Source organism: Paramormyrops kingsleyae, chromosome 8 (assembly GCF_048594095.1).
Source record: "Paramormyrops kingsleyae isolate MSU_618 chromosome 8, PKINGS_0.4, whole genome shotgun sequence".
NCBI lineage: Eukaryota > Metazoa > Chordata > Actinopteri > Osteoglossiformes > Mormyridae > Paramormyrops > Paramormyrops kingsleyae.
Window position 1 is genome coordinate 25,093,014 of NC_132804.1, and position 56,515 is coordinate 25,149,528.

Consider the following 56,515-nt stretch of genomic DNA (forward strand, 5'->3'; position numbering starts at 1 on the left):
ACTCCACACACATGGAACCCTGGCAGACACTTGAACCCAGGTCACAGAGGTGGGCGGTGGTAGTGCTAACCACTGTGCTGCCCCTATCACTAGTTATATACATTTTAAAGAAGGAATAATAATACATTAATAAGGTGCATCATAAAGCACTCTTTTGGGTCTTATGAGTCTCACGAGAATTTGCTAGTAACCGCTTCAAGCCAACGTGCCAAATTCACAACTTGTCGAGTACTGATAGCAAAAATGACGCTCCATGAACCATTTGCTGTATTTTCTGACCCCACTAGATGGTGCTCTTTGTTTACTTTAGGACATGGTTTGAAACTTTTCATTGCATAGAGAGAACCATCACGTGGGGTCAGAAAATACAGCAAATGGCTCATGAAGTGTTGGGAGCAGTGATGGCAGAATTGATGCTCTATGAACCATGTGTATATTGCTTTTGGTGGAAGTGTCTGCTGTACTTGATATTTCTATTGATCCCTCAGCTTGCTTTCTGTAGGTAAGAACAAGCTGACTTTGAAGGGCAGCCAATGGTTGCAACCCCCTTGGAACTGAGGGTTAAGGGCTTTAGTTAAGGCACAGTAACTATGCCAAGGCCAGGCTCAAACTGGTGACCTTCTGATCACAGGCACAGAGGCTCAGCCCAGTGAGCCACACGCTGCCTCCCACTAATAGTGAAGGTAGAGACTCAATTCATTTAACTTAAGATGCATAAAACATGCCAGCGTATCAACGAATTAGAACAAATGGGCACATTAATGTCAAGCCTATTTTTCACTTCTTATAATTCTGCATCGATTTAAAAGTGTGGACATTAAGATGGGGGTGAGATGCACAGGATCAGCTTTTGAAAGCAGTGGCAGGGGAAGCCAGATGAGATGACATCAGTGAACTACTTCACAGAGAGTTGCCCCTTACGGGCGTCATCAGGTAGGCGACGGGCAAATAATCACCGGGATCGACATTCAGAGTTCATGTCCTTTATTTGGTTATGATTCTGCTCCAATTTACAGCACCTTTCCACATCCTCACGAACACACCATCTCTAAACACAGTCATCTCTCCTTCAGACAGTAGTGCTTTCATATAAGTCTCTCTCTCCATATAATTAAAACATATACATACATTTAACATTATTTATGGGAAACCTATCAATTTTGATACCCCATTTATCATATAATCCTCTTACGTGATATCCTGTGCCATCATACCACATTCTAGCTTAACCAAAACAAAGAGGGGAAAAAGATGGAGTCTATTTTTGGGAAGGGACACTATAAATAAAAGGCAAAAGATCAATTTTATACATTTCTTTAAAAAAAATACAATAATAGGCATACATTTTGAATAAATTCGTAGGATGCATTACACAGTCAATGACTCTAAAGATTAAGAACATTAAACCAAACCAGTAAACACTTTTTTTTTTTTTCTTTCTTTCCTTTTTTCGGCAGTAGTTGAGCAGTCCCTGTAGCTTTGGCTAACACGTTAGCGCACGGAACATGAGGACTAAGTGACCGAGCACACCAGGCCTTATTTACACAGTAACAATACTTTCATTTTCCTTCAGACAGCTATGCGAGTTCAGCTGCAGGAGACCCTCCGCCTCGTCACTCCAGAAATGGGATGGTGTAGAACGGTGGGACGCAGCCAGAGCATTATGCTCCATGCCGACACTGGTGTTGCCTTGCTCGTGATGCCCAAAGACCTTTGAAAACTTAGCAGATTCCCTGGTGGTCTCCTTGCCTCAGTCAGTCACAACAGCTTTACCTTTGGCTTACTCTAGACTGCCTTCAACATTCTGCTGGTCATTATATCGGCATTCTGGCTGCAAACATGTTCTACTTCCTGCATAAATATATACATATTCAAATGCATCTGCATCTTGAAAGGCCACAGTAGTATTGCAGAGAGGAAAAAGAGAGATGCAAGTGACCTTTGATTGTTCAGACACCCCCCACTCCCCAGAAAACAAAACAACACCTGTCCAGTGAGCACCCTGTGATAGAGGTTGTGGTACAATGGTCCATCAGACTCTCTTGAAGACCCTACTCACAGGGTCCTTTCCTCTCCAAGGGACTCAGCACAGGCCAAGACCGAGGCATAGCTACCATACACACACTGTACACCCTCACCTTCAAGGAGAAAAAAAAAGTAAGAATATTGGCAATAAGAAGTGCTTCACATAGTCTGCAGTCCCATCTGGTCCAGGGAAGGATCTCCGTAATTCAATACTGCACAGGTTAGATTTGCTAATGACACTGAAGTGTCACTGGGGTCAGAGGTCACACCTCCAGGGGCCTGCCGGCCAAGTCCGAGTGCTCCATGTGCAGGCACTCAGCACTGGCCTCGCTGGTGTCCATGCTGCAGTCCGAGACATCGCTATCGCTACGGTCCATGTGCTCCAAGCTAGAGGCAGCCTGTTCTGAAAGCGGGTTCCCTGGGTAACTGGCCTCGCAGCTGGCCGCCACTGCCTCCTTGGCCTGTCGGATGCAGTTGAGCCACTGCTGCTTGTTGAACGAGTCGCTGGCTTGGAAGGAGTATGACTGGAGCTGCCCTCGGCTGCGGAACGTCACTCGGAAGAAGTTCTTGGCTGGAAAGGACAGAGGACCATGTCAGCACTATGTAGGAACTGTCCACTAATTGGATATCTTTGGGAAAAGGGAATTTCCATAACTCAATGAGAGACCTAAACAAGTTCACACCTGCCATCATCCATAATCTCTCAAGTATGGATACAGAGAGGACCCGAGAGATTAGTTTACCATCACTATGTAAAGAAGCCCTGATTGGATTTACTCATGGATGTGGACCAAGGGCAAGTGACCAGTGGCACTTTTAGATCTTTCAGGGTTAACTTAAAAACGCGACAAATTGTACTGATGTCTCACTGTGTAGTAACACGCATGTCAAGCAGTACTGAAGAGATTTACCACACTTGTGCTATTAGTTTGTGTGCTTGAATTAATGGATTTTGGATTAACACTCATACTGCTAAGGCTTCCAAACCCACGGTGCATGTTATTCAGGGCAAATGCAGCATTGATTTCATTAAAACGCTTTCCATGTATACACAAACATAAATCCCTCACAGGAAGCATCACGCAGCCATGTTTGTGCCTACTCACTCCTCTCGTTGTTGCTGAAGGCTCCGCGGATGGAGCCCCCGAGGCGGATCTCGCCGTCCTGGAGGTCCTCCCACTCCAGGTCACGCACTGGGATTGGCTGCCGGTATAGCTGGTAGCAGAGCTGCTCGTTGAGTGTGACGGTGCGTGTGATCACCAGGACATCCTGGAACAGGAACACGTGCAGCTTCTGTGGGAGGGGACCAGGAAGAGGAGAAGGTTAAAAATGAGCCTGGAAGCCGGAGACCTACAGCTGGATAAAATCCCTTCATACCGCTAGTCCAATTATTACACTTAGTAGCTTAACTGATACGTTAAACTAATACAACTTAGGTTTTAACCCATATGACAATTGTACTTAAGTAATGCAGGTTAAGTACTTGGCACGACAGATCACAACCCAGGCTTTAAAGAGTCCATTTAACAGCCATGCTACCTGCCTGCCATGAGGTTAAAATAAGATTCTGGCAGCGGATTGACACAGAGCAAACAATAACAGAAAATGAGATCTGTCTCTCTGTGCAATTCATAATGTAAATGTTTCTGTTGAACTTGAGAGTTGTTTAAATTATTTTAGTCCCAGATATAGATTTGAAGATTTCTAAATACATAGGACCATATGACGTAAACAGAATAACTTCCAATAAAGAGTGATGTTTGGCCAGTGTTGTGTTAATGTTACAGAAAAACACCCACAGCTTTGAGTTGGAAAGGGCCAATAAGAAGCTTCTGGGAAAACATGAAACCCTGACAGGGCAGGTATTTTTCTGGAGTGCACTGTAATCTCAGAACATGTGTGGGCAAATTCTGTAGTGTGTGGTCGGGGTGGGACTGGGAGGGGGGGGTGGGATCTCAAGGACAGGCAGAGGATCTGGTGTAGCTACAGAGTGGCCAGATCAAAGGGAACCCATCTTCCTTTCCTTTAATCTTCAGCTCCCAGTGGTGGAGAGGATTCTTCCAGCATCAAAGACAATATACACACCAATGGCCAATGGGGGGTACAGGGGTGGTGATGGTAGTGATGTCAGTAAAGCGTTGTGTTGCTTTGAAAATTTCCTGTAAATTATCGTCCTGATGTATGAAACAGTAACATAAACCATTTCCAGTGGTCACTCTGCTGTGATGTGTAATTAGAGACCTTTCGCCTTCTGTCAAGCGAGTTCCCGTAATTAAAGACATGCGTTGACAGGGCAGTGCCCCCCCGCATTGCGTAACTCCGTAAGTTGAGCCACGGAGACCTGCCAGTTCCACTAAGTGAAGTTGAAGACTGATTCAGAGCACGGCGACTCGTCATGCGAGTAAACAAGGATTCCCAAACACATGAACATATAAGAACTAATGAACTTCCTCATACACCAAGGCAGTTACATAAGCTCTTGATTCCTGCGACCTCGAGGATGCCACTATAACAGTGTTTCCAAATCCGGTCCTCCGAGACCCACAAACGGTCTGTTTTTGCTTCATCCCAGCTCCCTACAGGAGCAAAAATACGGACTGTGGATCCCTGAGGACTGGACTGGAAAACACTGCACTATAACATCAGACTCATTAGGGTATGACTTTGCATGACACTGTGACCCAGAAAAGCAGCAATCAGAATCTCATTTATAGGAAGACTGCTTTAAAAGAACCTTGGCAGAGATGTCACCGGTATAATATGGCTTTACGTGGAAAGGGAAATGTGCCAAGAACCTCAAAAGTACTACTTTCATAGGTGACAAAGTTGAACCACCCCTTTCATGTAGCTCAAACTTCCAAGACACACTGAGGTTTTACAGTTCCCGTTTCAAACACACCAAAAGGAACCCATGGGGGTGGGGGGAGGGGGGGGGGAGTGGGAATGGTGTATATGTGTACATAGGGTGTATATGGGTCATAGGGTGGAGCACCCCACCAAAAACCTTTCCTTGGGGAAAGTCACAGCAATGACAATGTAAATCACAATGTAAATACCAGATTAACTGTGCATATTTCCCTACAGTACATATCAGTACATGTCTTTTCCATTAGCTTCAGGGAACAGGAAAGCACAACGCTGTTTTTAACGGACACTCACCGCCCCCCGGTTGTTCTTCAGCTCTCCGTGGCAACTGAGCACCCGGGACTCGTCGATCAGCACGTGCCGCTGGCTGTCCTCAAGGTACACCAGACGTTCCTTGTAGTAGCGGCACTCCGACTCGCCAGTCTGCGCGTTGATCTCAGCCACGATCCCTTGGATCATGTTAATCTGAGAGCAAAGGATGCAAGATTCAGAATGGCGTTTGGAGAAAGAGGTGCTCCTTTCACACCAGAATGGTTGCTCCAATTTCTATTACACTGGTGTTATCTGGTAATGTAGGGTCCTATGGTCCAGGTAGAAACCTCAAACTGCCATAACCAGACTGATTCCAGAGAGATATCAGTCCTGGAAGCTGATGAGAGGGCAGGGCTAAGGGGCTGTCCCAAACGCAGCCATTGGATGTAGCCTGTAGAACCTCTGCTCGCAGATGAATGCTACCGCATCCGCCGGCAAAATGCCAGCGTGGCTCCATGTCCTGCATTTTTACATCCATCTTTACCGGACGGAAGATTCACTCGAGCAGCTTGCACAAGCTAGAGATCCGTGGACTGAGCTGCTAACCCTGCCTACCGCTCTGGCTTTCCCAGGCACACTTACCGCCTCATCCAGGAGCTGGTGGTCGGGGTGATCGTTGGGCGTATGCTTGACTATCTCACGCAGTAGCAATGGGTACTTGACCAGCCTGCTGCGCGGGATGTCCAGGAAGTTCCAGAGGTCCAGCTTGCGGCTGAAGGGCGATTCCAGGCAGCGCTGCAAGAAATCGTGGACCCGGCGGTCTTGCTTCTTGTGGTCCAGCAGTGCCTTGGCTGCTACCTGATTGCTGCAGTAGCCGTTGTATGAATCCAGACAGGGCAGCTGGGATGGAGCGAGGAAAAGAAGAGAGGTGCCACTGTAAGCAGTGATTTCAAAAATGGGGCTCGGGGGGGATTTATCTTAACAAGACAAACTTCATGACTCAAAACTCCTGCTGAGTGTATTTGACAGCTGCTTACTGGGAACTTCAGGGGTGGGTTAAACTATCTGAGCCTTGGGGGGAAGAAGACAGACAGACAGCTTTAGATCAAAACCTGGGCGACAGCTGCTTTCTTTTGCGCGTGCCACTTCAGGTTATTGTACTTGGTTCATAAAGGCTGACACAGAGAGTACCCTCTACATTGTGGCCGCCTCTGCCTTGGCGACAGGCAGCATCAACCATATAAGAATCTGCAGTGCAAAGCGTGGGGAGAAGGGGTGGTCACCGGATGGGGAAAAGTTGGGGGCGTATGCTCCGAGTCAGCATGTGAAAGACATCAGTGGAACTAGACGCGTCTAGACACTGCAGTGGGGCAGTACGAGGGCGGAAGAAGTCGGTGTAAACAGCCCACTGTTCAAACATCTGCTTTTAAGAAGCTCAAATCATGGGAGAAAGAGAGGACAGGTTTCATCTGCCTTAAGGCACCCGCAATGCTTTTGATTATAATTCTAATTATTATCTATACTGGAGCTATTACTAACAGATGATGAACCGTCAGTCCTCGCCTTTAAGGTCCACAGCAGGCAGATCATGAATTTATTACTCAGGGAGAACAGAAGCAAGTGGGTCGGGGGGGGGGGGGGGGGGGGGGCTCCCAAAAGAACATTTTCATCATCCATCTTCCCTATGTATTGTGGATTCAAAGGCAGACAGAAGACCAAATGTCCCACATAACTGACTCGTTTGCCATCCTAAGTGCTTGTGTTTCACACTGATAATACAGAATCTGTGGATGCTTGTTTATTCCCAGATAAGATTTTCCGGAATTCCAGATTCCTACACAGTCCTCTGCTTTAAACTTGAAGTAGGAACATGCCTCCTGTTTACACTTATGCAACCCCAGCTAATTCTATCCCAGGTATAACCTTTCCAGGGATCTGTACCACAAAGCAGGATTTCTTGTTTAACCAGATAACTTGTCGGATTTAAGCTAGTCTGGGCTAACTGTAAGTTGGTCCCTCCCAGGTCAGCTACCCTGCTCTGTGATTCGCCAATTGATGAATCATGTGAGAACCTTAACATTGAGGGAGTGTGTGTTATTTGGCTGTCCAGTGCGAGCACTGCAGAACAGCTGTGAAAAGAGCAAATATGGTAGCTCTCCCTTTGTAACAGACAACCAGAGTCCAGCAAGATGAATCATGGATGTCCCTCTTTGGGGACTGGGGAACCAGGCTTCAGAATTGTTGTGGGGAACTCGGATCTATTCACAGCTTTCAAGCATACGAATCATCTCTAGCAACTTCTGGTTTGTTCTGGCCTCCGCTTGCAAACAGCACCCTTCAGCTTCCATCTGCTTCCTCCACATGTTTCAAAACTAAGTCATCACTGGACTTCACTGATCTCTGCTAAAAAATGTCCCACTGCTGATTAAAGAGACCCCAACCCTAACTATAGTCATAAATATTAAAGATGAGACAATTCATGAAGCTCCCTCAGCACCTAATAAATAACATCTTTGATTACAAGGATTCCAAGGATGAACAGCAAAACCCAGCAAATGAAAATTCTTTTCCTCCAATAATAAAGTCTACCCTTTCTGCATGAAAATGCAAGACTATTTCTTCTTACTAATTCAAATTGCAACAGCGTTAATTTTTCCCCCCATTAACAAAGGTCATTTTGAGAAATAAAGGATACACTTTTTAAGACTTCTTACTACCTGAGCTAAAGCGTGCTGCTGGCCAGGCAGACTGTTTATATGCTCGCTGCCAACCAAAACATTCGAAAACAGAAAAAGCCTTCAGTGCTAAACACGCTTCTTGACTTTACTCCCATAATGCTTTTATAGGATTCTGGCATTAATCACTCACAAGAAGGTTAAAATAAACAAAACAAGGCGAAAAGGGGAAGCCTTTTCCTTCAGCACATCCGAAGAAGCAGGAGGCCGGGCAGGAGGGCAGGCAGGAAGGCAGGCAGGAGGGCAGGCAGGAGGCCGGGCAGGAGGGCAGGCAGGAGGCCGGGCAGGAGGCCGGGCAGGAAGGCAGGCAGGGCAGGAGGCCGGGCAGGAAGGCAGGAGGCCGGGCAGGAGGCCGGGCAGGAGGCCGGGGGGCAGGCAGGGGGGCAGGCAGGGGGGCAGGCAGAGCTTAGCGTGTCGCCTCCCACGCGCCTCGGACACCCCGATAACAGACGGAGCGCTGGTGCATGCCAGTGAAAATGAGGCCCCTGATCCACACAAGACATCCGACCCGCCTGTCAGGACTGATTAGCAAGTTGGATGCCCGCACCCCCCCCACTCTGGTGGCTCTCAGAGCTCAGTCATACATGACCTACTATCTGTCCACCACATTCCTTTTAACGCTAACTTTAGACTTTCCAGAAAGCCACACAATCCTAACGAGTGCCTGCGTGAGGTGTGGGGGGGTCCTTCTTCAAAGATGCCATGTTACCTCCCATACCAAGTCAACAGAATCTCACACCTCCACTCCCAAGTTCATGGGATTAGGCTGTGAGCAAGGAGCTCAGCAACTTTTATAAGGTGACACATTAAGATTCAAGTCTACCAGTGAGTATCACTAGGTGACCCAGCAGAGTCACATTTAAGGGCTTCTTGCGTGGTTTTGGAGGGAGTGTGGTCTCTGGGAACAAAAGGACAGTTTTCCTTCTCTGGAGTACCCTGACTAAAAATTAAGCACCCGTTTCACAGCTGAACTGCCATCTTTCAACCTTCAAACTTCAAGATAGCGAGCAGAAACATGGGGAACATCAAACAAGAGGATGAGTTAGTCTTACCCAATTCACCAGGATCTGTCCCACATGCTCCGTGGACCCGTCTGGTTTTCTGGCCTCCCTTAGCCGACTGAGGAGGTCTGAGGGGGGAAGGTGGTACGGCTCTTAGGGCTATTCGGCACCACAACCATGCAGAACGAGGATCACATCCACGGGCTCATTTTTAACAGTTACCTTCATGCAGTGGGATCAGCGAGTCCAGCGTGCCGAAGATCTGGTTGAGCTCCTGCTCGGTCATGATGGAAAGCTTAAGCATAGGGTCATGGTAGGCCTACGAGGAGGAGTTAAAAAAAAAAAAACACAGAGTAAGCTTCACAAAACCACCCTTCACACCATGCATTGATGAGGCGGTCATGTCCGAACATTCAACACTCCCCATAAGGCTTTTAACAAAATGACATTGAAATCTGGGTAATGGGCTCCCTGGTGGAATGTTTCAGAGAACATTGTATTCGTGGAATTTTTATGAGGGAAAAAGTCATGGAATATTTGTCATTTTAGGTTCCACGGTGATGGGGCTGGCATTAGCTGATCCAGCAGCTATAAAAATTATTAAAACACACTTGACTGCGCAACATGGACAACCTCAATCCTCTATCATGTTTAATTGGACTTCATCTGTGAGTCAGCATGGGCTGTTTATACAGAAAACGCAAGATTAAAACAGATCGCATCCATCTCGTTCTGGCCAATATTAACCTCGCCCATTAAAGCTAAAAAAGGCAGCCAACTAACTCAAACACTGTCCACAGATGATGTAGGTATCTTCACTCAGCAGTGAATGCCGCAGATAAACAAAGGAGATATTTATTGGTTTCTACCTAATGCTAGCCAAGTGAGATGGCCAGTGAGAGGGCCAGTGAGACATCTAGGGTCATATAAAAGCGTGAGGAGCTCTCTGAAGCAAGCATATTCTGTTACGAAGACCCTTACTGCCATTCCACCCCCACCGAACCCCTCCTCTTCCCTTGTGTGCAATTCCATCAGAGCAAGATGAGAGCCATGACCCTCTTGGGTGGGATAACTCAGGCTCCCTTGATGTTCCGTGAAACGGCGGAAAGTGATACTAATTTGAAAAACAGGTCTCACCTTTTTCGCTAGCTTCAGATCCTCGATTAGGTCCTGTTCACCCTGGGAAAGCTCAAAGATGGCCTGTGGAAGGGACATGGGCAGTGAGGTTAAGGGCAATGTCTGCGTTTCAGCTCATCGGTCCTAACCAGAAGTAATCATCTCTTTTGGCATTAACCTCTACCCTTCAATCATGAGAGTCCGGCTTGACTTTCTCTTGAATGAGGAACTTGCAACTTACTTACATACTACTTACTTTTAGAATGAGAAAATTCAATGCTAGATCTGTAACAACGTTGCAGAAAGATCTTCTAACAATGGAAGCTCAACTTAGCTACACTAAGGAGTTGTCAACTCCTTGACAACATGTATGTTTTTAATGTGCTATGTGCCTCACTTGAACGTTGCTTTGGACAAAAACATCTGCTAAATCAAAATAAATGTAATCATGGTATAACTACCATTACCATCACAGTTAGAGGATAATGGAGTTAAAATCTTGATGCAGAAGAACTTCCTAGCAAAAGTAACCAAAATGTTGAGACATCAAAACAGGCTGTGGCAGATGCAGGAGAAAGAGGGGAGGGCCCTTGACCCCCAACGAAACCCATTTTCCTCATCAGGTCACCCCCTCCCCCACACTTTGAAGTCTGACCCAGAGAGGAAACCTGAGGAAGCAGCAGCAAGGATATTTCAAAACAGGCCACGCTGATTTTCCACAGCACAACACCACATACTAATCCTCTTCATTCCAGCTTGGGGCCACGGAATCATTTGTATGTCTTTGTTGACATAACAGACTTTAATGTGTCTAAAACCTTTTCTCCGCTTCCTAAGCCTGTTCTCTCAGTAAGTCAGCCCCCCCATCAGAACTCGAACTGCACAGTTGGCATATGCTTCACAGTAACATTTGTTGACTACCTTACACATTTCTTCACTACCTCAGCCTTTGGTTTAGCACCAGCGGTACTCTGGCCCCTACAGCTCTATCTCTCTCGTGTTTTATTTGAGTGATGGATCCATGACGGGGAACGGCTTCACCAAGTGTTGCTATATTTATACCTTTGAGCACTGCAGAGAATGTCATTAAGTATCTGGAATTATTCCCCTTGCCTTCAAATAAATCTGGCTAGACATGTAGGGCTTGCATGCAGGTCACACGTCAAGAATCCTGCTCAAGGGTCCTACGGCAGAACCTTTAAGACCAACTGAGTTCATGCCACAGATAGAGTAGGCCACGGATAGAGCCGATGCTCAGTAGAGGAACAATGACTGGCCTGCAGATGCCTAAAAAGAACTGACCTATAGACAGTGCGATGGGCCACAGGCAGAATACAGAACTATATAATAATTATGTCCTGGGGGAGGGAGTAGCCAGTTGGATCCTGAGAGGTTTTTTTTTCCCCTCCATCAAACTAGGGAATGTTGTTTCCACTCCTCCATTTTGTTCTCGTTCTTGTTCATTGTTCATTTATGCTACTGTCACCTTTCATACTAATGCGTGGTGTGTCATTCTTTGATTTGTGTTGTACTTTGGGAAAGGTGCTAAAATAAACAAATAGAACTTAAATGGGACTGACTTGAGTCAGTGACCTCAGGGTTATAAATTCACATCCTTAAGCACAGCATGACTGCAGTGTGAAACGGCACTGTACAGCTGAGAGGAGCAGTGATTTCTTCTTGATCTTACCTCCTGTCGCTTGATCTCCTTGGAGGAGAGCATCTGGTCCACTCGCACATCGAATGTCTCGCTCCACAGCTTGCTGTCCCGACGCTTTGTGATGGCGGGGGCCCCGTGCCGACCTCGGGGCCATGGGGCCATGATCTCAGGACGGCTGTCTCCGCGGAAGCTGATGGAGCGCTAGTGGAGTGGGGGGGGGAGAGTGTTTCAGTGTCATGGGGCGCAGCTGGGTGGGGGGGGGCACATCTGCATGAAGGAGGAGTGGGTGGTTTGAAAAGGAAGACCACGTCAGACTGCACAAGTACATCTGGAACCAGATGGGACCAGCCAATGGGAAGAAAGCAGAGAAAACACATTCTAGAAATCTGCCGGTCTGTTAACCAGCACTAACCACAGACAATTACAAAAATCATGATAGGCAGAAGGGTGACAAAGGACAGATGAAACACCAGCATGCAGTGGGAGAAAGAGGGATTAGACATGAAGACACAGACCTTTAGTCATGGACTAATCAGAGGGGTGACTGCACAATATGTGCATCTACCAAGGCAGTCTAGTCTCCTTGAAGGGATGGTGCTCCAGTCTGACTATCGACATCAAACAGTTTCTCACGACCATTATGCGCTGTGCAAATTCTCACAGTATGCCACGGCAGCAGCCGAGTGCTGAGTCAAGTCGGCTGTAGGTTTTCTTCGCGGTCACAGAGCTAGATGTACTGCCAAAATGGTGACGAGTTTCATTCCCTTAACACAGCCTATAGTAACCAGCAAACTGCTTGACAGATTGCACGGATGTACGAGGGCTTAAAGCCACGATGACGATCTTCATAATGTGTGTCAGGCAGATTTCATAGCATGGTATGCTGTCACCATGTTCATGAATATCTGGCCAGTCAAGAAAGAGGAGAATTTTCTTCTCCTTGTTCATTTTAGAACAAAGCCACGCAATCTCCATGTAAAACCAGGTACGTTGCATCAAGCCAATTCACAATCTGCTTCCATCAACCGTTATTGGACAACCCCTCTGATAAGATAAGAATCTTTATTGTCATTGTCACTTGACAATGAAATTGCGAAAGTGCAGGCGACGCAATGTGAGGCACGAGTAATAATCAAATAATTAATAATCAAAAATCAGCCATGCCTGTAATTTAGCATGTGGTATATTAGTAGTGCTTATTCTTCAGAAGATACTAAATGTTGATGGCTTTTCTATAATACAGCGGGAAGGGCTGCACAATATCACCTCACAATCATATGGTGCACGTGCAATAATCACCAGGGCTTTAGATAACAGGCGAAACATTTGTTTTGTCAGAACTGTACAGATAATAATTACTTATGCCCACAGTTTCGTGAGCAGATCAGTAGTGTGCCTAAAATATTAATGCGAGGCGTATTGTGACACCTAAAAATTAGTAATCTGTATAAATTCTTTACGTTTAATAAACTTGTCAGACTTTAAACTGCAAAAAGTATCACCACACCACCAACGTCTTTTTACCTTGTTTAATCACAGTATCTCCCCTTTTAAAACACGTTGCAGCTGCTGATCTGTCCCTTTCTTCACCTCCACTTCAGTGCTTATTGCATCCATGATTTACCAATACAGTAGCGTGTGGCATGCTCCGTTAACCAAGCTTAATAAACATAGGGATACGTTGAATTTATACAGACCACTAACATAATACGCCTCTCATTAATATTTTAAGCACACTACCGTTCTGCTTACCAAATTGTGGACGTAAGTAAACCTCCGTACAGTACCGAAAAGCCAGCGTTCAGACAGATGTTTTACCTGTCATCTAAAGCCCTGGTGATTATTGCGCATACGACATACAATCGTGATTACATCGCGATGTGATATCATGCAGCCCTACCAGTGGTCTTCTGCAGTCAGGATAAAAATAGAAGTACCTGGATGGTCTGTCCAATCCGCTTCAGTGGAGCCGACTTAACCGGGGGGATGAGGTTGGCCAGTGATGTGACCCGTGACAGGGGTTTGGTCCGCTTGTTACTGGGCTCCTGAAGCAGACAGAAGGGCAAAAGGATTTTTCAACCAAACAGTATTTATGAGCAATGCCTTAAATAGCCACAACGATGCTACTACAGTACAGTCCCGGCCTGCATCTCATTTATACCCTGGCAGCAAGCCAGCAGTGCTTCACAGCAGAACAACTTACAGGAGGTCCAACGGGTCTTCTACCATCCCAGAGCAGAAAAGGACGTCAAATGTACCCCCCCCCCCATGACCTCAAGGAGATACATGAGATGCTTTCCTATGATTCTGGAACCTTGTACTAATCAAAGAGGTAAAAACTGTTGTTCCAGCTCAAAGCATGCATGAGTGACATGATCTGTGTGTAGGTTCTGCTAAGCTAATGGCCAACTAATTATGGCATCGATGTCTGCAGTTCATCCCAACTCACAAAATCTATAGTACCAGACTTAAAGACGACTATTGTATTGAGGAACGGAAGTGTTCAGATTTTCAGGACCTTTATCCTCTACTCACTCGGTTCATGAAAAATCTGGCCACCGACGTCCTGAGAGATGCGCACCAAACACAAAATCCTGCAGTTCCTGCATCTGGTATGTTCCATCCACCCATCTTCTAACTGCTTATCCTGGTCAGTCACACACTACACTAGGGAAAATTTAGAGATGTCTGTCTACCTCTCTTTAGACTACAGAAGAAAACTTGCACTCCGCGCGTAAAACACCAAACACACAGTGCATTGCATTTGAACTCCCAGCGCAAAAGGTGTGAGGTAACAGTCCACATGGTCATGGTGCCGCCCATCTGGAATATTAAATGATCAAAATGGGTCACAGCTTTAAGAATAGTCTAAAAGGAAAGAACAGAAAACGAATGCGCTAAATATGACCGTTGCTAATTATGGTTGCTCTCCGCCGCATCTTGGTATCATGCAGTAAACACAGAGACGAACTGGCTGTCTGCAATTGCACATTTGGCACAAAACTTCTATACACACTACAAATGGTAGCAAATTAAACAGCAGTGAAAACAAAACCAGTTTTCCTTATTTTTCTCTATTATTTAAGCTGCAGAACCAGACACCAGGCCCAGTCATATTATTAATATTAGTGCTTGGGTACCACCACAGAAATCCCATATTTAAATCACGCATGTAGCCCTAGCTAAAACAGAACCCAAATAAAAGTACCAGTTAGTTACATCATCAACGTAATGGAATCATACATCATCATGGATACAAGCAAACGATTTTCCACTCGTCTAACAAGATATAACGGGTAAGTCTTACGTCTCACACGTCCTGCTGATCCTGTTGTGTCCTTTATATAAACGGAGCAATCCTAAAATAAGAGTGATACTTGGACCAGCTTGTGTTTCCACTCCATGACATTACAAACGCAGGCCTATTCTGACTGAGACAGCAGTCAATCAGTTTCTGGTGGGCGAGGGAATGTGCTGAGAGCTTTTCCTACAGATGCCTCGGTCTTAAATGTCGAAAACCATGACTGGTACCCCACACCCCCCACACACACCCTGGCTCCAACCCTAAATCTCTCCATAAAATGACAAGCGGCTAAGAAAGCCCAGCTATCACGCTGAAAAGCCTATTAGTGGCGATATTTGCTTAGACGTTCTAAACAATGTAAGATGATAAGCCATGATAGCGTGAAGGATAAACCTGATGAGTCCCTGATGGATTGGCATTTGTGACACTACATATAAAATGACAGAAGATACTCATTTAATCAATGTAAGGACTTCTGCTGGGTGGCTATAGCGGTAATTAATCCATCATGCAAATTTTGTGTTTAATGAGTGTCAGGAGAAACGGAACCATGCAGACATTTAGTGGGAGTGAGAGAGCTGTGTGCCTGTGCGGATTGTCTGCGGGCTAAAATAATCCAGAGGGATGCTGGCTGGGTGAAAACTCATGCAGCACTGATGGACTGTAGCAGTGAAGGATTCCATATTAAAAGAATTAAGGCCAACCAAAAGTATTTACTTATTTGACTCTTAAGATCAGGTTTGTACACATCAGTTGATGGCTCTGGCTGATGCTAAGATCATCAGAGGTCATAGGCAGGGAAAGATTTAGCCTACAGGCCCGTTTTTAAAAAAGAGCAGGATGCATTGTTCTTTGTGAGTAACTTCACTGTGAGCATTGCCATAGTGCTTTGGTTCACGGAGTACATTTTTTGATGCCTGTAGCCAACTTCTTGATCCCACTGGCCTTTGTGGTGCTGACAGATTTAAGATTCGTTAATGTTTCTGTTAGCAGTACAGACACCTGAGCGGTTTTCTGAATCAAGCAGATACTCCAACAGATGTCTGACTGATCTTCAGAGGAAATCGAGACCGAAAGACGCAAACAGCTGGTTGCTGTTTCCCCTAGCTGACGAGACAGTGACTTCAGTTTTCAATTTTAAAACCAAAAATTACTCTATGTGGTGAACTTGTTCACACATGAACATGCAGGGTCCTTCTTGATAGCTTGCTGTGATGTAATATAAAGGTGAAGGAGAACCTCAAAGGCACTCAAATGGAGATTGCAATGTTTTAAATGTACACACACAAATACAGACTCCAAATATGATATTTATCAAGGAACATGCAAGAAAACGGCTAACATGGGAAGGGCATAGAAAGCAGAGAAGCGTCTGGTCCTGGCTATAAGAAATAAGGAACCGCTGATATTTTCTGAAACCAGCCAATGTAGTACAGATAGATTTTTTCTTTTTTGGATGTACAAATACTTGACAAGTTGTGTATTTGTCTAGCCATAGTCCTACGTTTTCTTCTTTTCCTCCCATGTCTAATCTAAAATTACACAAGGAATTAAATGAAGGTGCTTTTTTGGGGGGTGCCTTGTGTTATTCTTACACGCAGTTGCCAGGAGACGGAGCAGACGCAGAGGTCTAACCGAAAACACGGCCGTGCCATAGACTGAAAGATGGTTTACATCCGTCACTATTGCATCACTTTGAAGTCTTGCTTTTCTTCTCATTATAAGTAGGGTTATGTTCAGCTGCCATTTTAAGATTATTTTAACACTGTGTGGAATGTAAACACAAAGCCCTGTTTGAAAAAAAATGTCTTGCTGTTTTAGGTACCCAAGAAAGAGATGATCCTTTCGCCTTCAACTATGACAAACTGAGACAGAGAGACAGACGGACTGATAGATGGATGGACAGATGCCGAGGGGAATTTTACTTTCTTGCAACAAAGGAAATAAAGTACAAAGATACAGGCAGTAAAAAGAGAAGACAGCACATGTAGCAGGAAATCAGAAACAGACAATTAAAAGGACAAGGATGTGTCTTGGAGTGTGGTTTTTAAAAGACAGCAGATGATGAGATGAAAGAGATGAGCTCAAGACAGGAAATGCATCTAGTGCTACAGGACAAGTCCGGATTGGCGATGAACCACATTGCTTCTACAGCAGACTTTAATGCTTTATTTTTAGAAGCCTTAAATCTACATTCTGACCCTTATTCGTTGTTGACATTCGGAATTTACAAGTGCCAGTATTTTTCCTGCGTCTGGCCTGTGATTTCCGAAGACTTTCAAGTTGCCTAGGATACCATGGGTCAAATAAATATTAATATTATCTGACTAAACATAAAGCACAGGAACGCATCAGTTTGTGACTGGCCGACTTGGCCACACCAAGGCAGACACACAGCATTTTTCTAACTCAGAGGCATGAGATGCCCACAGACAAAACATCTGACTGTTTCCCCGACGCGCCTTTGGATACAGATCAAAGCCTGTTAAGGTTTCGACTGAGATCGTCACATTAACGCCACGCATTTAGACAGCCTTGTTTTTTGGAATGTTAGCTAGTACATTCCAAGCGTGTGTCACTCCCATCTTCACAATACCGGTGTTGGATAACGAGCCGGGGCTTTCTCTGTGTGCCCAGCCGACCGCCTGGGACTTCCAGCACGGAGCACTCTGTCCCCCCACCTTAACGACCAGAGTGTGTCCGCGTCCCTTCCCAAACTCCCCCCCGCCCCGCACAGGAGGCTTTCAGGTAGTCTCAGATCTCAGTGTGAGTGACAGAAAGCTCACCGCTGCCCCCTTTCTCATAGCAGAGCAGATACTTTACCCACCGGTGAGATCATAAAGGAGAGAAGACGTGGGGGATCCAACATCTGCTGGAGGGGGGGGGGGGGGCAGAAACATTAAACTTAGAGAGAAGAAGCCCAGGATTTAACTGAAGATAATATAAAAAGGGCTGATATTCGGGAAAAGCACTTCCCTGGACGCCTTAAAGGATATAATGTAAACATAATGATCAGCATCATCATAATTAGGCCAACCTGCGATGTAAACAATTCAAGCCAGCATTCAAATTAACTACTTAAAGGCACAGCTCCCACAACGTAACCTATCGGAGTCCCTCACAATCAGGCAACCCACAAATCCTGCTCTGGGACTCCATAGTGAACTTGCCACATGGGCAGACCGGCAATCTGCCATGAGACCTGGTCCCGGGGTTTCATGCTCCCAAGTTGAATGCATGGTTTAGCCGTAATAACTAGCGTCTTGTACTGCTGCCAGCGAGCCCCACATTTTCAAATTGGCTTCCATGTGCGTTTCCCTGGGCAATGCACTTTAAAGCAACATACACGTAGCCTGGCAGAGTGTAACGAAAACCTATTGAGTGATAATCAAACGCTCTGCAAGATGCCTCGTGGCTTTTCTTCTTTTGAGAATCAGCCATATCACCTTCCCATTATCTGCTCGCTTTTGTGATCCTGATCTGTCCTGGAGTCCAGTAACATAAACCAGGTTTCCTCACAGCCCCCGATATACAGCTGTCAGATAGCAACACTGCCTTGTTGTCCAGGTGATCTCATCCTGACTGTAACGCTCCTGACAAATTACAAATGTAGTCAGACTTGAAATTGTTTGCACCAGTTCATTGAAGCGATAGTTTATCCACTAATCCCTCAAATAATACCTGTACTGAGCACCTCTTGAAAGTCCAGGCATCATCAGCGTCAAAATCCTAATAATATAATATGCGATAATTGAACTAACACGTTTCAGCAAAGCTAGATAAAATGTAAAACGGTGTAAGGATTATGTTTGAAAACATTACAGCCTTGTTCCTAAACAACCCAGCCAATCCATACAAACACGGTAAGTATTTTTGCTTAAACTTTTATATAAAATAAACAGAGCACAATTCCACTTTGTAATGCAAGGAGCACGATTAACAAAAAAATTCTCCTCAATATTCGTGAGAAGGGTCACACTTATTCTGCGACTACCGAAACAATTGGAGTATTTTTAAAGACTGTGCATGTGCTATATAGCAACCAGGAAAAAAAATCAAACCTAATTTTGCTTAAAACAACATGCGTTGCTGCACAATTAGCTTTTAATTCCTTTTTACAGTAAAAAGCCATCAAGATACACAGTGAAAATAATCGTAACTAAACGTAACGTTTCCAATGATGTTTTCCGCGTGCGCTCTCACCTCTCCTTTCACCGACGCGCTGCCCACCGCCTGCACTTCCAGGGTGCAGTTCGCCCTCTTCACTAGCAGGTAAAATGGGTAATCCTTGGCTACCATTCCGGCGGGATCGGTGTCTACAGCGGTGGGGTAGTCGTAGAATCCGCCGGCCACGGTGTCCGCCAGCGCTGCGGAGGATGCAGTAGCGGGGGCGGGGAGCGGAGCGGAGTGCCGGCCGGGTGACTGGAAGCGGCGCCTCCCGCAGAGCGTTTACAAAGCACCGGCCCAGGTGGCTGCTGCGCCGCGTACTGGCAGAAATTATTTTCCGCTACTGCACAGAGAGCTAACCGCAAAAAAAAAAAAAACCTGACTCAGTTCTGCAAGCGTCGGTAGGACTGGCTTACCGGGATCAATGAACAAAAAACATATGCAATCTATTTATATCAAAATCTATGTATGTGTGCGACCTGGCACGAAAAAAAGCCCCAGCGTGAAGGAATGTTTATAATTCGCAAGTGTTTACATTTATCTAAAAAAAAGAATATGACCACCGAGGAAATGATGCTTTTTTGGCGACGGTCCAGGGATGAGTGCAAACGGTAAAAGCCGTTTTAGCAAGACTATTAATATAAATACAATTATATAATCGCTACATATGGCACCAACAAACGTGGATCATTACACGCTTTTCAAGTGCATTTATTTGTTGCAATGTGACTACTGCGTTGAACTTAGTCTCAACTTACACATGAAACCGTTTCTACTTAGGGTTACATTTTTAGAACATGAGTATTAACGAAACTAAAAACCGAAGTCTGCGCACACTGGCAAACATCAAATCATGCGAATGCTAGTCGCTTAACTAATTTAAGTAAATATCTGTATAGGTTTAATAACTGCAGGCAAATGTCAAGGAGAAACCGCTTTGCAGGTAAACCGACATAAAATGTACTGCATTCAGTATCTTTGTTTTTAATACTTTGTGTCATTTGAGGTAGTGCACATCATACTCTATGAAGAGATTGGAAAATCTTGGAATAAACTTTCGGGGGCAATTCGGTATGATCTGAAAGCCTCTTTCTGCGAATACAAATACATGTAAACACTGTAAGTAACTACAGCTCCATCTGCACGGAGCTCTCATTTCAGCCAGCAGGAAGCCGGTCCCACTTTTTTACTGGCTTTGTTCTGGGAGGCAAAGCAGTTCCTGCCATTGTGTTCCTATCAGAGCCAGGGAAGTTGGATGGGGGAAAGCAGATCGCCTCCGAATCCAGCTACGGTTCAGTAATAAACCAAAAAACAAACGAACAACAAAAAAAACACTGGCTCACACTTTTATTAAGGTGTCATACACCAAACTCACCTTTTTTTAAACACTCTAGGAACTTTTCCTTATACAGAACGAAGTCAAAAACAGTAACAAAAAACATCAAACAAGCAGTGGGCATTTCAGGTCCAGAAGCTTCAAATCCAGACCAAGATTTTGTTTCTACCAACCAGCTGATCATAAAGAGTCACAGACACAGAGTTGGAAGAAAATGAATCTTGGTCTGGATTTGTAGCTACTGGACCTTGTTCAGTGGTTCTCCATTCTTGGTCTGGGCCAACCTAAGAAGAACTTATGGTGTGTACTAACAGTGAAAATCCACTATACACTGAGAACAAATGCTCAGTTATCAATTATCAATGTTAGATGTAGGGATATGTGACAAAGTGGAGGAGACTGACCGATATCCTGCCTTCAGAGAAATGACTGAGGGCATTCAGATACACTATAGAAATTCCCCTCACTTAACATTAATGAGAAGCACCACATGCACTTCTGAAATACAGGCCGTGCATTTCGGGCTGTCAGATGTGTGGTGAGATAAAGATACTCTCCTTATATTTTCAGAAGCAGAGGTGGCAGGAAATTCTAAGTAAACACGTAGAAATAAAAACCATGTCAATGATTCAGCAATGACATCCTGTTTCCTGTAAGAAGCTGGTTTGAACACTGAAGCCTACATCTGATGACGGAAAGTGGGTTGTCTTTTAAACAGGGAAGCAGAGCTTGGCAGATGTTTAAAGATCACAGGTCCTGAGTGATGTAAACACATAACGGTAGAACATGTTGTTCAGGTCAGAATAACTATGTATTTGCCTGGATTAAACTGTGAATGTCTGTATTTTCACACAAAGGAGGTGGGGCTCTTTGCATAAGCCGGGGTGACCATTTTTAATTAACGCTGGTCTTTGTGGATTTTGAATGGGATTAGTGAGAGTAGGTCCCATTCTCTTACAGGTAGGGCACTGTTTGCAAACACCTCATTTGCTACGGAGGAACGAGTGATTCAATCTTTAAGCCAATTCAACAGATTCACCTAATCAGTGGAACTGTTTACCAAGCATGCGAGGGTATGACCACTGACTTAATCCGTAACTATTAACAAGCCAGTATATGCAATTGTGCCAGGGAAAACAATCTGCCCTTTTTTGGTGTCACCTGGCAAGCTTATGTTGACCGGTCATGATTCCTGAGAGTAGAAACAATTTGTGCTTAAATTGACTGAGAGGCTTCTGAACAAAGTGACGTTTTTCTTCTTACTTGCATGTTACAAAGGCTAAGAAAGTGAGACCTAACCAAAGAGCCACAATTGTACTGAGCAAGCAAACAAAACAAATCACTTCATGAAGTAAAACATGTTTAGACAGGTGACGTCCAATCAGATCAGCCGACCGTGTTTTTTTTCACAGCTATGGCTAGCAGTTAATTCTCAAACTATGAATTATTAATTATAATTATTAATAAAATATCCACAGTGGCGTTGATACACTGTAGCCATTTACCACATTGCGCAATGCAGAATCCACACATGAGTCATTCCAATCTGGTTTTATGACTGACAAGCAAGAATCACATTCTGTTATGGAGAGCAAATTGAATGTTGGTTCTGCTGTCATTCTCCCTTAACTACGTCCATCAAAATCGGAAGAGTCCAGCTGACATGCAGAAGTCATGATTTCAGAGGCAAAGTAAAACCTGGTTGGGTAGTGATGGCAACTAATTCTACACTAGATAAATGGTTTATAAGTGACCCCTAATCCGATGCGTAGTATGATTAGCTGTGCTTGACCAAGTGAGAGACGCAGATCCACAGCGCTTTACATTTGCTAATCACCACAGAGCTCATTACCATTTAGCCATCGGTGCTTTGTGTATGTGGGGAAAAGTCACCTCTGCTCTTGATATGAAACGTGAACTCTGAAAGCATAGAAATTACACTAAGTAACTCGTGAAACACTGATGCCATTGAACATTGAATCACATTAAATGCACAGTGTTTTGATATCTTCACTCAGAATGTATTCTAGGTCCCATATTTCAGGAATGAAATATCTATAAATAATCTATAAGTTAAAAGCTGACTTTAAAACCTATTACTGGTAGATGTGCCTCTCAACACATCATACATGATGGGGTTTTTTAAGGACATGGATATCTATTTTAAAAGTTTGCATTTTCCCCCAGTATTACTTTTGAGTTTCCATCCATAAGGTCAAAGGCATCCAGTTTAGATGGATATCTGGGTTTCCCGTGCCTCAACACTATCCTGCACCGTGTACCAGACTCATGGAAATAAGACATACATTTATGTCCTTAATCATTAATTCACAAATATGAATATGTAACGGTTACATTCTTGCACAGCTGTTTAGCCAATCATAGTGCCACAAGGTAGCCCCATAAAATCAGACTTGAAACCAGAGACCAGTAACCTTTAGCTTAGAGAAAACAAGGTGTAGCATATGACGCGATTATTATGTTTTTAAAAGGGGGGAGGGCAATGCAAAGGGAGCCTTTGATGTTGAGCAAAATACCCCGATGGTCACTAGCTTACAGGATGACAACTGCTGAGTGCTTCCATCTCCCATGGCTGTCCTCTGCCGGTTGGAGATCTATAAGCATGTTACATAAGCGGCCGATGCTCTGCAAAGCTTCACCTCCCTAAGTACAGTGTCTGCATTATGTCTCTCCAGCAGAAATAAGCAGGCCGATAAGCACAAGTGACTTCATGCAGAAAAAAACAGGGGAAAAAAGGATCAGTGTAATATTTACTCTTCAGCCCAGGTACAGGTGTGTAATTTAAAGCTAGAAAACAGACCTATTTTTAAAGTAACAGTTTAACTAAATATCTGCCTGATAAAGACATTCAACAAATAGACACACTAAATACCTATAATATAACATTTTGGGATAAGGCTAAGACTCTGTCTAAGCAGGTGTAAAGTGAATGTTTCTCACACAAACACATACACACTCAAACATCAAACAGGCTTTGTCGCTTCTGAGCCATACAGGCAGTACGCTGTCCATTGAGGGTCTGTCCCCTTCAATTATTTGTTCACCTTTTGTATTTGATATTAACGTTTCCTTCGTCTCTCTTTGTCATCCTGTATCACCAGTGACCATAAGAACCGCCTGAGGCTTCTGTTATAGGGTGAAACAACTGTCTCATCTACAGGGTTTCCACACAACCCCAGGGTTAGGATATCAGGGCACGATGATGGGTTGGCGGAGGTCAACAGTGATGCAGTTCTTCTTTGAAGTGTGGCAATAAAAGCCTGGCATTAAAGAGCCCGGCTTTCCGTCACTCAGGAGCTGGTTCATGGAAGTAGGTCAAGAGAACTGGAGACGATGACCTTTACTGTCCTTTTACCTCCCGCCTTGAAAATACACGATCCGATAAACATGGTTTCACATGTACAAGTCATAGCATAGCAAGAACAGTGTGTGGCTCATGTTAGGATGCTGTACCAGCAATTAGACGGCTGCCAATTCAACCCCAGGGTCAGCAAAGTGCTATGACCATCGAGCCCCTGAGCAAGGTCCCTAACCCGCCCCCCCCCCCCCCCCCTGCCGCTCTAGGGATTCACCTGCTTTCATAAACATGTAAGAAACTTTGAACAAAAGCCGCTTATTTTTTTCTCCAAATCGATGTGTCTTCTGCCCCCGTTACCCAGAGGAAAGTGCGTCTGTCACCTGCGTCTGTCACCTGCGTCTGGTTTTATAGCAGTAGCATCTGAAACCGATCACACGGCGTCGGCCAGCGGGTCCAAACAGGGAGATAACGAGCGCAAAAGGGCCGCTAACCAGAAGCGTGTCACACACAGGGGTCTCACATGGCGATCCCAGCCCCTGTGTCTCTGGCCCGGGTGGTCAATTGAGGGGGGAGGGGCTTGGGCAAGGGGATTCATTGCACAACTTTGATGGCTGGGCTCAGGCACGCAGCCTCAGACATCCCCCCCACCTTGCCTTCTGCTCCTACTGCAGGCTCTATACTGTTTACACAGAGCAGGGTGAGTTGTTCCCTGGGGGAGGGGGGGGGGGGCATTATGAGCAAGACAGCCTGGTATCACACTCGCACGCTATCCCTGGGAACGCCTCCCCCCCCCCCCACCCAGCACTGACTGACACAGGCCCCCATACCATGCAATTTACACTCCAGCAGCACAGACAGCCCCCCCCCCGCCGACCCGGGGTCGAGCGGGACACCTGGCTGCCCGTTCCACAGCCTGGCCCCGCCCAGTCGCTCACACGCATGGGCGGCACGCCGGGGCACGTCTCTAACGTGGCACGCCCCCATCAAAAACCATAAATCTCAGATAAACCCTAAAAAAGATCCAGCTCAGAACCTCCACTGCCGTAATGGTAGCAGCACATGTGAAATAATCCACTTTGTAAAGGCTTCAAACCCAGAGCAGTTTCAAGATGAAAGCAAACCCAAAAGATGAGACCTAAGCCAAACTTATTTATATAATTTATTTACCACATACCTTCTGAGGTCTAATTTAAGGCTTCCCACTGGGACAGGATAGCACATTTTAAGCCTTTCAGACAAAGGAAAAAATAAACTTTGACTAACCTTTGACCTACATACCTAGAAACATAACTGCGGCAAAATAATACTAAATTGATCATGCAACGATATGGTGAAAAGCTTTGCTGTTACAGATGTTACATTTAATTTTTTATTGTGACGTATTAAGATTATTCCCAGTACTAAAAAAAGCAGCTGGAAAATGGTTGTATTCGTTACTGTATAACAAAACACAGACAAAAGAAATGATTTGTTTTCTATTAACTTTATATCCTATCAAATATATTAACAGTCATAAAAAGGGAAGGAAAATCCAGTAAATGTTTAATGTTAATCAGAAGACATCTTATTACCACCGTGCGTCAAGAAAAATGATCTCAAAGTTGTTTACCAGAAAGTAAAATGTAAATTCTGTCGATTTAAATAGAAGCAGTGAAATGGCTGATATCCAGGCTGTCGGAATAATTCTCTTTTTAAATGTCTCATCTGTTTCTTTTCCCACATTTTTGGTTACTCCATTGGCCAAAAATGTTGCAGCACAGCCCTGCTGCATTATGAGAGGTCCCCGGGTTCGACTAGCGAGGCTTGGATTAGGCAGTGCCGATGGGGGCTCTGAGGTAGGCAGTCCTTACAGTGCAGGGATGAACAGATGCCTCACATCTTCATTACAAGGAGATGGAGGAGGTGTGATATTATCGGGGGGCTGTGTGTGGCCACTGTAGGTTAGGGTTCAAACCCCATGTCTGGTAGATTGATTTCGCCATTGGGCCCTTGAGCAAAGCCCCTAACCTCCCTTTACAGCTCACACCTTTCCAGCTGAGTGGGGAGCCGGGCTGGGCCAGGTGTCCCTTTGGCTTCCCGTCCGGCACGCAGACCGCACACAAAAGCCAAAACAGCCGGAAAAGTTGAGCGTCTCCTGGGGATTTGCCAGCCCCTCCTTTACCGTTCCTACTGGGCGTGGGGGGGGGGTCAGAGAAGCAGTTCTTCTGGGAAAAGGATCGTGGACTGACAGAGTCTCGCTGCTCGCCTGTCTGTGGGACCGGATAAGGTGACTGTGGGAACGAAAAGCTACCGGAGGACAAGTCCGGCCTTGAGCAGAGCGATGGCAAACAGACGAATATACACGATTACACAAGCGTGTGTCGTCTTCTTAGCAAAAAACACTGCAGTGTGTAAATCCTACTATAGCAGAGTATCGCTATAGCTAGACTGAGGATATTTTCGCGTTGCGCTTAGGCATTCTCGTCATTGTGTGAATATCATAGGCTACAGTAAACGTTTTTTATAAGTAGAAAGAGTGCACTCTTGGCATAGTCTATACATAAACCGGCAATATAATTATTATCATTATCAAATATTATGTCCTGTACATAATTGTATATCGCGGGTAGCACAGTAGGTTTGCATATGCCAGCATCACCACAAACACGTGAGTAATGCATTGTGCTATGATGTCCCTAGGCAGTAGAAATTTTGATAGCTCCATTACGGTATAATCTCATGGGACCACTGTCTGTCATTGATCAAAGTCATATGTGGCACGACTGTATTTCTCATTTGAAAAATGCTACCGAAAAGTGTTGCGTGTGCCACACAGTAGACGAAATGACTTTAAAGTGATTCCATAATCTTAGCGATAAGGCCATAGACTGCATGACATACACTATAACCCAGACTTTGCTGGGTTGATGTTCCTTTCAGAGGAGGGGCCTTGATGGCTTCTGATAAAAATATCCAACTTTTTCCAGATAGTTTGGATAAAACAACCAGCTCAGCAAGTACATGGGAGTCACAGTATCATCCATCTGACTTCCTAGGCCACATTTAGTAGCCGTTAGGTTGCTGAGTTCTACTACATAAAAAGCAAGGTGTGGTGGAGAACAGTAATCATCAACCTGCAAATCAGCAGATTTTAAAAAGCATGCTCGCACCACTCTGTTTTTGGGCAGGCATTGGCAGATGTAACTTGCAAAAAAAAAAAAAAAAAAACTCCACCCAAAAATTATCACGATCACAATTCTCCCTACTCCCGAAAAATGGTCGATCTTGGTTTCTGAAAGCCTAGAGCAGAATTTCTGCACCCTAAACCCAAACATTATGAATAATTGGAATATTAGAGCCTGCTTTGTGTATTTGGTCAACTAGTGTGTATGACCTAAAAGCTTCTGCATATTTCTGGTAGTTTACAGTAAGAACCCCCTCATCTGCTAGTGGTTTATGATTACGTACATTTCAAAGATTTATTGACCTCTTAGTCACAAATGTGATTGATGCTGGTACAGCCAACAAAACAAGTCACTCTTAAATAAATAAAGCCTAACAAAAAAGAGATGATAATTATCTCTTTGCTGTGTTTAGCACAGCATTGACCAGCATAATAATTTAGAATTAGACATGGACCTCAGAACTAGATTAGCAAAGACACAGGTTGCTTCTTTACTCATGTCTATGCAAGCTTTTGTCTGATCTGCCTAGGGTGATGAACTGTCTTTCCCTTTTTGACCAACAGTGTTCTGTCTATTGCACACATTGTAATGTTTGCAAGCTGAGAACAGATTTACAATGTTATGGTTCAATTAAATAAACAACTACTGTGTCATTCTGTGCCATTACCTGCTTCCCGTCACAGTTTGCAGGATAGAGATACGAGATGAAATTTCTGCTTGGTCAACACTGGGAATCGTTGTAAAGACCTTTAAGCTTTAAATTATTTTGAAGCGCTTCTCTGCGATGGCAAAGACACTGAAGAATAACAAAGAATATTCCCAACAATGAAAATTACAGGCAGCTCTCGACTTACATAAAACCAAATAAATCTGGACAGGTACGTCTGTAAGTAAATTTATACTTGATCTTTTCATTTATTTAATGTGTGTAGGTATTTTTGGCTTATGTGTTTTGTGGTATAAGACGGGAGTGTAAATCGGATTTATGTAAAATTTGACTTGCGTAAGGGTTTGTGCAACAGATTACTTAAATTAGTCAAGAACTGCTCGTATTGGATTCAATTCTGCATTGTGTTGCAATTCAAAATAGATATAGTTAACCATCTTTGAAAAGCAGTATGGCTAACATGACACACAGAAAAAGCCGCAGTCTTTGGGATGCACCGGATTCTGTGTGACCTGTTTGACCTCCAACCGGGATCTAAGGACCTTCCTCAGTAGAAAAAAAAAGCACAAAATAGTTTGGAATCAAATACTTCCCAGCAAAAATAGCCCTGCTATTTGAGGGAGAACAAAGGATTTCCGCTAATCCAAACTTTATCCTTGTTGCTAAGATCGCCCTGCTGGCAGGTAACCCACTTGCTTATACCTGAACAAAATATATTATTCGTTATTTTTTTTCTCGTTCTCAGGTTTTTCAGAAGTTAAATGTGTAGTAAAAACACAAGACATTGTCCCAAGGGGGGTGTGGTGTTCCTATAACTCTGTAATGACATTCAATTCAATTCCCAGTAACTGGGTCCCTTCATACTGTGGCAAGTGTGTAAGACATTTAAATAAATGAGGCGATATTGCTTTTAGAAGTGAAAGTTGTTGTCTTTACTGGTAGCCACCACTAGATGGACGAGCTTCAGCACAGCCATGGAACCCAAGTATTAACACGACAGTGATGTTCATGGTTGTGCGCTAACAAAACATGCACGTTGATGTACAGTAACACATCCACGTGTCATGGGAGATGACTGCCATCTCACAAAGGTACATTTCGTCATTGCTGGAAAAATTTCCTTCATTTAGTCATTATCAGGCAAAATCAGAAAAAAATCCCTTGTCTTCTCTCACTGTTAAAACTCCCAATGACAGATTCTTTTCTGTTAACTCTTATTGACTATTATTTAACTCTTACTATCAAATGCAAAGGGTTTCTTGAAAGCTAAACGATTATGTAAATCACCTCTGTATTACCCATAAGCCCACATTTGACAAGTTAGTAGACTGGAGAAATGTTCCTCTCCTGTACATCCCTTCCGGTCAATCACACATGTGCACACCTCCAAGTGAACTTCCACATACGCCCACAAATGTTCACATATATGTGAATTTAAGGCCTTTGTACATCTTTAAATCGTGTGGATGCCGGTGAGATCTGAATATTCTAATGCAGCACCAGGACTAAACGAATGCCTTGCAAGGAGATAAACAAGCCTAACAGACGAACACGCAGAAGACGTATCTAAACATATCAGGTCTAAAAATATATCGCATCTAAGACACAGAGTATTGGAAAAAAGACACATTACACCATGGACTGGCATAAATATGCTCCTTGGGACAAAGGCAGTGTGCATGGAAACGTATATTTAGGTGGAATGCCTCAGCGAACAGAGTGACTAGGCACCACAGATCATTCCCATATGTAGGACCACACCCAGGGGGTGATGCTAGGCAAACAGCACGACAAACAACACACTGAGAATAAAGCTTTGTGCCCCAGAGGGTAACAAAGGGTTAAAACATCTTGAAGGGGAATTTGTTTCTGCTTTTATCCAGAGTCATCCGGGTACAATCTTAAAAACAATGCAAGAGGTTCTGCAGACACTGCCTCCTGTGAGGAGGGAGGACTTGGCTTCGGATCAAGTACAGTACGTTCCGTTGCCTGGAAGGAGGTGAGCTTTCTGGCTACGAAAATTTGCACACAAAGGTGTAGAGTCTTAAATGTTACACTTAGCGACATTACTCTTATAACAAAGTCTTACATTCAAAACTCTCCATAGACTTCAAACCTTCAAAGAGCATGGTTAAATAGGAGAGATGTTATTCAACAGTCGTAATATTATTGGATGTTTTTTAAGCACATTCATCAGGGTTAGGAATTGCTGTGATGGTCACATGACCTTGCCATTATTTTGTTTCAGCAACCACATAATAATCTGTTCTGAGAAACAATCCATTTCACAATGGCATCTGTCAGGTAGGGAAAAGGGGCCAAATATTTTTCCTTGCATAACAGAAGAAGTTTACCTTCAACACCAATCAACATCACCTTGGGAGAACATCAAAAAGACACTAAAGTATTTGCAAAATAAAACCTGGTGCAGTAATTTGGCATGAGGAAAACAGACTTATTACATTTTTACATCAAGAAACCTTAGTCTAAATCTATTGAAAAACTAAGCAAATGGAAACACTTAAAAAATAAAATGTAAATGAAACAGGCTTTGGTTCGGGCAGCCTTGAATTGCAGGCTGGTTGAAACAGGCAGACAGGAGGGCAGCTATAGGGAGCAGAGTGGGTAAGTTGGCAGTTTGTACTCACATTGATGTCCAGGCTGCACAGGCTGAGGGAGTCGGCATCTCTCTTCCTCTGTTTCCGCTTCTTCTGAAATGTGAAAATGGAGACCGGGCTTAATATGGGGGCCGAAAAGAGATCATACCTGTCCTGAGACACACGGCTGCTAGGACCCAACGGAACTGGCTCATCTCAGGAGGCTTATTACAAGAGGCAGCAGAACATCAATCTCTAATGACATAAACTCAGCTGTCAATCTGTAATGGCATCGTTTCATTTACAGCCCCCAGATAATGTGACAAGAGGCCAGAATAAACCTGCTTATTTTCTTGGAATGCTTTTAAATAATAATTTTACATAACAGCCCAAGAAAAAGGTGGTATTTCAAGAAATTAAAAACAGTAATTATTTACATGCAGAGAAAGGGACAGTACTCCCTCAATTTTTGATAGTTACTGTGCAGAAAATTAAAATTTCAAAGATAAACGGAACTAAAAACAGAAGGGAAGTTTCCATGTGTTTTGTTTGTTCACAACTGATTTTTTTTTTTTTTGGGTATTTTTTTGATACTGTTTGATAAATGCAGTTACCCTTCCCTACTGAGATTGAGCGTGTGTCTGATAAGGAGGCAGTAACTCCTTTTCTTAACAGGAGAGACTGACACCACAACCTGCCTTCAGAGCAGAAGACATGCAGATGAGACGAGGCCCACTTCTGCCATGTCCAGGTCACTCATGAAATCCATCTTCTGCATACTTTCGAGACAGTTACCAGTAATTCTAAGTAAGGGTGTAGGTTTGGGTATAGATGGTGGAGACGTGCCCGAACCAATATTGTGGAAGTACTGTGTGTTTAGGGGGTAGGAGGGTTTGAGTCTAATTTGGTCCCTACCAGTGTTAAAACCAAATATATACCTTTGATTCTAATTCCAAAGCTGGAATTTTAACCCTACAGCTGGTAAACATCACTGTGGCTTTCTGGGAATTAACACCTGTTTCTGACTTGCATTGAAGGGAATCCCTGTCCTGATCTGCAGATCAGTGTTAGAACCTGTTATACAGTCAGCTGTTTATTCTGATTCACTGTTAACATTCTTATCACTAATATGCTTGTTCTGCCATAAAAAAACAAAAATCAATTTCTGTCATTTTTCTCCTGATTTTCCTACAGTATTGAGCCTATTGCTAATTCTGTCATGTAGAAGCTGCAGCTGGGATATCACTTTCTAGTAAAATCCATTGCCATGGCGCTGTGGCAGAGAGCTATGCTTTGAAAATTCTCAATGCCGGGACCCAAAAATTTCAGCTCACAGGAGACACTTGACTTGCAGGTGGCTCATACACCAGTCTGTCCCGCCACTAGGGGGCCCCTGGCCACATACTGCAAATGTAAATAATTCGTTAGTTTCTATATGAGACTTAAAGTCACTCAGCAGATATTTTAATCACGATTGGTCTCACAGCACATTTAAACTACTCCTGGTATTCAGTAGCATTCAGCTATGAGTTTTCTTCTTCGTTCGATTCCACCTGTCTTAAATGACTAGGAAATGTAGCATCCACTTCCTGTGAAACCAAAGCTGTTTGCATTTGGAACAAAACCGCTTACAGCCTTGCTAACACGACCGGAGCCCTCAGCAACCTGTGGCACACGTTCCCCAGCAGTACGGCACGGCCACGTAACACGGGCTCCACGCAAAATGAAACCCGCCGACGGTTAACTAGTGAGTCAGACCGCAATAGTTGTCGGTATGTGCAGAAGGGCCACCCAGCGAACGGCAGCAAGATCGGCGGCCGGCGGAAGACGTAGGCTGGGAAGCCCCCAGTCAGAGATGCCTGATCACTCTTCCGCTAATGTCGTTGCCACTGGGCAGATCTGGTTGAGGCCAGGGACAGAGATTACAGAAGAGAGCACAGCTGTACCGCTTTTGCTTATTGGGACATTAACTTGCACCCATGTGATGGCAGGAAGCCGCAGCAGCATCAGAAAATCCCTCCCCCTCATTCTCATACACAGACCTAGGTCAGAACCTCTCAGACATTTAGACTGTACATTGTACCTTAATGATTAAAAAGCCTTCGGGCAATGGAATATTCTGCAAAGTATGCTGTAAAAAGGTTTTGTTTTGTTACGTTTTACACAGTATCACTTTATTACATACAGGACAAAATAGTAAATAGTTTTATATAAATGACGTTACAGCAATCAATTTTCAAATCTGTTATACCCAAATAAATCTGATTATCTTGACCGTCATAGCTACAATGTTCTTGTTGGCTTTCCTGCCCCAGCAGAACGTTCCAGAATAACTGTCAGACGTACTGGACGCTACACATATCGATTTCGATAAGAGCTTCGCTGCCATCAAGAACCCAGAGAAACGTGATGCCTTTTGTCCAACAAAAGCCAGCAAGCCCTAAACAGAAGCACGCCAGACCAGAGTGCGCGACCCCCTCGCACCTCTGACACCTCAGCCCCCGCATACATGACAGGGGGTGGCTGGGCGGAGGCTGGATCGCGACCTCACTCACCCTGTGTTGTATGAAGAGGCAGCACCCAACCATCGGGACAGCGAAGACAATAAAAACCTGCTCAGCTTCCCACACCAAGTCCAAGTCCAGTCTGGAGGGACAAGTCCAGGAACCAGAGAGACAGGGAGACAGAGAGGGAAGGAGAGAGAGACAGAGAGAGAGAGAAAGAGAGATAGAGAGAGAGCGAGAAAGAGAGTGCGCCAGGACTGAGCAGAGTGAGCAGTATGGGAGTCTCAGGACGGGTGTGTGGTAACGTCTCTACAGCAGGATGTGAGACGGGAAACTGAACCCTGGCTATGTTATGGTTCAGGGGCCTCTGTCTCAGACAGCCTTGTTTTTTTGTAGACTAAGACACACAGACATACACACACACAGCTACACACACACAGCTACACACACACACACAGCTACACACACACAGCTACAGCTACACACACATACAGACACACACAGCTACACACACACACACACACACACACACAGCTACACACGCACACACACACACAGCTACACACGTACACACACACACGCACAGAAACACACACGCACAGAAACACACACGCACACACACGCACAGGCACACACACACACATACACACACACACACACACACACAGACACACGCACAGACACACACACACACATACACACGCGCACACACACACACACAGACACACGCACAGACACACACACACACACACACAGACACACACACACACACACAGACACGCACACATGCACACAGACACACGCAGTAGAAGCATCTCCTATTGAGTCAGTACAGTACAGGTCCGAAACCTGCACACAGTATGTAATAGCATAGGCTTCCCAAGCTGGCCAAGTTTCAGAACGAGGAACTTAAGACAATGTTAATATTCACAAGTTTGGAGTTTCTACAGTTTCACGGACATTCTGATCAAAATACAATAGCAATTTAAAAACCTGGCCTACTCAGTGCTTTTACTATGGACACATTTGTCCGAGTATGGACAGGCTGACAGTCCCTGAGGATGTGGATTTTAGACTTTTGTTTCCAGAAGCAGCATTGCTATGCCTATTAATTGTGTACCTGTAGGATGAGTCTGATTTGTAACATTTACTACTGTTCAGTCAAATGTTTAACTGATATTGTAGCCTCTAGGTGTACAATAACAATAACAAGCATGCAAACTTAACGCTGTGAAGAATTAACAATCAAGGTGTGTACGAGCAGCACTGCCAGCACTCCTTTGCGAAAACACAATTGTTAAATGTGTAGGTGTACGCAAGATATTTTTTGCTTCGGAGGCCAGGAAGTGAGGAAGCCCCCTGTGAGTCACACTTCCTGGAAACCGTTATTTCCTGGATATAAATGCAAGGCGAACCTGACCCCGGAACGCCTCACTTTGAAAGCCAAAGCCAAAGGAGAGAATATTCGTAATGACAGAGAAAAAGTCACATCTACGATTCCCGAAATTCACCATGGAGAAGCCAGCATGTGCGTATCAGCATGAAAGCATGAGAAGACAACACAATGGGACCACTGGACCTGAAGTTTAATTAAAGCTCTTCCTGGGATCTGCCATTGAGCCGGCTTGCTCTGCACGGTTCATCGCTAAAGTATCAAGCAGGGTTGTGGTCCACAGTGAAAGATATGACCCAACCAAGAGATTCCAAATCAGCCCCCTTAAATTACGAGCCCTTTCATCCTGCTTGTTTCCCAGAATTACCCACATGATGGCCCAGTTTGGACAATAGTGCTTCTTGTTATATAAAGCAACGAAATTCATTTAAAAATATCTATCGGTACAATATTTTTTCATTTGTATTCCCTTTTTCCTTCTGTCATGTCCTTGTGATGGCATCTTGGGTTATTATAACAGAACCATGTGGAGTGGGACAGCAAAGCCACATTTATTTGGTGAAAGTGTCATTCTTATCAGGGATATTGGGTATCAGCTGGGTAAGGGACACAATTTGCTAGGGCCACAATGAAAAAGACAGACCAATATTAATCACAGAGAGAGAGAGAGCAATAGGTAGAACAAATCATTATGGACAATCTGGTTTTACATGCAAAATGTGGTTCTCCCCTTTTCCCATGATCCTCAGTGTTGTCATATTCGTGTTTTTCTTAATCAAAGTTACACTATTAACATTGGCTACACTTTTCCCCCAGTATAGCACATATTACATTAAAGCCAATTAAGCATTAAGACTCTAAGAGTACAACTTAGCTGGATACATCAGTTTCGTAACTGATTATTTGGCTTTTGCCAACCTTAAAATAAATCCCAAGACAGCAGGAGATGACTGAGTCCCTCTAACAGACAGCTGTATCGTATAATCACCACAGAAGATAGAGGAGATTGAAGGTCGAAAACTTTGAAGGAACCTTATCAAAAGGTGCACTCCAAGGAAAATACAGAGTCCAGATACTGTAGCCGTCCCTGAGGGTGACCTAGCACTGCTATCTTTCCCTAACTGCAAAAACAGTTTACAGTTCAGTTAGAACATTTAAAAATTTAGTTCAACACAAGCGTCTGGAAGGTTTCTTCTCTAACAAAATTATCTGCGCATCCGAAAATTACCGACTTTTCCTGGAGCCAAGGTGACTGCCCATGTCAGATACAGTATCTTAGTGCACTTCAAAGTCACATCGCCGAAAACCACACAGGTAGGCAGCGCAGATGAAAACAGATCATTTTTCCAAACACCTACATATGTTGGTTTCCAGGGAGACAGAGGTTCCATGCAGATAACACAACAGAAAAGCCATAGTAACAGCCAGATAATTTAGAAAGGGATTTTTTAAAGGTTATTCTGAAACAAAACTCAAATGTCATCTCTGTACTTGCAACAAATATTTTGTTGATATACACTTTCAATACTGGGTTGGGTCTCCCTTTGCTCTCAAAACAGCCTCAACTCTTTATGGTATGGATTCCACAAGATGTTGGAAACATTCCTTCAAGATTACAGTCGATGCTGACATGCAATTTCTACAGACTTGTCAGCTGCACATTCATACTGCACATCTCTCGTTCTACCACATCCCCAAGGTGTTCTATTGCATTCAGGTCTGGTGCTGGGATGGTCGCTGAAGAACACTGAAATCGGTGTCATGTTCATGAGACCAGTTGACCAGATGACTTTGGCTTCATGACATGACACATTAAGCTGCCGTTGGAAGATGGGTGAATGGTGGTCATGAAGGGATGCACATAGCCAGCAATAATACTCAAATAGTCAGTGGCACTGAAGGGATGATCAATTGATATTAAATATGCCAATATGTGAGCACCTTCCCCACACTATTACATCTCCACCAACAGTCTGGATTGTTGACACAAGGCAGGTTGAGTCTATGGATTCATGCAGTTGTCACCAAATTCTGTGAGCTTCAGCAGAAATTGAGATTCAACACAGCAGGCTATGTTTTTCCTGTCCTCCATTGCCCAGGATTGGTTAGCCTGTGCCCACTGAAGCCTGAGCTTTCTGTTTTAGGCTGATAGGACTGGAACCCGACATGCAGTTGTACACAGTGATTATCTGAGTTACTGTAGCCTTTCAGTGAGTCTGGCTGTTCTCCTCTGACCTCTGTCATCCACAAGGTGTTGTTGTCTGCAGAAATGCCACTAACAGGATGCTGTATGTTTCTCACACCATTCTCTGTAAACTCTAGCGACTGCTGCGCGTGAAACTTCCAGGAGATCAGCAGTTATGGAAATACTCAAAGCAGCCTGTCTGGCAGTCGTGCCATGGACAAAATCACTGAGATCACATTTTCTTCCCCATTCTGGTGTTTGATGTCAACATTAACTGACGCTCCTGGCCTGTATCTGCATGAATTTATGCACGGTGATTGGCTGATTAAATAACTGCATGAATAAGTGCTCAGTGGTGGAGCAATTTGGCATGTAAGCACCCCCACAGCATCTGGTGCATGATTCTGAATATATAAGTGATACTGGGGAGTTTTATATCTCTCTCTTAATTATGATGTTTTAAAAATCACTCAGGGACGACAATTACAGAGCATCAAGACTGCAATGACTGCATAGCTCAAAAACGTAATAATAATAATAATAATACAATTATTTCATGCCACCTTTCAGGACACTCCTGGTCATACCATAAAGAATAAAAACAACACTATAACACCAATAAAATCAGACATGACAAAGCGGTAAGTCATGTACTTTCAGGTGGATGAACTCAGAGTGAATCAGCCAGGCTAAGGAGAGTTTTAAATAAGTTTTTCCTGAGAGATTGTAAATAACAGGTTTAAAAAAATTGTGTTATAGAGTCCTGTTGCTGGATGTGAGAGCGAAGTGTGTTCCAAAGTTAGGGTGCAATGTGGGGATAGGCTGCAGTAGCAACGGTGCAGTGTGGGGATAGGTTATAGTAGAAATGGTGCAGTGTGGGAATAGGCTGAAGTAGCCACTGTGCCGTGTGGGAATAGGCTTAGATAGCCATGGTGCAGTGTGAGGATATGCCATAGTAGCCACGGTGCAGTGTGGGAATATGCTGCAGTAGCCACGGTGCAGTGTGGGGATAGGCTGCAGTAGCAACGGTACAGTGTGGGGATAGGCTGCAGTAGCCATGGTGCAGTTTGGGGATAGGCTGAGGTAGCCATGGGGCAGTGTGGGGATAGGCTGTAGTAGCCACGGTGCAGTGTGGGGATAGGCTGAGGCAGCCATGGGGCAGTGTGGGGATAGGCTGCAGTAGCCATGGGGCAGTGTGGGGATAGGCTGTAGTAGCCACGGTACAGTGGGGAGACTTTAAAGTGCACTTTAAAAACTGTACTTTTCATGCTCCTAATGATTTGTTAATCGAGTGTGGGTTGATCCAGCTGCTATGATCAATCCCCACAGGCCCGTAAGGGTCACGCTCACCTTGCTTCATGACCATCATGCGAAGAACAATGAGCTGATGCATGGAAATAGTCTTTGCTATAGAGTCCGTTTCTAAGGAAGTGGCTGCTTGTATAGACTTTTTGTTTGGTCAGGCAATAAATCAGCTACATAACTGGTAAAATAATCACTCATGTTGGCTCAGTGGGGCTGGAGGAGAATCACGGTTTTCCACAGTTCCATGATCCAATCGTTTGTATCATCAAAGTTATAGGATCCCAGATGGGTCATCAAATTCTAGCTTATCTCTGCCTAACGGCAGCTATACATGTTACGGAGATATCATTTAACGTTTGGTTGTCACACTCTGCTGGACTCTCACATCTGTACTTCGTCTGCACATCAGACGCCATAATAGTTCATGCCAGCTGCACAAATGTCACATTCAGCATACCATAAAGACGATACCAGGATCTCTCTCGGCCCATAGAACAGCTATTTTCATTCCCTTTTTATTCCATGACAACAATTCTCTAGTCAGGGCAGAACGATTTCAGATAACACATGCTTCGAGTGCTTATCATTTTTGAAAACTCAGGGGAGATACAGTGTCTTTTACAAAGACATTCCTTGGTTTCCATTTGGACTTGGCTGCCTCTCCACATGTTGTTAAAAAAAAAGAAAGAAAAATAAGAATCGGGACTTAGTTAAACAAAGAGAATTATGGAAAGCCACTGTCCTTCATTTCTCTGTGGCAGTCTACTTTATAAACGTAGCGCTCCCACAAAACATGACGTGCCGGCCTGAGACAAAGCACAAACTTCACTGTTAATGGCAATATTGGAACGTAACGCCGGCCATGTTAAATCATTTAACAGCTGCTACCTTGCACTCTACTTCTTCCTCAGGACTCCCCCCCCTCCTAATCATTTCATCATCCCAAACAACAACAAAAACAATAACAAAATAACTGCAAGCAACAAAAAAACTGCAAACCCAAGAAAAATCGAGTTGACGCGACAAAAATCAAAATCGGAGCATGTGACCATTTGAATCTGTCACACAATTTAGCCTTGAAAAATAAATTCAAGAGCGGCTCCATGATCTGGGCACTTGCCCTGAGACATACTTGTACAATAGAGCCTTGATACAATCAGAGTCTGTTGCCAACGTAAACCAGCGGCAAACAAAGTCACCGCGAGGATCTAAATCAGGCAAAGCAAAACAAAATCATGACAACAATAAAGCAGAACACGCTATCGCCAACGGCTGCCCGGAGCCGTAGGGGTTTACAATCAGCTGAAGGAAGTGTTTTGTATGCTGTTCCCGGCTTAGCTAGTGCAGCAACAGCGGCAGATAAGGACTGGGGAAGGCTGCAGTAGCCAGTCCCCCTAATGTTACAGCCCTAACCCCTGCAGATGCAACCAACCTCTTACCAATATATCAAATGCTCCACCTGCTTTTCTCCAGATGCGTGGGGGCTGCTGGATTAAATTGCTGGAACGGTACACCCTTTTTTTTTTTTAAAAGGTTTCTGCACTTCATGGAAAATAAACATCTCTCCTTCTCAGACTCTCATCAACATTAGCAAACGCCCACAAGGAGGTGTGTTTAAAGAAAATGATTCAGGATCGTCACTCTTCATTTTGGTGCCTCCGGACACCTGAACATTTCTGCTCAGCATGCTTACACAGCTAATAAAAAGTGCCTGGTAGAAGAATGAGCTTCTCTTCTTCACGTCCTTCATAGTTTTGCAGTACGTTTGTTTCACGTATGCAATGTGATTTTTTCCTGAGTGATTGCCGTATCAGACGGCTTAGTAGGTAGCACTGTGACCTCACGCCTCCAGAGTTGTGGGTTCCTTCTCTCCCTGGGCTCTGCATGTGTGGAGTCTGCAAGTTCTCTTTATATTTGCATGGGTTTCTTCCAGCTACTCTAGTTCCTCCCTGCAGTCTATATGTAGGGTGACTCTTAATTGTCCTTAGAGGGAGACCAGAGTTGAGCACAGTGATGGGCCAGCATCCCATCCAGGGTATCCCCAGACCACTGCATCCTGGGATACGCTCTAACCTAAACACAACCCTCTACTGGACAAGCAGTTAAAGAAGATGGATGAAACTCATCTTAAGTATTTTTCTGTACAGTACTGTTGGAGGACCACTCCTGGGACTAGAACCAGCAACCTTCAGTTCATAAATCCATGTCCAAATTGCTACCTACTATGGAAACTGAAATTAAACACGGCCTTGCTGAAAGTCCCAACTACAGCCCAGGGATTTGAACTGGTGACCTTCCGATCAGGGGCATCGACTCCTAACTGCTGAGCCACATCCTGCTTTTCTCTGCCTGCTTTTAGGGTAAGGAGCACTTTGAACAATTTGTTGTTGTTAGATATTAGGGAACCTCAATGAATGTCTATACAGGGTAAAGGAACCATAACTGTGGGATTGGAACAGAGAGCGGCAACGGTCCCAATTCCAAAGCAAACAGCAAACACATTTTCTGTCCCCAGCTTCTTCTTGTCACAGTGTCACTCGCAGAAGCTGGACGAAAGCTGAGAAGTGAGCGAGGCCTGACTGGGCGGCTGCAGACAGGCAGTAGGGTTTCAGAGGCAAGGGGTTGACCAGTTTGCCAATGGCAGGTCACTCTTCTGTCCCATTGGACTCGAGAGTCTACATCCATAAATGCGACAAGCACAATTTCACCTCAAAAGAAAAGATTCCTGATAAACCACAATCATTCCAGGACAAATTTATCTTTCAATTTTGTTCCTTTAACGATTTTATTTTTCAACAGAAAGATTGAATTTTGAGAGGAAATGTTTTGGAAAAAAAAAACATTCGGAAGGTTTTTATTTTTTTAAATGCTATTTCTCCTGGTAGGAATTTCTGGAATATGAGTGATGATGCTACATTTCTCCGGTTTTACAAACAGCTCGGAAATGGAATGTACACGAGGTGGGGAGACGCCAAACATTGCTAAATATAAACGTTCCATTGAGAAGGACTGATGTGGGGTAAGAAGGAGCCAGGGATGGTGTGTCAGAAAGCCAGAAGACGGCAATGAGCACCCAGCAGGGTAGGGGGCTTTAAGCATGTCAGACACGTCGCCTGCTGTAATATTTACAGCAGACAATAGTAACTATCTGACTACATCCTTCTGGTATTCATCAACAGCCATCTGATGCAGAGCAGCTACGGAAAATCTTGGGGTTTTTGCTTTTAATGTCATCTTTACTTGCCGCAGAAAATAATAACCGTACTCAGGTTCCCATATTTGAAATTTCCCCAAAAAAAAAATACCCAGATAAAGTAAGTGCGTGTGTGTGTGTGTGGGGGGGGTCATTATGAACAAAACAAAATGCATGATCTTATAAATCAAGTTAGAAGCCTTGTTGTGTCAGAATGTCTAAATATGCCAGACAGAGGAGCCATAAGGACAAAATATTTGGGCTCGTCGGGGAAAAGAACGCACGAGATAACCTTAAAGTCCGGAAATTGACTAATTTTGGATTTACATCAAACCAAGTAATGACTATCTTCTTAAGGCACTCAAATCAGAGAAAGACAGTGTGCAGAACTCCTCCAGTGTGATTAGGAGGATGGCATCTCCCCCAAGAGGACCAAGAACTAGCCTCCCCACGGAGATGTTGCCCCGGGAAACCAGCCGGGAAAACAAAACAGCATCGCCATTACCAGTAATCAGCCGATTTAAGCAAAAGCTATTTCAGGCCCGTTTATTAACGGTACAACTCACCTGCAGAGACCAATCAGGACGAGCAACAAGTAAAAAAAGGGAAACAGTCACAACTCAGGGGCTCAGGGTTTAAGGAGATGCGTGAGTGTTTGGTTTGCTGACAGTGACACCTTAAGGATAGAGGGGCGTGTGAATTTTCTCCGGGAGTTAATGAAGAACAGGCCTGTAAGCACTGCACTGGTTTGTGGGCTCTGTTTATAATAAACGCACAATCTCTCAGGACCATGTACAACTTAATTACACTGACGTCAACAGAACCCGGTTGGCATGGGAACCCTCAGTAGGGCATGACTTCCGGTTCATACAGGCTAATCAGCCCCGGGGGTGCGTACTGTACTGCAGCAAGGTGACAGGTATTTGTATAGGTGACAGACAGGCCACAGTGATGCTAATTTAGAGGAAGCAATTTTTTGAATTTTACACTTCTTATACTAAGACACTTGTGAATATTTTGAGTTTGTTATGGATAGAAACATTTTTGGAAAAATGAAATCAAAGCATCTATGTGAGCTATTTTACTGTAAAAAAGTACATTTTGTGTGTATTTAGAGATCTTAACATCTTGTTAGGGACATTTTTTGAGAAAAAAAACAAAACATTTTAACAAATCCAGAATTTTTTTCTGAAAGAAAGTTTAAATTAGTTTGATTTTTGTTTGGGGTAGAATTTGGAATCCTTAAATGCAAACATGATTATCCAGAACAGCTGATGATTATACTTACGCCTCGCAATGTCCAGCCATTTGTCGATGGAAAGAGTGAGAATGGACTCTTTTTTTGGAGCGTCGACCTAACAAAAAAGAGAAAAAGACAAAAAAAAACACTGATCTTTTGCCAAGTGTGTGATAACACATGATGACGGTACATCACCATGTTCACTCCTGCTTTTTCAGCTCAGTGCCCCTTCAATACCCCCAAAAGCATGGAAATTTCCTTTGTGAACAAGATCATTCACGGTAAGACATTACGCACACAAAATCATGACCCGTGTTATTTAACGCATCACCAGGGATCAGCCTGGGGAAAATATCACTGTGGAATGACAGGAACAAGAGAGTCATTCTGTGTTAGGAGAAGCTGCATCAGTAAGGCTTTCTGGATCGAAGGGGAGGAACTGCAACCCATCCATCTCCCATTTGCTGGGGTCTCTGGATAAGTGATGATGTCACAGCAGGCAGAAGAAATTCAGTAAGAATTAGTAACAACCATGACAATGTCTGGCCTTTTCTGATGGGAGATTATAGTTTATGTACTTGGCCTTTGAACACCCTACATCTTTCACATACCAACATACCAAAATACATGTCTCTCATGGCCTTCTTATTGAAGTCCTTGAATACAGCAATCAAATACATAAACCAATCAAGTCAAAGACATGGATCTTGCCTCTCTATGTGTGGCTGCTAACTGACGATCTACAGTAATCCACACACCCAACCACCAGCCAACCATGTTATCTTTGAATTTTTCTCTGGTGTGTCACCTTAGTCACTCTCACGTGGAACGAGTTGGGATGGTCTATTTTTAAATGCTGAAATTACTGAGCAAATCACCAGTCTGTACATTCCACTGCCTTGAGTACACCGTCATGTAATGGCATTTGAAAACACTTCACTGTACAGGGCCTCTAATGCGACAAAAAGTCTGAATTGGGCACTAATGGACTGTCATTAACCCTCACCTCCGTTTCAGTCTGAATATTTCATATTTTGTACATTGTGTTAAATGTTACAAACACTTAGAACACTTGCCTTGTGTTTCGTTTGCATTGCACTAGGAGCTGCTTGTACAATGACAATAATCAACTGACTCTTGACCCTTGAATGCTGTAAGCATGCTCGACATTTAAAGCCAACTGGAGACATTAGCTGTAGCTTTTTCTCCAAACAAAGCCCATTTTACCTGACCATCACTCCAAACCTCTTGAATCAATCTGCTACAGCTGTTATAAAGTAGTCAGTCTTATCTGAGATCTTAATAGGTTGTCTGTGGTGTTCGCAAGGAGTTTGTAAACCCTCTGTGTTTACAAAAAACTAAATTCTTGTCTCACTCTGCTCTATGTCTTCATAAAGACCTCGAGGTGAACACCTTGCAAGGTCATGTAAATACTGGTTATTTAATCTTGAGGATGGTGATCTTTCCCATTTACTGTATCAGATTTTGGGAATCACAAGGAATTCAGAAACAAGGGGAAACTGATGCTGGTATAACCCACTTCTAAACTGATCATTTTTTTGGTTTAGAGCAGGCAGTGATTGACAACGCATGTTAGTCACTTCTCATTAGGTCGGACATAAGTCAGACCAGTCGAGTTCTTTAGAGTCCAGATTGAACTCAGATTAGGGTCTGGGTATCCCACCCAGTGACTGGCATGCCAAGTGGGCGCTGGTGTTTAGAGGAAGCTCAGGCCAGGATGGAGGGAAACACCCTCCCTGGTGACAACATTACACCCGGGTGCCGTGGAAAAGGCACGATATAGGAAAAAGAGCATAACCAAGACACGGCGGCACAAAAGCAGCTACGCCTAGTCAAAAACGCACATCTGGAAGCAAAACCGTGGCCATGAGCTGAGAAGACTATTCACTATCCTCCCGATTCCAGATGATGATGATTCTGAGTTTACTCCATCCGGTCTACCATATGGAACACAGTTGCAAACTAGGGAGCAAAATATACTTAAATTTGCACTTTGACTCCACCCAAAAAGCAGCTCTGAACAGAGCTTCCATCACAGGAAAGGCTGAAAACAAATAATGACCTGCTTAGGTCACATCTCAGGCAAACAAAATGCTGGGATAATGAAATCGGTCGTAGGAGGGTGCTGACAGGAAGGGGCTGTGTAAAGACTGAGCTCAATTAGCTACGGCTACAATGACTCACGCTTAAGCACGGCTAGCCTTAATTGGTTGTGCTGTTACCATGGTCTTGGTGATTTATCAGCTTGAATCCTCTATGAATCTCCTTTTTTGAATCACGTGTGTTGAATTCTGAATGATTCATACCTCTGCCTTGTCTCTTTTAAAGGGCTGCTAATGGATTAATACAATGTACAATTCCAAGAAACAGAAAAAAAAACTAAGGCTACGTTCACACTGCCAGCCACATCGTTCAATTCCGATTTTTTGCTCAGATCGGATTTGTGCATCTTGACGGTTCACATTCATAAGTACAAGTGACCTGTATCTTACTGTAATGTGAACGCATCGGTCCTCCGAAACGTCACGCATGCGCACATTGATACGTTTTTACACGGGTAAAAAGCTGGTCGTAAAATTGGCACGTTGTGCGGCCATGGCCCCTGCGCTGATTCGAGTCTTTTGGCTCTTTAAACTTTGACTTCAGTGTCTTTATTTTTCTTTGGCATTGTAGCCACGTTCGTGTCCGCGCTGTGCCATTTCTTTGGCAATTATTTCAAATACTACTCTATTACGATAGGTTCCTTCCAGTTTATCTTGAACAGATTACTTTCCCCAAATATCAATTAAATCCCCACCTTCTCCATCCTTCCACTGACTGTTATCGCAACTCTCCTCCATTTTTACCTTCCTGCGCTGCCGGTGCAGGCTGATGTCAGCGCATGCGTATAAGCAAAAAGCCACATGAATTCCGATCTGAGCGTTCACATTCAGGTCGCATGGCCGCGAATCGGATGCGTATCCTACTTAGTACCACATATGAAAGTGGCACAAATCCGATTTGAAAAGATCAGATTTGTGTGTCCACACAGCCCTGAAAAGATCAGATCTGTGTCACATTAAGGCAAAAAATCCGATTTGAGTAACTTCAACATGGCAGTGTGAACTTAGCCTATATTTATAACTGAATGTTATAGTAGTGCACTATTAAAAGTTGTCACGGCACTAGGGTTCACTTCCAGTGTCTTTTTTCAGGTCTTTACTTCCATCTGGTGGCAGCCAGTGGTAATGCACTTGACCAACAATGATTGGCGATAAAAAATAACGGCTACTATTTTACAGCGTATATGGAAACTGTTAAGGAACACTGCGTGCAATCATTTATGTAAAATGCTACTTTGAACATTACCTATTTGAAATGGTAAGTGGTTGTATTTTCTGCAATACGCAAAATATATAAAGCACCTAATTTCATGAAAAATACCAGGAAATAACAGGCTTTATTTAGCATTAATCATAAGCTAACTAATGACGATAACACCTCATTCATCCGCTGCAGCTGGCTTAGTAGACGGGGCTGTGTAAATTCCCTAACAGCTATAACAAAATTAATAAAATAAACATATACCGAGTGCCATTACAGCCATGCTGAGAAAACGACGATGGGAGAGAGTGAGGTGAGCCCGGGTCTCCTGGCAGCAGCCCATTCGCCCAGGGGCAACTGACAACAAGTCCGCGAACCTGGGGAGGGCAGTAATGGAGACGTGGAGACACAAAGCAGACAGCTGGGGAAAGCGGGAGCGCAGCATCGGAGTCTTAGAGATAAACATGTCCTCCCTGTCAGAGACGGAGGGGCTGGGGTGGGCATACCGTGCTGCAGTTATGATTAAGTGCAGAGGGAAGACCAAACACGGGGGTGTCTTTTGATTACATGTTTCTCTCCGGCCAAAAAAGGCCTATAAATTCATAGTAAACACTGCCACATGTGAGCTGAGGGCGAGCGGAGATGCACTCAGAGTTTCCTCATCTGGATCACAACCTGGTCTTCAAGCTTACAATTAAAGTAGAGGGGGCACACTTTATTTCACAGAGCAGGGTCCCAAACAACAGCTGTGGCCCCAGCAGCCCGACCCCCCCCCCCCCCCCCGTCCGGCCATTGCTGCCCATCAGACCTTCACATCACTTTAACATAGTTCACCCCCCTCCCCTGATGTCCTGCAGCGGCATGCTGACAGTGTTTATACATCATGGACAGCGTAACTCATCTCTCCATGACAGCAAGAGAGAGACAATACTGCTAAGCATCAGCCAGCCCGACCAATATGACGACTGTGCGTAACATTAAAACAACATCACGTGTAAAAGAATAGGCCTATAAATTAACTCTAGTATGTAACACAACAACCTTTCAATTCCATCATTATATTCCTGTTTTTACCATTCTATTTATTAACACTTAAACTATATAGCCTAATGTATTTTAGAACAAATTCTAAACTGTCAGCCAGAAACCAAAAATGGAAGTAAGCAGGCTTCCCCTTTACATCATGGGCCAGTTTAAGCTGCGTGTGACTGAGGCCAGACGAGGATGGAGGTCTTGTCCTGTCCCTGGAGGTGATACAGGAAGGCCAGCGATCCCTCGCTCTGATTGCTTACTGTCTCACCCATCTGCAGGCCTGACACAGGAACACCCCCCCACACGTAACCCTCCCCTCCCTGAAAAGCTTTCCTGCTGGTTGCTCAATTGTAATTACAATTTAAGGGTAAAATTACTTGTTTATTTGGTGCTTAATCTAAGAATGCACTGGAAGAACACAGTCAGACACAAACACATACAAAACACTCAGAAAGGAAATGCCTTTCTTACTGAATGACAGCATGTTGTAGAATTCAGATTATGATCTGTGGGTGGCAGGTCATTCTCTGTGACAGCACATACACTCTGGAATGCACGTTCTCACAATCTGTGACAGGTGAACTTTGTTAACATCATCAAGCTCCAATTGAAAACTCATTCATTTCAGGAATGCTATGGTGTGTCTACCTCACATTCTCGTTGTCATTGTTTTGCTGTTGTTGTTGTTGCTGTGTGTGCACTTTATTGTATTTTATAGTATTTGTCTGTATTTTAAAGTGTCCTCAAGTGTGTAAAAGGCACTATACAGTATAAATAAAATTTATTTATTATTACTATTAGTAGTAATAATAGTAGTATAATGTATAATAGTATAATAGTAGTATTGTGTTCTATTAGAGACACCAGGATTGTTTCATCAGCTAAAACAAAGGAATGTCATTTATAGTTATATACATTCCATCATAGATATATAAGCATGTAACTATTATAACAATAGCACATTCAGCGGGGGAGGTGGCCCGGTGCCTTACTGGGTAGCACTGTATTGCTTTTTATCTCTGGAAGTTAGGAGGTTTGAATTCTGTATGTGTGGAATTGGCACCTTCTCCCTGTCCAAAGGCATGCAGTTAGACTAAATTATGTCATTGATTTCCCCATAGTGTGTGAATGCATACATCTGCCAAAGGGCTGGCATCCTGTCCAGCCTTGTGTCCCATCCTGGCTTCAGCACCACACACCCCCTCCCCCCTTAAAGGCCCAGACCAAGAAACACGCCTGAAATGTGCATGGACATTTGACAGCGATATTAGCCTGGGTGGATGTTTGAATTAACGTCTAGAAACAAAAATCAATTCCTAACCACTAAACCAGTACAGGGTCATGGCGAGCCTAAGATACCAATTCATACAACCTTTTGTGAAACATCTGCAACAGAAAAAGAGCTAAGTGTCCTTATTCCCCTACTGGGCACCTCTATAAGGTGACATTGTTTACTGCCGTGGTGTCACTGGGTCAGTCAAAGCAATTAAAGCTAAAAATAAAAAAGATGCAATCAGATATTTGTTTCAGAAATGGGCCGTAAACTGACAGGAGGCCATAAAAGAAACGTCTCAGGCTAGCGAGTTAAGAGGCGCGTGGAGGTCTGCATTTTCTCCAAAGGTGCTGCAGGAATGGGTCCACAGCCTTGGTGTTGGCTGCTTTTGGGTCCCCGTTCCCCTCAGAACATCAGACAGGGTCCATATCAAAGAGCCGCCTCTCAGGTTGGATTCCAGGGACCCTGGGGGGGGCAGAGTGACCACTGGCATGCGGGCTGCAGAGGTGCTCAAAGGGCATGACCTCCATGGGCTGCAGCACCCCCACAGTCACACACACCTGCCCAACCCGTCAGCTGAAATCAGTGTGCCCCCCCCCTCACCTCCACTCTCACCCAAGGCTGCTAGCGGTATTTATGAATACACTAGATTTTATAACAATATCATGCAAGGCAACAGGTAAACTTACAAAGAGGACGTTGTGCAAACATAGTCATGAAATCCATTTAGACCTGTGAGTTCTGATTCTGACAAAATATGTCTGCTGATTGCGAGGGTGTATAGGAAGATAGCATTCAGAGGAAATGTCTATCTTCACCAGAACTAAACTCCTAAACTACACTCCACTATCAGGAAGTTCAGGGCCACTGGAAAACCAGAGCAGATGTTTGATGTTTAGGTTCCCTTAAATATCATGACACGATCACAGTGCTGCCCCTCTTTGCTTTCTGATTTAGGGGATTATCAGCACACCTTGTGATCTCTCAGTCTCCCTTTCATACAATAAATAATTCCTGAGCTCTGACCAAAATAAAAAAAAAATATATATATTAAAAACTGAGGAGGATGGGGTCCCTTTCCGAGTCTTGGTTCCTCTGAAGGTTCTTCCTGCTTTTCCTTGCCACTGTCACCTCAGGCTTGCTTGTTGGGGGTTCAGGCCGGTTATATGTAAAGTGCTTTGTGACAATGGCTATTGTTAAAAGTGCTATATAAATAAAATTGAATTGAATTGATAACCAAGCACCTTGTTGCAGTATTTTTTTAAACTGCTAAGTAAGGGAAACGTGAAATGTAATTTAAATAAAGCTTTTTTTTTGTCCCATGCCTGTTTTTCCCAAGATATGTCATCTTTGTAGCAACATTTCCTCAAAATTGGTCCCCACCAAGATAGCGGAACACGTCTGCGAATGAATCAGCTTCCCCCAAACCCAGACCCCAGGGAGCTTCTCTCAGTTTTTCCGACATAAAACGGAGCGGAAACTCACTGGCATGAGACTGGGGTCAAACCACTCAGTGTCCCAGCCTTCCGTGTTGAGTTTCAGTCTCGTGCACTAGTTAAAAAAATAATAATAATACAAAAAAAAAAACACAATCAAAGCCCACAGAAGTTTCATTATTACGGCTTGACAACGTAACGCACATGGAAATATTGTGGTCAGAAATTTCCAGAAACCACACTGACCAAGGGTTTCCCCCACTGCTGAACGTAAATTGACACAATAAAGTTTTTGGTTTTAGCTAAACAAGCAGTTTTTTTTTCTTTATGACTTTATTTACAGCGCACATCCATTACATGAACAGAACATTCTAGAAGAAAATGGAGTGGACCATTTTACAAGAAAAAAACTTAAACGAGTAGTTTACTGCAAAAGTATGAAAAGAAAGCTATAGCTGGTGATTTAGCAGCAAAAAAAATATGTATCCTTATCATCTGCTGCCACCAACTGTAAGGGAAAAGGTCTGGAGGACAGGCATCACAAAAGGGTGCCCTTGCCCATATCGGAGTACGACCCTGCAAGGACAGAGTCTTATTCACAGCTGTGTGCTCACTTTTAGCATTTATCAGCATTGACCCAGCAGCCGTGCGCTGATTCACACATGAGGAGGAACGGAGCAGATAAGAAACATCCAAAGAACGCATTAAAAACGTCACTTGGTTGATTAGCTTTGGCCTCGTTTGCTGGCTTGAGCCTGGGCGTGTACTGGTCACGCCGTCCAGAAAGATCACAACGCTCTCTTACATGGATGGAAGAGCGGACCTTACCAGTAGGGCCAGAAACAGTTGTGGAGTGAGGGACAAATGTTTTTCTGTCGATTTCGGCTACCATTAATCCCCCCCCCCCCCCCCCCCAAAAAAAACCCACCACCCCAGTTGTGTCGGAACAGGTGGCCAGAACTGGCGACGGTCAGAGTCACTTACAGATCTCCCAAGGCTTATGAAAACTTAACAGGGTTAAATCTAAAGTCCGGACTAAACCAGGAGAGGACTGAGAATTTCAAAACCCAAATATGACCTTGCATGTGTAGAGCAGCCCCCCCCCCCATGTCTCTCAGTTCCTTTTTCATGAGGAAAGTACCCATAGATAATTCTCACAGAAAGGTGAAGCCCTGATTGAGTTAATTTAGTGTTCATGCCATGCAACAAGCTAGGGCTATATTCATGGAGGAAGCGAGGTTATATATAAAGCTTAATAAGTGACTGAAAGACAGACAGACAGATAGATAGAGAGATGGATGGATGGATGACTGGAGAAGGTAAAAATTTAAAGACAGGCAGCAATACAGAGATTACCTGACAGTTATAAGATACTACATAAGGTACTTAATATTGTCATGAGTGCTCCTCGCTAATCACGGACGATGAAGCGTTCAGCTTCAGCTCCCATGTGACACTTCCAAAAGCACTAAGAGGAAAGGATGGATGGCACAATCATCAGACCACAAAGGATGTGTATATATTATTACATATATATTAAAAAGAAATAATAGAGCATAATAGGGCCAGGAGAAGCTGATTATGGAACGCCTGTCTGATTTGTTAAAAGATTTGCATACAGAAAGCTATTTCTCAGGCCATGAACATAGGTTTTACTTTGGTGACCAGAGTTACTGCTGGGTATGAGGGTGGTGGGGAATCTCGCCAGGCAGGCCTGCAAACAACACTTCATCAGAGGCCCGTTGCTCATTTCCCCGCCTTTGACAGTGGGACTGTGGTGAGAGCTCAGGTTCCACAGTGAGGTCCGGTTACTCTGACGCTCCTCTGCATGCCTCCAGCCCCCAGGGCGCAGGCTGTCGCTTTGGCCCGAGTTCTGGGCATCACATGTGCTCACAAGATTATGTCCCTCTCCCTGACACGCACTGAGAGCTTTCTAAGTCAGTTTCACAGAAAAAGGCTGTTTTTCACCCCCTAAGGGTGTAGTCTTTATCGTTTCAGATACGTTTCTTCTGTTCTACTGATAGGTTTACAGTGAATAGGGAAAAAAAAGTGTGTGAAGTTCTGCATACGTTGTAATGGTGTGGCAATGTGTGATTCTCTCGCTGTTGGCCAGTGCTAACTGTGGTCTACACGCATAATTCACACAAACAGCCCAGACATCGTTTCCTGCTACTCATGTGGTCGATTCACTCAGGGACACAATTTTGACTAGATTAATTTTTTAAATTTTCCAGTCATCTGTCAGAGCGAGAAAGCTGGAACTGAACATGCTAGAAAGCTTGTGAGACGCCGTGTTCAGGTACCAGTGCCGAGTGTTGCAAAACACTGTCGGTACAAAGAGCTACGCGGAACGTCAAGACTAGGATCTGTTGCTTTGTTCGATACATCTCATGGATGGGCTTTTCCTAGTCTTCATCCTCTCTTCCTTATCAGATACCTCCCAAAGCAAAGCAGACTCAGTTAACGTCCCCGAGGTTTCCAACACAGATGCACGGCAGGAAGAGTCATCCATGCTGAAAATATTACAACCTGCCAGGAAAGGTGGAGGACAGTGAGCACAAACCAATGGACATTGTGTGTTAAAATAAGAAACCTGGACATCTTGCCAACATGTGAATCATCGGGAGCAGTTGCATAATTAAAGTAATCTGTCGAGCAGAGACTTCCTCTAGAAATCTCACCTTCTGCTGATGGCATCTGAGATGCCGCCACCACCAAGGAGAAAAAAAATACTCCACACATTTCAAGGAAGCCGCATGATTGGCTCCCCCTGCTCTGACGTACAATAGAAGCCAAGCAGAAAAATCAAGTTGAACTGCAAGCAGTTAGACACACCTAGTTTCACAACTAGTTCCAGAGAAAGCCTGGAAGATATCTGGCGTTTGTCAAACTGCACACTGGATTGGAGACAAGCTGGAATCTCCTATAATTGGACATGCATCCAATTATAGCTAGAGGTAGCTAGAAAAACAAATGATAAAAAACACAGTAAAAGTAGCTAGGACTCTTGTCTTTTACACTATTACCAATAATTACACCTAAACACGCACGCAAACATCATAGGAATTATGCAAGTATTAGATGGCGTGTCATGCTTAAAACAACTTAAAAGGTTCCCACACTCTTGGGTGGCTCCCCTGAGGCAATGTCCACCGTGCACACGCAGAACACAGACCCGCCTCTAAGGTGGAGCCTTCCCACTGGGCTTCGACACAACCTCATCCACCGGTGTCAACTTTTATGAGAGAGATGGAGAAGAGATGAGATGGTAAAAACAAAATTGCCACAACCCTAATTAGTCAATGTCATGTGATAGGAGCAGAAAAGCAGGGTGTAGAGATACTCTGTAGTAATCCCCACTACACCCTAAGTAATGAGGAGGCGCTGCAGTCAGGCCATGTTCGTAGATGATTTCTGATGCGTTGAAAGTGGATTAGTAAGGGGATTATCCCCTGGTATGTCACTATGCCCCTTTGTCCTGTAGTAGAATCACCCTTGTTCAACACTCACAGCTGAGAGCCTGGCAGACTCTCAACATGGGACAAAGTGCATGACGGCTAGAGATTCAGCCAGGAGCAAAGCTCACTAAAGGTCAATATGGCAACAAGACACCTGCTGATCAGGTGACCATGGAGCCTGGACACCTGATGATTAAAGGGACACCAACAAGTCAGCTCACAAAGCTTACAAGCTCACTTCAATCATCACTGAAAAAATCAACGACAAATAAAAATATGTTTTCCAGGTTTGTTCCTCTACATTAAGCTTCATCTCCAGCACAGTCTAAAGAGTGGTCACCATGACCTTGAACAGGACAGGCGGTTGGAAGATGGGTAGATGGACTGACAACCTGTACTGTTTAATCGCTCTTTTCTTAGCAATTAGCAATCGCAATACAGGGTCTGATGGCTGGATTCCAAGACCAAACAAACCCCACAGACTACAAACACCAAGCAGAGGTGCCGTGAAGGGGGGGGGGGGGAGGTCTCCTGGGTAGGGTTTAGCTGTTTAGCTGCAAATGCATGTGCATTCAACTACTCAAAGACCCATGCTCTAAATCTCTAAATAGCACACCTCCTCTCCTTTTGAGAAATTATAATGCAGTGAAACCAGTTTACAACTATAAATCCGGAATGACAAAGCAAGGGAAAAATCTGCAGAATCAGACCTATGCAACCCCCAGGCAAAAAAAGAAACTCCCCTTCTAATCTAGAGCTTTACACATATGCGCCACATTTGCACATTTGCAGCTGTGGAAAGAAGGCTTAAAAAATACCAGCGTCCATTTGCCGTGCGATCGTCACAGCTCAGCCCGGGGAGATACGTTTAAGTGTCAACTAAACAAGTCTAACTCAAGCCAGTACAGGACATACTCTTCAGATTATACATCTCCCCACATTCCTGTTTTTTAACACACTGTTAAATATGCACAACAGTGGGTTTTGGGGGCATTAAGCTATAACCTCTGATGAGCTCATCCGCGTTAATGAAAAGATCCTTAGTCGTAAAGGTGCTGACGACTCTCAGATGTAGCGTGATTTATAAGAACTTAATATTAACAGCAAATTCATAGCTTACAACTCGAAACAAAGCGAACTGGTCAGCGGCAAACTATAAATGAAAGAATTCATAGGACATTTATTCTGCTGAGGCTTTAACTATGTGCAAGTAATATGAGTTTTCAAATCAAACTGATAACATTAAAATCTAACGAACGACGCCGGTCGACATGAAGGCAAACCATTCAGAAAGTGTTTTTGTTTTGTTTAACGAAGTGGGAAAATATCTACTGTCGTTTCTTCTAAAAATATTTAACTCTCATAAGTCCCGTAAGGCCCCCCAAAAGGCACGGATTTGAGTTTATTGTTTTACCTATTACTGTTCCTACTATGCCGTATATCCTCCACGTAATCGCTTCCAAAAAGCAAGGATGGTTGCATAAATCAACTGAGCTAACATAAGACATTAAATCAGATCTGTCAAGTCATGTTTCTACAAGTGAAGTCGCGTAATTATACTGAGTATACCAGTTAGTGCACTTGGAAAAGGAAAGAAAATGATCTTACCCTGAAACTTCATTGTTTTCAACGCCTTTTTGCATATGACCGGGTATTTCTTTGATTCTTTAAAATAAAGCAAGTAATAATAATAAAATTAAATAATAACACGCCCGGAAAGGGGGAAACGAAGCACGACTGATCTGAGATATCTATGTATCCGGACAAAAATCTAGCTTCACTCCACAGAAGGTTTAACATAGCCTGTATTACTGAAAGAAGGGAAAAACACAGAGAGGGTCATGTGAAATGCCGGTATCTATCCGCTTCCTTGTTTTATTTTCTCGATAATTTTCTGTTTTTTGTTTAGTTTCACCCGTCCCCGCTGCCAGCTCTTTCTGTTTAGGGGAGGGCAGCGCCGCCTATAAGCGCGCATCAGCAACAGGGGGGAGCTGCCATGCGGGACATCGTCATACTGCCGAGTCACTTAACTTTCTGTATTTGTGCATTTATATTTGTAAATAATATATAGATTATCTATGTAAATTTAACTTGGATTCGTGCCTTATAATCATGTTACACATACACACATACATACATATATATACATATACATACATATACACACATACATATATATATACACATATATATATATATACATATATACTGTATATACATATATATACACACATATATACATATATATACACATATATACACATATATATACATATATACACATATACACATATATATACATATATACACATATATATACATATATACACATATACACATATACACATATATATACACATATACATACACATATATACACATATACACATACATATATATACATATACACATACATATATATACATATACACATACATATATACACATATACACATATATACATATACACATATACACATATATATACATTTAAATTATATAGTTTTATATATATATATAATTATGTATTAATTTAATATGTGTGACAGGTCTTCAAGCGATAGAACGCTCTGTTGCTTTTCCCTACCTTTGATGCAAATTTCCGAGGTCTGCTACAGCAAAATAAACTAAATTAAACTGACGTTTGTATCACCAGGCAAAATGTCACTATGTAATTCAAATTGATCATGTGCTTGAAATGGTGTTGGTGAATAGGTGCCGAGCTGGTCTGATCTTACAGATGCAGGATGCCCTGTAATGGTTTGGAACAAGGATTCGTGAAGGCGTCCAGTTTAAGTGTCAAGGAGGGTGTATCTGTTGTTCCCTTCAGATAGACACAAACACTGAAATGCTTGTATGAGGAAAAAAACCCACCAATCTTCTGTTTTTCCCGTTCAGGAGATAATAAAAACATATACAGTGGTACCTCGGTTCTCGAACTCACTAGAACTCGAATTTCTTGAAAGTCGAACAAACCACTTTGACCTAGAACTCGATCTGAATATCATAAGTCGAACCGTGAACGCTGACCTAATATAAATTGCATGCGCCAGGAAATGAGTCATACTACAATGCAATTCTTACTTGAATGCCTTTTTCACAGACTGGACGTTTAACCAAATAAAGCAGCGCAACATTACAGTAACTAACAATAAATAAACCACTAACTTACGTGTACTATTAGAGCATTTATGTCAGTTATTTAAACTTTATTTTACCAGGTAAATTAACAGAAAACCAGTTCTCACTGCTTTACGTGATATTCGGGAGAAATAGCAGATTACGCATCGGAACTGCCTGGGATACAAACGTCATGCGTGTAACTAAACTCTTCAGCCAATAAGGGCAAAGGTGTGTCGTCACGGAGGCGGTTCCAGTTTGTGCAGCCGGGTGAAAGGTCGCAATGCATCCAACCGTAATGTATTGCGTCAGGATCAGAATGCGTTGCTTTAATTAAGCCAGCGCTGTAAGCAAGTCGAACGCACCCAATGACCGGACTGGGGAAACAAACTGAAACGCGGACTTTAAATACAGAGGACTAATGACAACAACCAGAAACAGATGATCACATGGGGATCCCACACGAAGTTAACGAGGGGGCGTGGCACACGGAAGGAGCGGACGATCGGGGCAGGACAGAGGTAATGTTGGGATAAGATCTTTATCGTTTTGGAAGCCATTTAAAAAAAAAATGCTGCTCTTGTTTTATCCTGTTCTTTTTGTGTTCAAATGCTTAAAAAAAAAAAACACATTTAGGTGTAATTTTTGGGGGCCGGGAACCAATTAATTGGTTTTCCATTATTTCTTATGTGAAAAATTCAATCAGAACTCGAATTCAATCCGGAGTCCGGAACGGATTAAGTTCGAGAACCGAGGGACCCCTGTATATGCAAACTGAGCATGCAGAGCCAAGTTAAATATGCTACGTTAGTGCACCGGCTGTTGACAAATTTATGTTAAGTGC

General features: G+C 43.7%; 1 protein-coding gene across 8 annotated transcripts; it reads right to left on the reverse strand.

Annotated features, from left to right (window-relative positions):
• Nucleotides 1-967: 967 nt before the first annotated feature.
• On the reverse strand, nt 968-54,499 carry arhgef3 (Rho guanine nucleotide exchange factor (GEF) 3). 8 transcript variants are annotated; one of them, XM_023811328.2, is made up of 12 exons: nt 54,160-54,499; nt 42,077-42,143; nt 30,260-30,319; nt 13,592-13,699; nt 11,685-11,855; nt 10,016-10,078; nt 9,101-9,197; nt 8,930-9,006; nt 5,785-6,042; nt 5,185-5,355; nt 3,132-3,318; nt 968-2,596 (listed from the first exon to the last, which is right to left on the reverse strand). In XM_023811328.2, exons 1-12 carry the CDS (start codon nt 54,192-54,194, stop codon nt 2,289-2,291), a joined length of 1,602 nt encoding a protein of 533 aa, XP_023667096.1. In that variant the 5' UTR covers nt 54,195-54,499; the 3' UTR covers nt 968-2,288. The 8 variants fall into 8 exon arrangements, with proteins under 8 accessions (XP_023667096.1, XP_023667095.1, XP_072571619.1 ...); XM_023811327.2 differs by having other exon boundaries at nt 30,260-30,322; XM_072715518.1 differs by lacking the exon at nt 54,160-54,499 and adding an exon at nt 53,966-54,048.
• Between the last annotated feature and the right edge of the window lie 2,016 nt (nt 54,500-56,515).

Coding starts and splice junctions, on each gene's coding strand:
- arhgef3 (XM_072715517.1), bottom strand. CDS start 54,033: ATGCAACCATCCTTGCTTTTTGGAAGCGATTACGTGGAGGATATACGG. Junction 10,079..11,684: donor AGGAGATCAAGCGACAGGAG/GTAAGATCAAGA, acceptor TCCCTTCCACAG/GCCATCTTTGAGCTTTCCCA. Junction 9,007..9,100: donor GCTGATCCCACTGCATGAAG/GTAACTGTTAAA, acceptor TTCCCCCCTCAG/ACCTCCTCAGTCGGCTAAGG.